The sequence below is a fragment of the Oncorhynchus keta genome, chromosome 34 (genome assembly GCF_023373465.1).
Source record: "Oncorhynchus keta strain PuntledgeMale-10-30-2019 chromosome 34, Oket_V2, whole genome shotgun sequence".
NCBI lineage: Eukaryota > Metazoa > Chordata > Actinopteri > Salmoniformes > Salmonidae > Oncorhynchus > Oncorhynchus keta.
The window spans coordinates 67232052-67304140 of NC_068454.1; the positions used below are offsets into that span (position 1 = coordinate 67232052).

General features: G+C 43.5%; 1 protein-coding gene across 1 annotated transcript; it reads right to left on the reverse strand.

The window, feature by feature from the left end:
- Window positions 1-13297: 13297 nt before the first annotated feature.
- On the reverse strand, window positions 13298-53619 carry LOC118374708 (dihydropyrimidinase-like). The gene is made up of 9 exons (XM_052494521.1): window positions 53204-53619; window positions 49423-49581; window positions 48371-48550; window positions 25824-26013; window positions 25452-25608; window positions 24867-25008; window positions 23955-24097; window positions 13742-13949; window positions 13298-13568 (listed from the first exon to the last, which is right to left on the reverse strand). Exons 1-9 carry the CDS (start codon window positions 53453-53455, stop codon window positions 13509-13511), a joined length of 1491 nt encoding a protein of 496 aa, XP_052350481.1. The 5' UTR covers window positions 53456-53619; the 3' UTR covers window positions 13298-13508.
- Between the last annotated feature and the right edge of the window lie 18470 nt (window positions 53620-72089).

Genomic DNA, 72089 nt, shown 5'->3' on the forward strand with positions numbered 1-72089 from the left:
AGGTTGTTTCCACAAATTACTATATTTATTCATCCAGGTAGTTTGTTTATTTCTCCAGGTAGGTTGTCCACAAATTATTATCTTTATTTCTCCAGGTAGGTTGTTCCACAAATTACTATATTTATTCCTCCAGGTAGGTTGTTCCACAACATCCACACATTACCTTCTTTATTCCTCCAGGTAGGTTGTTCCACAACATCCACAAATTATCTTATTTATTCTCCAGGTAGGTTGTTCCACAACATCCACAAATTACTATATTTATTCTCCAGGTAGGTTGTTCCTATATTTATTCATCCAGGTAGGTTGTTCCACAACATCCACAAATTACTATATTTATTAATCCAGGTAGGTTGTTCCACAAATTACTATATTTATTCCTCCAGGTAGGTTGTTCCACAACATCCACACATTACCTTCTTTATTCCTCCAGGTAGGTTGTTCCACAACATCCACACATTATCTTCTTTATTCCTCCAGGTAGGTTGTTCCACAACATCCACAAATTACTATATTTATTCCTCCAAGTAGGTTGTTCCACGACATCCACAAATCACTATCTTTATTTCTCCAGGTAGGTTGTTCCCCAACATCCACAAATTATTATATTTATTCATCCAGGTAGGTTGTTCCACAACATCCACACATTACCTTCTTTATTCCTCCAGGTAGGTTGTTCCACGACATCCACACATTACCTTCTTTATTCCTCCAGGTAGGTTGTTCCACAACATCCACACATTACCTTCTTTATTCCTCCAGGTAGGTTGTTCCAAAACATCCACAAATCACTATCTTTATTCCTCCAGGTAGGTTGTTCCACAACATCCACAAATCACTATCTTTATTCCTCCAGGTAGGTTGTTCCCCAACATCCACAAATTATTATATTTATTCATCCAGGTAGGTTGTTCCACAACATCCACACATTACCTTCTTTATTCCTCCAGGTAGGTTGTTCCACAACATCCACAAATCACTATCTTTATTCCTCCAGGTAGGTTGTTCCAAAACATCCACAAATCACTATCTTTATTCCTCCAGGTAGGTTGTTCCACAACATCCACAAATCACTATCTTTATTCCTCCAGGTAGGTTGTTCCACAACATCCACAAATCACTATCTTTATTCCTCCAGGTAGGTTGTTCCACAACATCCACAAATTACTATATTTATTCATCCAGGTAGGTTGTTCCACAACATCCACAAATTACTATATTTATTAATCCAGGTAGGTTGTTCCACAACATCCACAAATTACTATCTTTATTCCTCCAGGTAGGTTGTTCCACAACATCCACACATTACCTTCTTTATTCCTCCAGGTAGGTTGTTCCACAACATCCACAAATTACTATCTTTATTTCTCAAGGTAGGTTGTTCCCCAACATCCACAAATTACTATCTTTATTTCTCAGGTAGGTTGTTCCACAAATTACTATCTTTATTTCTCCAGGTAGGTTGTTCCACAAATTACTATCGTTATTTCTCCAGGTAGGTTGTTCCACAAATTACTATCTTTATTTCTCCAGGTAGGTTGTTCCACAAATTACTATCGTTATTTCTCCAGGTAGGTTGTCCACAAATTACTATCTTTATTTCTCCAGGTAGGGTGTTCCACAAATTACTATCGTTATTTCTCCAGGTAGGTTGTTCCACAAATTACCATCTTTATTTCTCCAGGTAGGTTGTTCCACAAATTACTATCTTTATTTCTCAAGGTAGGTTGGGAGTAAAAAGGAGGTCACAACCTTTGTGGCCCACTAATGGTTCCTACCTATACTACAGTCTACGCTACATATAATTAGTTTTGTCTTTCAGAACTGTATACAGCATGTGCACAAATCAAGACTTAGGTCAAGCTGGGGGAAGTTAAGAGACAAGAAGTAGCAGTCAGTTCCACTTCCCCTCATATGAGTGCAAAGTTGTGCTTCCACTAAATTCTTTGGCAACACTACAGATGAAAGAACAACCTATACTTTTGGAGAAAGCCAGGAATACATTTTACTACAGAACTAAAAAGAAAGTTCCTCTTTTACTGTTTTTAACACACATTATTCAACTGTGTAGAGTGGTGTCGTGTCTTTACTATCATTAAATTGAAGACTTAGTTTTTATCAAAGATTCCTGTAATTAGTATTACGCGATTAAACTGAATAATCATGTAACTGTAATTAACTTGGAAGTCGGGGCACCAAGGAAAGTATTCAGAATAAGAAGAAATGAAATGGTTGAATGGAAATTACACAGTTTTAACCTAATGAATTACAGTGGCAAGAAAAAGTACGTGAACCCTTTAGAAATACTTGGATTTCTGCAAAAATTGGTTATAAAATTTGAGATCACAACAGTAGACAAACAGTCTGCTGTGCCTTTTTTTCTCCACACATCAAGGCTTTTAGAGATACTTTTGTAACCCTTTCCAGCTTTATGCAAGTCAATCATTCTTAATCTTAGGTCTTCTGATATCTCTTTTGTACGAGGCATGGTTCACATCAGACAATGCTTCTTGTGAATAGCAAACTCAAATTTTGTGAGTGTTTTTTATAGGACAAGGCAGCTCTAACCAACATCCCCAAACTTGTCTCATTGATTGGACTCCAGGTTAGCTGACTCCTGACTCCAATAAGCTTTTGGAGAAGTCATTCGACTTAGGGGTTCACATACTTTTTCCAACATACACTACACATATAAACAAGAAAAATACAATCATTTGTATGTTATTAGTTTAAGCACACTATGTTTGTCCATTGTTGTGACTTTGTTTATTTATTGTTGCTAAGATCAGATTAAATGTGATGACCAATTTGTGCAGAAATCCAGGTAATTCCAAAGGGTTCACATCCTTTTTCTAGCCACTGTACTTGTTTCTTTTGGATTCATTCAAACAACTTTTTTGCCACTTAATTAATCTGAGACAATTTCAGTCAATGACTTTTCGAGGATTTACAGTATTATCAGACACATATTTATCATGGACTTTTCGAGGATTCACAGTATTATCAGACACATATTTGTCTTTCTACCTTTTTCAGGTATTGTGATTTCATCAATGATGAAAACAACTTGCCCTCAATTGAAAGAAACCCTGTATCACTCCTGGTCCACTGCTGCAGACCTGTACGCAACAAACACCAGGCAGGGCTGGAGAAACCCTCTTGATCATCTGTCTCACCTTCTGTCTCATCCTGAGCTCCATCCACCTCCTCTACCTGCTCTATGTCCTGCAGTACGGCCTGATGGTGGTTGCTGGAATAGCAGGCTCCTGCTGGGTGGTAGTGGGGGCCTCTCTGTTCCTCTCTAAGAGGGTGCGGTGCCTTGGGGTTCTGTTTGTGCTGTCTTGTGGGATGAGGCAGGGCCGGAACGTTCTCATCACCGCCGGGACCAGTTTGGTGGTTCTCAAGAACGTCCAGAACACGCTGGAGAACATCACAGGGCTCAGTAGGAGTATGGTGTGCAACCTGCAGGCCAAGAGGGTGTCCATCGACACCACACCGCTCTGTAACTACGTCAGGATGTTGAGATGGGTTGGCGACGATCTCAGAGCATTCACAGACTTCGGGGTGGCGGAGTTGATTTCCGATCTGGAGGTCACGTCCAGAGGAGACTCTGAGAAGTTGATGGAGAGGCTGGTTGGAGCTGAGAGGACTCTGAATGGAACTGCAAAGAGCATCTTGGCCACGTTGGACATGCTGTCCTCTATAGGTCAGAGACTTCCTCCTGCTGATGGGCTTCACAGTGCTGCACTTGAGGAGATACCGCCACAATAAGAAATGTGAAAACGTGTACATTACCAGGATGTTCATTCATTTTGATGAGAAGCAGAAGGCAGAAGGAAGTGCTCCCCCTCACATTGAAGGAGGCCAGACTACATTTACCATCCCTTACCCTCAACTCAGTGCCACGGAAGGGAAAGCCATGCTGAAATTCAGTTTCCCAGTGTTCACCCATTGTCTAGCCTGGGTCTTGTTCATAGGTGTTGCTGTACTCATGTTCTGGTTAATTGAGGTCATCAGAACGCGGCTTCATGGGCTAGAACCATTTCATGTTCCTTTGATTATGAACATAAATGTAAGTAGCTATGTTAGTAAAACACACAACAAGATACAGTCTTAGTCAATGAGTTATTGCATTAATTCATTCAATACAATCCAGCCACTAGGCTATAACCCTGTTGCTCTACTGAACCATTGTTGTTTCAGGAAGACATGACTGTTATTGGTGTCCCCATTTCAGAGGAGATCAACAGGAGGGTTTTCTCCTACCAGGTGTCCCATCTTTGAGAGGAGTTGCCTTCCTAAACCCAGACTACTACTCTATGACTCCATCCTGCCTCTGGTTGTGTTACTAGCTGCCCTTCTCAGCATGGCCCTGATGTCTGCCAAGCTCACACAGATCAGGCTCATGGTGTGTGAGCAGTTCTTCTCCACTAATGTTGAGAACAGTGTGGAGTTTCTGCATGCTAAGATCCTGAAGAAGAGATCAAGAATGGAAGGGCACAGGAAAGCTGAGGAAAGCAGTCTGAGATCCCTCATTCAGAAGGTCTGTATAATCCAGAGATCATTGATAAACATTGATGGAGATCTTAAATTGGTATAATACCGTATATTACATAGATGTTCTTATGTGGCATACAGTACTGCACATTGTCATAATTTGTCCCAGGGAAAAAGTGCAGATTAATTTCTCAGTAAAACAATAGATACAGTATACGTAAATTACTAATGTACTGTTTGATTAATCCATACTTTCTTCATCAGCCAGATTTCTGGTGTCCAATACTCTACAGAACACAGGATGATGACCCCACTCAGTAAGCAAGCTAGACTTTCTGCTGCCACAGGAAGAAGTGAGACACCCTTTTTTTGTTGAAAATTTGAATTGTGAAATGTGAGTTATGTAACATGTTACATTATATAACAACTCTAATCTAGACTAATGACATGTTGTCATTGTAAATACATACAGTATTTCAGTTTGTTAATTGACATACCTGTATAAATAAAGGTAAAAAAAAAACATATTTTTAATAATAAAAATAAAGGTTAAATGAAGGTTACCAAGGTTTCCAAGCAACTTTTTGAAGCAATCTAATGTGAGATGTAAATAGTTCAAACAATTAATAATTGGTACGAAATTACACTTAATTTTAAAGAATAAAAACACCACAAAAACAGCCATCAATCCCAGTAACTGAGATATAAACGTCTTGTATCTCTATGTCATGTCTTTAACTTCTGCATTTTCTTCGTTGTTACCATGCCCATGGAGTTTGGATGATCATAAGTGGCACAGGGTAATTGTCTGCAATGAGAACACAAAGCTCTGCAAAACATGATATCTGTTGCAGTTGTTTAATGTCGATCAAAAACGACAGGGACAGTTGTGCTGACATCATCACGCAAACCAGACCTTCCCTAAATGTGCACGCCACTATTCAGTTCCCATCATGCACTTGGTGTTTAGTCACACTCCATTAGCATTATATCCAGACGCCACAATGCGCATCTACCACAGTGATTGTAGTGGGTCCTGACAGTGACACATCCCCCTTCACAGAATGCTGACAGTCAGTCAGGAGACGTACCCCTCTATAAGCTTCCGTAACGTTGAAATATGACATTTACCAGATTATTTTGTCTCAATGTATTTACAGTGGGGTTCAAAATTATGACTGCATAAAATAAATAATTAAAATACTGAGCTACATTCTATACTCCGAAAAATTGGGAAATTATAGTATTTATACTAATACAATTGCCGAGAGAACAATTTTGTTTAACAAGTAATATTATTTTTTTCTCAAAGAGTTAGGGGTAAAAAATATTGACACCCCTGTTAATAACAATACCTTTCAATATCTCACCTTGCAAGGATTGTCACGCCCTGACCTTAGAGAGCCTTTTTATGTCTCTATTTGGTTTGGTCAGGGTGTGATTTGGGTGGGCATTCTATGTTCTTTATTTCTAGGTTTTGTGTTTCTATGTTTTGGCCGGTTATGGTTCTCAATCAGGGACAGCTGTCTATCGTTGTCTCTGATTGGGAATTATACTTAGGCAGCCTGTTTTGCCACCTTAGGTTGTGTGATGTTAGTTTTTGTTAGCTCTGTGTCGCCTTCAGAACGTGACGGTCGTTATTTTGGTTGGTGTTCGGATGAATTAAAGAATCATGAACACGCTGCACCTTGGTCCACTTCTTCCGACGAGCGTTACAAGAATAATGGCACTGAGCCTTTTTCCAAATTGTTTTATGAGTTGGAGAACACATCGAAAGGGATCTTAAACCATTTCTCAATACAGAATACTTCCAGATACTTGATATCCTAAGTCTGCTCCTATGGACTGCACTAATAATTTCAAAGCACATGTTTTCAATGGGTTTCAAGTCCGGAAACTGAGATGGCAATTGCAAAATGTTGATTTTTGTGGCAAATTCTTCTTTCGACGCGAAACCCACAACTGGCGTGCCCGGCCAAAGAGCTCTATTTTTTTTGTCATCTGACCAAAGCACTGTTTCCAATCCAATTGCCAATGCCATTTAGCAAACTCCAGGCATTTTTACATTTGTTGGATGACATGAAAATAGAGCTCATAAATGAGAATGCATAAGCAGAAAAGCACCCCATACCCACTGTAAAATATGGTGATGGATCTTTGATGTTATGGAGCTATTTTGTCAATTGTCAATGCCATCATGATCCTTACCCAGTACAAGGATATTTTAGCCTAAAACCTTGTTGCCTCTGACAGGAGGCTGAAACTTGACCTCAAGTGGATCGTCTAGCAAGACAACCCAAAGCACTCATCAAAATCCACAAAGAAATAGGTAATTGTCTACAAAAAATCTACATTTTGCAATGGCAATCTATGACATGAACACCATTTGAAAACGTGGTTTGAATTGAAGAGGGCAGTCCATAAGCGCAGTGTAACGGTCGTTGTCGGTGGAAGAAGGTGAGGACCAAAGCGCAGCATGGTAAGTGTTCATGTTTCTTAATAAAGTAATAAACACTGAACACGTTCTTTCAAAATCGAACCCAGAAGCAGACCAGGACAAGGAGAGTAGGAAGAAGGTGAGTATTTATTTACAAGTGAATGTGAATGGGTAGATATATCCAGGTGGCGTAGCGGGCAGCGGTGGTGAGTTGATGGGAGTAAATAGGTGGATCCAATGGGGTAGCGGAATCCTCCGACGACCAGGCGGGAATGGGGTAAATGATCCGGGTGAGTAATGTTCATGGCTAACGATCCGGCAGGGAATGGATGTCAGGTCTGGGCTTATGAAGAGGAGAGATGATGATCAGGACCAGGTGTGCAGATAGCTGATGGGATACAGGTGCGGGTAATCAGAACTCCCAACTAGCTACATTGCCCGGCAACCAGACAGGGTGCGTTCCAGGACGCCGGAAAAAACACTCCAGGACAGAACACAGGCAAAAAACAGACTCAGGAAACGGGATTCGTGACAGAACAAAACAATAAACGTGAAGTGTGGCACTAACACGGAAAATAAACACCCACAACTCAAAAGTGAAACCAGGCTCCCTAAGTATGATACTCAATCAGGGACAACGATTGACAGCTGCCTCTGATTGAGAACTGTCACGCCCTGGTCTTAGTATTTTGTGTTTTCTTAATTATATTGGTTAGGCCAGGGTGTGACATGGGTTTATTATGTGGTGTGTTTTGTCTTGGGGTTTTAGTAGGTATTGTGGCTTAGTAGGGTTATCTAGTAAAGTCTATGGTTGCCTGAAGTGGTTCTCAATCAGAGGCAGGTGATTATCGTTGTCTCTGATTGGGAACCATATTTAGGCAGCCATATTCTTTGAGTGTTTCGTGGGTGATTGTCCCTGTCTCTGTGTTAGTTTGCACCAGAATAGGCTCAGTCACTTTGGTTTTTCTTTTTTCCTTGTTTTGGAAGAGAAGAGAACGAGCGCCATTCTCCTTGCGGAGATGGTGCTAAATACATCAACACGGTCGGTCCCTGGGATTGGGCTGGCCAACACGATTCGGTTTGCTTGGAAGGAAAAGGAGTTGGAGCCTTTAGGACGGGAATCTTTTGGAAGGATAATATTGATGGGGATTCTAAAGCTGACGGTGAAGGACGTGTTTTGTTTCCAAGGCAACTCGTTGGAGGGAGCATACAACGTGGCACTATATACAGAGGAAAAACACGATGATATCCTTAGAAGGGCAAGAGCAGTGGGAGGTGAGAGGCCGATGTGCCACTACGAAATAACAAGCCTGGCGAAGAATAACTTTAGGGTTGTAACTGTCAACATTTACAACCCTTACGTTAAGGACGAAGAGGTGAGGGCTTTTCTGGGGAGATACATGGATAACGTCTCCTCAGCAAGGCACTTCAAAGACTCCCTTGGGTTTTGGAATGGGAGGAGAGGCTTCCAGGCCCTCCTCAGAGAGGACCCAAAGGGACATGGTGGCTACCTCCATCCTCCTGCTATGTTCTCCCTAGGGGCTGACAGGGGGACGTTGTTTTATGCACGTCAGCCCCCATTTTGCAGGCGCTGTATGGCCTACGGTCACATATTCGCCTCGTGCAGTACAAGAAAATGCAGATTTTGTGCATCTGAGGATCACGAGGCGAGGGATTGTGACAAGCCTAAGACGTGCCATGGGTGTGGCTCGTCAGCACACCTGTGGCGGGGGTGCCCGGCCCGTCAGAGGTCATATGCGTCTGCGGCTGGGGGGGAGCAGGAGCGGGGGATGGGGGAAGAAGAGGAGGGGAAGGAAGCACGCCTCATGACCAGAGTACAGGTCCAGAGGGGAAGGCCACAAGGAAGGAGGAGGAGCAAGAAGCGGCGGATGGAAGAGAGAAGGAAACGGAAGGCACGGGAGTAGGAGAACCAGGAAAAGCGGCGGAAGAAGGCAACCGAGTGGAGGAGCATGAGAGAGAAGAAAGCGAGGGAGGAGTGGTGGAGAAGGAGACGGTGGAAGAGCAAGTGGACTGGCGGGAAAGTGCCCTGGTGGAAGAGATGAGGGGTATGGTGGAGGAGCTGGCGGGGGGGGGGTATCTCTCCACTGCCGGCCTTCACCAAAGAAGAGAATGAAGAGGAGGGTGCGATTGGCCGACAGTGAGGGGGAGGGGATGGCCAAGAGAGTGATGGGGGTGGGAGAAACCTCTGGGTTGCTGCTGGTTTCCCCAGGCCCTCAACTTCTGTTGGGTGGGGACACACCTAACAAGACTCATTACTGGGTACAGGAGGAGGTGGGGAGTTTTTGTACCCAGGTCTTTGGGTAAGTTGTCTGGGCGGCTGTTGCCTGTTTTCTTTTCGGATCACGACGGGGTGCTCCTGCAGGTGGGGTCGCCAGTCTGCCTCTTTGGTAGGGGGTACTGGAAGCTAGATCGGAATGTGCTGGAGGAGCAGGCTTTTGTTGACGGGTTTTATGGTTTCTTTTGGAGGCTTGAGGGCCTCCGGTCCATGTGCGAGGGGGTGTTAGAGTGGTGGGAATTAGTTAAGGTGAGGATTAGGGCTTTTATAATAGGGTATTGCAAGAGGAAAAAAAGGGAGGAGAGGAGAGAGGTGGATCGTATCCAAAGGTTAATTGAACTCGAATACGAGGCAGGCAACCTCGGCGGGTCGTTTGACTGGGAGAGATCCGCAACCCTAAAGGCGCAGCTCAGGGAGTTGCAGGAGCGGAAGGCTCGAGCTTTCCTGGAGCGTGCGCATAGGGGACATAATGAGACTTGTTCTGCTATGTTCTTTAAGTTGGTTAGGGCAAGACAGAGTAGGAAGGTAATGCATGGTGTTAGGGAAGAAAATGGTAGTATAGTTAGAGAACCAGAGGACATGGTCAGGGTGACAACTGATCATTTCCAAGGTTTATTTAAGGAAAGGGAAATAGATGTAGAGCAGGGAAATGTGTTTTTAGAACACTTGTCCAGGCGGTTGCCGGAGGACATTAGAGAAGTGATGGAGGCCCAGATCTCACTAGAAGAGGTTGAGAGCGCTCTTAGGAGGATGGGAAAAGGGAAGGTGCCTGGGATGGATGGGCTGCCGGCTGAGTTTTATCTCAAGTTTTGGGGTATACTTGGACCAGTGGTCCTCGAAGTCTTGAAGGCCATCCTTGAGACGGGGGTCCCGGGGGGATCAATGGCTGTTGGTGTGCTGTCACTTTTATATAAGAAGGGGGAAGTAACAGACCTTGGCAACTGGCGGCCGTTGACCATGCTGTGTGTAGATTACAAGCTACTCGCAAAGATTTTAGCAGACCGCTTGCGCACAGCCCTTCCCTACGTCGTCCATGAGGATCAGACGTGCGGGGTAGAGGGCCGCTCTATTAGATGGAACCTACAGTTAATCAGGGACTCCATCGCTTGGGTTGAAGATAGAGGACTGCCTTTAATGGTAGCAGCGCTAGATCAGGCAAAAGCCTTCGATCGCGTGAATAGATCCTTTTTATTCAGAGTGTTAGGTCGATTAGGATTTGGGGAGAAGTTTATAGGATGGATTCGTACATTATATGTCGGACCGGGGTGCCGAGTTAGTGTAAATAGTCACTTGGGTGACGTTTTTGACCTCTCGTCTGGGGTCAGGCAGGGGTGCCCACTCTCGGCTCTCCTCTTCGTTCTGTACATGGAGCCTCTGGGGGCTGCCATTAGGGCAGACACAGGGGTGGAAGACTTGCTGATCCCTGTTACGATGATGCAGTACGCCGACGACACTTCTTTGCTGTTGTGCAAGGACTCGTGCCTGACAAGGTCCCTTGCCATCTTTGGGGATTTCACCCGAGCGTCGGGAGCAGTTCTGAACCATGCAAAGTCTTCCGTCAAGTTTTTCGGAAGATGGCGCGGTAGAACGGATGTGCCTGGGGGGTTATCTCTCTGTGAGGGGGCCCTGAGGATTCTCGGGGTCCATTTTGAGACCTCCGGCTCAGCGACGCTAAACTGGAACATGCGTATCGCAGTGGTACAGAGGAAGCTAGCAATGTGGAAAGCTAGGTATTTGTCTTTTATGGGCAAAGTCCTGGTCCTAAAGGTGGATGTGTTGCCGTCTCTTTTGTATTTGGCATACATCTACCCATTGCCGGCTTGTCTGAGGAGGCCTCTAGTGAGGCTTGTGTTTCAGTTTATGTGGAGTGGCAGGTGCGTGTGGGTCGCCAGGGCACGCATGATCTGTCCCATCGGGGAGGGAGGTAGGGGGGTACCACATTTCCCCCTCAAGCTGGACACAATTTTTGTTTCTTTCTTGTTAACGGAGCTTGCTCAGCCAGTTGTACACCCGTCCGGTTACCTCCTGCGGGTGTTCTTCTCGTATCAGGCGAGAAGCATAATGGTGTGGTCTAACACGGGTCCTCGGTCGGAACAGCTGCCGTGGCACTTTGGTCATGCGGCCAAGTGGCTGCGTGCACACCCTGAGGTTGAAGTTGCCCGAGTAGGTTTAGATCACAGGCACCTGTACGAGGAGGTCAGAAAGGCAGGGAGTCCGGCGCCTGCAGTGGGCATCTCGGAAGTGGTCTGGGAGGGAGTGCAGGCGCGGGGTCTGGACAACAGGCTCAAGGACCTGAATTGGTTGAGCCTTCATAAGTGTTTGCCGGTACGTTCCATCTTGTACCGGTATAGTTTGGTGCAATCGCCCACCTGTCCAAGATCCTCTTGTGGCAGGGAGGAGACTGTGCGCCATGTCTTTTGGGACTGTGCCTTTGCCGGAGGAGTATGGGCTAGGGCACGGGTGTTGTTAGGTTTGGTAAAGGGGGATTTTGTATTGACGTGGGCCAGGTTAGAGAGGGGTGTAGGGAGAGCGAGAGGGACGGATAGGGACAGGTTTCTGCTCTGGCTTCTCATGAGTCGGGGGCTGTGGGAAGCAAGGCATAACATGGTGAAGACATGGAGAGATTGGGGGGTGGAAGGGATAGTGAGGAGGGTGGAAGGAGATTTGAGGGGGAGGATGAAGAGGGAGGAGAGGAAGTGGGGGCAGCATGCTGATCGGGAGAGGTGGAAGGGGGGTTTAGGGCTGGGTGTCATTTAGATTTGTAAGAGGATAGATTAGGGACGGGGAGATAGGGAATGGTATTTTGTAGGGTGACGGGGAGGGAAGATGCTCCCCTGAGGTTTTGTTTGGGGTTTATGTTTAGTTTAATTAGTTTAATTAAAATACCATTATTTGAGTATGTATGTAAATTATGAGTTGTAAAGAATGAATGGTATTGAAGATAATAAATTATTTTTTATAAAAAAAAAGCTAGGCTGTTAGGTTTTCTCATTACGTTTATTGTTTTTGTATTGTTAGTTTTTTTCATCTTCATTAAACATGTATCAAGAATACCACGCTGCATTTTGGTCCGCCACTCCTTCACCGCAAGAAAACCGTAACAAGAACCATATCAGGCCAAACACAGCAATCCCAAATCAATATAAAAAAGAACATAGACAACCCACCCAACTCACGCCCTGACCATACTAAAACAAAGACATAATAAAATAACTAAGGTCAGAACGTGACACGCAGACTAAGGATATTTACCCCTACCTTTTCTCTTCAACAAGTGTATTAGTATAAAATAATCTAATTTAAAAAAAATTGGGGAGCACAGTATTTGAATTATTGAATTATTTTTGCTCATCTTTATCAAGGGCTTCAATAATGTCAGACCCCACTGTATATGAAGATCAAGGATAATGTGAAAAATGTTGCCTAATACCACAATTGTATGTGGTATTAATGTCATTGCTCAATTGTGCCAGGCAGGTCAACTCAGTAAAGTGCAGGTCAACTCAGTAAAGTGCAGTGTAAGTGTTTGAAAGAAAATGTATACTATTTTAACCCAGGTCTGTTACTGAGAGAAGGCACAGTGAAAGAGAAGGCAGAGTGAAGGAGAAGGCACAGAGATGAGTGAGCCGACTGTGACTCACACACTGCTGCCACTGACCCGTAGCGTTCCCTCTGATAAACTCACATTATGTCTGCAGAGCCCCAGCGGCTCAGTACCATGCCAGCATGTCAGCATGCCCAGTAGGAGACAATCCCAATGTGTAATGTGATGCTGTGTGACAACAACACTGGGCCTTTTCTACAAAGGCCATGCACGTTGCAGCACTGCTCGCTGAACTACCGACAATTTCCCCCAGAGTTTGTGAAGCTCATGTTCATGGTAAATGCTATGGATATCAGCTCATGTGGAAATGAGCTTTCAATGTGAAACACTGTGCGCTTCATAGTTTAACACGGAAGTAAGGGTAGACTCTCATCCAATGTCCAACGTGCCAGATACAAACACACAGTGACAGTAACAAAGACATATTGTTGGAAGTTAAGTGTTTAAATCATCACCATCATCATCAAATACAACTATGCAAGTGTTTATTTCACATAGTAATAACATAATACATGTTATGCAATTGTATAAATTGTACAAAATAGTTTGGCAACATAATATCATCAGCATCAAAACATTGACTGGCATCTGCATTCAAACAAACATACATTTTATCTTGGTCCAGCATGTAGATCCTGAGCTAAACAGTCTCTTTCATGATGAGATCCATTCCTTTATATGGCGATGATTTCACCATCATAAGGCTTCCTGATTACAGGACTAGGCTGTCCCACCTGGAAAACAAACAAACAGCTTTTTAAAAACCACAGTTAATAACACAGGTATAACGACAACACTTGTGTTATTGGGCCTTATAAATACATGAATAGCACATTATAGATGTAGTCATGGAACATTATCAAACCTTATAATAAAGCGATATGTCACAAGACATATCGAGACAGACCTGTTCCCTCTGGTTGACTCGTTTGTAGATGAACTCTGCGTAGGGCTGTCTGGGGACAAAGCGGCCCTGTCCTGGCTGGGTCTTCAGCTGACCTCTCTCATAGACCACCTTCCCTCTGGAGATGGTCACCATGGGAACACCGTGGCATTCCATGCCCTCAAAGATGTTGTAATCCACAGCCTGGTGGTGCGTAGCTGCAGAGATCTTCCTACACACACACACAAACACGCAGATGCAAACCTACTTGGTCAGATACTGTGTTGAATGAGGACATTACCGGTTAAAATATGTATATACAGTTGAAGTTGTACGTTTACATACGCCAAATAAATTTAAACGCAGTTTTTCACAATTCCTGACATTTAATCCTAGTAATAATTCCCTTTTTTAGGTCAGTTAGGATCACCAATTTATTTTAAGAATTAGAAATATCAGAATAATAGTAGAGAGAATGATTTATTTCAGCTTTTATTTCTTTCATCACATTCCCATTGGGTCAGAAGTCACATACACTCAATTAGTATTTGGTAGCATTGCCTTTAAATTGTTTAACTTGGGTCAAACCATTTTCACAGTTGGGATGGTGTTCTTTGGCTTACAAGCCTCCCCCTTCTTCCTTGCTGAGCAGCCTTTCAGGTTATGTCGATATAGGACTTGTTTTACTGTGGATATAGATACTTTTGTACCTGTTTCCTCCAGCATCTTCACAAGGTCCTTTGCTTTTGTTCTGGGATTTGATTTGCACTTTTCACACCAAAGTACATTAATCTCTAGGAGACAGAACGCATCTCCTTACTGAGCGGTATGACGGCTGCGTGGTCCCATGGTGTTTATACTTGCGTACTATTGTTTGTACAGATGAACATCAGGCATTTGGAAATTGCACCCAAGGATGAACCGGACTTGTCTACCATTTGTTTTCTGAGGTCTTGGCTGATTTCTTTTGATTTTCCCATGATGTCAATCAAAGAGTTACTGGGTTTGAAGGTAGGCCTTGAAATACATCCACAGGTACACCTCCAATTGACTGAAATTATGTCAATTAGCCTATCAGAAGCTTCTAAAGCCATGACATAATTTTCTGGAATTTTACAAGCTGTTTAAAGGCACAATCAATTTAGTGTATGTAAACTTCTGACCCACTGGAATTGTGATACAGATGAAGGGGAGGAGTAGATGAAGGGGAGGAGACAGATTAAAGAAGGATTTTTGCTATTTGGGATGCAGACCTACTGTATCTTCGTTGTCCATAACTGAGTCTTCCCCCCGGACTCTGGTGTTTTTAAGCCGTATTTAGGCCAAATAATTACGCAGTTTCACAGATGAATTCATAGTTACAAAAATGTAACACGAAGAGCTACAAAGCCTCAATCCCACTATAGGACTAGAACACAGTGGTAGCACACATACTGTACAACAAACAATGCTACTATACTGTACAGCAATATGTAATTGTATACTATAGGATTATTATACAACCGCTAGTCTCTTATCACAGTCCTAACATTAAAATGTTAAAATACATAATCCAGTAGCTGATTTTAGTTCTGGGTGCTGAGTCTTGACAACCTCACAAGCCTGGGACACTAAAATTGATCTGAAATAGAATTGGACATGATATCGTCATCAAGGCTAAGAGGGGAGGTAGAGACTAGATATCTTCCTTATTCCAGAGCTACATGCATTAGTAATATTCACAAGGTCTGTCTGAGCTGAGCTGAGCTGAGCTGAGCAACACTTACAAGAGCCTCATCTCACATTATCATGAAATTAATTGACAGGAAAATGGCACTGGGGTTCATCCCCCTTCCTATCCCTTCTTCAGCTCACATCAACACTTTGTGATTTGCCTTGAGGGACCTGGCCCAGATTCCATAGGAAAGAGAGCAGTCCTGTTACTGCTGGGTTATGTAAGCCTGTTATGACTGTTGCTAGCTCCTTGCCTTGCATGCACACATACGCTAGCCTAGTTTACTGCTTAGTAGAGATATGTACGGTGTGTATGTATGTGTGTGTGTGTGTGTGTGTGTGTTTGGGGGGAGGGGGTAAACACGTGCACAACAGGGAGGGACATATTGTATCTCTGTCTGTTGAGATTGGGGAGTGTAGTTCCACATCTGCGGCCTCATATAGATTACAAATGTTCGTTTTTTTCTTACTCTAGGAATGACACTTATGCAACCATTCCCTTTGGCCTAAACAACACCATATATTTGACTTAAAATAACTATTTAAATCTAAACATTCAGGTATTTTGTATTGTTTTGAAGACAATGAAAAAATGTTTCAATCTCAACATAAAAAAATGACTGTCACATCTGGATATTACTATCAAACATCAGTGCTTACATAAGCATGTTGAATTGCTCACTGGGATTATTCATAACCCCACTATTTAATTTCCCAAAACATTAAACATATGCCCAAACGGACTCAGTGTAAAAAGAGACCAAATGGTGCAAATCTTCCTTTTTAAATTATCTTAATTTGAACGATGCAGATGACGCAGCAGTGATGTCACGCACGGCTGGTGAATTGTGGGCATGGTCTCAGGTGCTGTATGTTTGTAGACCAAGGCGCAGCGGGATTTGGGTTCATCATATTTTATTTAAATGTGAACCAGCAACAAAACAATGAAGAGAAATAGGGAACCATACCAGGCCAACATAGAAATACTAAAACTAGAACACCCTCCAGTCACACCCTGACCTACTCCACCATAGAAAATAAAGGCTTTCTATGGTCAGGACGTAACAGTACCCCCCCCCCCAAAGGGGGCCGCAAAACCTGAAACCAAAAGGGAGGGTTGGGGGGGGGGGTTCTAATGCAGTGGCGGCTCTGGTGCGGGACAAAAAACCCTCTCATCCCGCGGATCCTCCAGCATCGGAGGCGGCTCAGGTGCGGGACGAAGAACCCGCTCATTCCGTGAATGGACCCCAGCCATGGACCCGGGCTGGACACTGTGCCTGGACTGGGCACCAATGTAGAAGAATACTCTGACCTAGGAGCTGGACTGGATGCCATGCTTAGACTGGGAATCGGCACAGGAGAAGGCTCTGGCCATGGAGCTGGAGGTTCCGGACTGTGGACCGTCGTTGGAGGTTCCGGACTGTGGACCGTCGTTGGAGGTTCCGGACTGTGGACCGTCGTTGGAGGTTCCGGACTGTGGACCGTCTCAGGAGGTTCCGGACTGTGGACCGTCTTAGGAGGTTCCGGACTGTGGACCGTCGTAGGAGGTTCCGGACTGTGGAGGTTCCGGACTGTGGACCGTCTCAGGAGGTTCCGGACTGTGGACCGTTGTTGGAGGTTTCGGACTGTGGACCGTCTCAGGAGGTTCTGGACTGTGGACTGTCGTTGGAGGTTCTGGAATGGGAACTGTCGCCAGAAGCTCTAGACTGGGAACAGTCGCCGGAAGCTCTGGACTGGGAACTGTCGCCAGAAACTCTGGACGGGGAACTGTCGCCGGAAGCTCTGGACTGGGAACTGTCGCCGGAAGCTCTGGACTGGGAACTGTCGCCGGAAGCTCTGGACTGGGAACTGGGAACTGGACTGTTGAGGTGCACTGGAGGCCTGATGCATGGGACTGGTACAGGTGGCACCGGGCTGATGACACACACCTCAGGGCGAATGCGGGTAGGAGGCACAGGACGTACTGGACTGTGGATGCGCACTGGAGTCCTGATGCGTGGGACCGGTACAGGTGGCACCGGGCTGTTGACACGCACCTCAGGGCGAGTGTGGGGAGGAGGCGCAGGACGTACTGGACTGTGGAGGTGCACTGGAGGTCTAGAGCGTAGAGCTGGCACGACCCATCCTGGCTGGATGCTCACTTTAGCCCGGCAAGTGTGGGGCGCTGGCACAGGACGCACTGGGCTGTGAAGGCGCACTGGCGACACAGTGCGTATCACAGGATAACATGGTGTCTGAATGGTCAAACGCTCCTCAAAGCGAGTGCGGGGAATTGGCTCTGGTCTGGACCCTGGCTCCGCCAACCACCCCGTGTGCCACCCCAAAAAACATGTTTTGGGGCTGCCTCTCGTGCTTGCGTCGTAGTTGCGAACCCCAGAGTCGGCGTTGATGCTCCCTTGCTGCTTCCGTCTGCTCTCATGGAAGGCGATCCTTTCCGAACATGATTTCTTCCCACGTCCAGGATCCTTTACCGTCCAAAATATCCTCCCATGTACATGATGTCTGCTCCTCCTGGCCACGCTGCTTGGTCCGTTTGTGATGGGATCTTCTGTAACGCTCGTCGAAATGGGTAGACCAAGGCGCAGCATGATTTAGGTTAATCATGTTTTATTTAAATGTGAACCAGCAAAAAAAACAATAAAGAGAAACAAACAAACGAACGTACAGCCTTGTAGGGCTCAAAAGCAACAATACAAAAACAAGATCCCACAAACAACAGGTGGGATAAGGCGACCTAAATATGATCCCCAATCAGAGACAACAATAGACAGCTGCCTCTGATTGGGAACCATACCAGACCGACACAGAAATAAAAAAACTAGACTACACATAAAAATAATAAACTAGAAGACCCTCCAGTCACGCCCTGACCTACTCCACCATAGAAAATAAAGGACTTGAATATGTTGGACCTACTGAATGAAAGAGTCACTTCCTTCACATTCTATTGTGTCCAGGCTATACCACAGTTACATCCAGGCTGTCCAATAGTTATATCCAGGCTGTATCATAGTTATATTCAGGCTGTCCCATAGTTAGTTATATCCAGGCTGTCCCATAGTTATATACAGGCTGTACCATAGTTATATCCAGGCTGTCCCATAGTTATATCCAGGCTGTCCCATAGTTATATCCAGGCTGTCCCATAGTTAGTTATATCCAGGCTGTCCCATAGTTGTATCCAGGCTGTCCCATAGTTGTATCCGGGCTGTACCATAGTTAGTTATATCCAGGCTGTCCTATAGCTAGTTATATCCAGGATGTACCATAGCTAGTTATGTCCAGGCTGACCCATTAGCTAGTTATGTCCAGGCTGACCCATTGGCTAGTTATGTCCAGGATGTACCATAGCTAGTTATGTCCAGGCTGACCCATTAGCTAGTTATGTCCAGGATGTACCATAGCTAGTTATATCCAGGATGTACCATAGCTAGTTATGTCCAGGCTGACCCATTAGCTAGTTATGTCCAGGATGTACCATAGCTAGTTATGTCCAGGCTGACCCATTAGCTAGTTATGTCCAGGATGTACCATAGCTAGTTATATCCAGGATGTACCATAGCTAGTTATGTCCAGGCTGACCCATTAGCTAGTTATATCCAGGCTGTACCATAGTTAGTTATATCCAGGCTGTACCATAGTTATATCCAGGCTGTACCATAGTTAGTTATGTCCAGGATGTACCATAGCTAGTTATGTCCAGGCTGACCCATTGGCTAGTTATGTCCAGGATGTACCATAGCTAGTTATGTCCAGGCTGACCCATTGGCTAGTTATATCCAGGCTGTACCATAGTTAGTTATATCCAGGCTGTGCCATAGTTAGTTATATCCAGGCTGTACCATAGTTAGTTATATCCAGGCTGTACCATAGTTAGTTATATCCAGGCTGTACCATAGTTATATCCAGGCTGTACCATAGCTAGTTATGTCCAGGCTGACCCATTGGCTAGTTATGTCCAGGATGTACCATAGCTAGTTATGTCCAGGCTGACCCATTGGCTAGTTATGTCCAGGATGTACCATAGCTAGTTATATCCAGGCTGACCCATTAGCTAGTTATGTCCAGGCTGACCCATTAGCTAGTTATATCCAGGCTGTACCATAGTTAGTTATATCCAGGCTGTACCATAGTTAGTTATATCCAGGCTGTACCATAGTTAGTTATATCCAGGCTGTGCCAAAGTTAGTTATATCCAGGCTGTACCATAGTTAGTTATATCCAGGCTGTACCATAGTTAGTTATATCCAGGCTGTACCAAAGTTAGTTATATCCAGGCTGTACCATAGTTAGTTATATCCAGGCTGTACCATAGTTAGTTATATCCAGGCTGTACCATAGTTATATCCAGGCTGTACCATAGCTAGTTATGTCCAGGCTGACCCATTGGCTAGTTATGTCCAGGATGTACCATAGCTAGTTATGTCCAGGATGTACCATAGCTAGTTATGTCCAGGCTGACCCATTGGCTAGTTATGTCCAGGATGTACCATAGCTAGTTATGTCCATGATGTACCATAGCTAGTTATGTCCAGGATGTACCATAGCTCGCTATGTCCAGGATGTACCATTAGCTAGTTATGTCCAGGATGTACCATAGCTAGTTATATCCAGGATGTACCAAAGCTCGTTATGTCCAGGATGTACCATAGCTAGTTATGTCCAGGCTGACCCATTAGCTAGTTATGTCCAGGCTGACCCATTGGCTAGTTATGTCCAGGATGTACCATAGCTAGTTATGTCCAGGCTGACCCATTGGCTAGTTATGTCCAGGATGTACCATAGCTAGTTATATCCAGGCTGACCCATTAGCTAGTTATGTCCAGGCTGACCCATTAGCTAGTTATATCCAGGCTGTACCAAAGTTAGTTATATCCAGGCTGTACCATAGTTAGTTATATCCAGGCTGTACCATAGTTAGTTATATCCAGGCTGTGCCAAAGTTAGTTATATCCAGGCTGTACCATAGTTAGTTATATCCAGGCTGTACCATAGTTAGTTATATCCAGGCTGTACCAAAGTTAGTTATATCCAGGCTGTACCATAGTTAGTTATATCCAGGCTGTACCATAGTTAGTTATATCCAGGCTGTACCATAGTTATATCCAGGCTGTACCATAGCTAGTTATGTCCAGGCTGACCCATTGGCTAGTTATGTCCAGGATGTACCATAGCTAGTTATGTCCAGGATGTACCATAGCTAGTTATGTCCAGGCTGACCCATTGGCTAGTTATGTCCAGGATGTACCATAGCTAGTTATGTCCAGGATGTACCATTGGCTAGTTATGTCCAGGATGTACCATAGCTCGCTATGTCCAGGATGTACCATAGCTCGTTATGTCCAGGATGTACCATAGCTAGTTATATCCAGGATGTACCAAAGCTCGTTATGTCCAGGATGTACCATAGCTAGTTATGTCCAGGCTGACCCATTAGCTAGTTATGTCCAGGCTGACCCATTGGCTAGTTATGTCCAGGCTGACCCATTAGCTAGTTATGTCCAGGCTGACCCATTAGCTAGTTATGTCCAGGCTGACCCATTAGCTAGTTATGTCCAGGCTGACCCATTAGCTAGTTATGTCCAGGCTGACCCATTAGCTAGTTATGTCCAGGCTGACCCATTAGCTAGTTATGTCCAGGATGTACCATAGCTAGTTATGTCCAGGCTGACCCATTAGCTAGTTATGTCCAGGATGTACCATAGCTAGTTATGTCCAGGCTGACCCATTAGCTAGTTATGTCCAGGCTGACCCATTAGCTAGTTATGTCCAGGCTGACCCATTAGCTAGTTATGTCCAGGCTGACCCATTAGCTACTTATGTCCAGGCTGACCCATTGGCTAGTTATGTCCAGGCTGACCCATTAGCTAGTTATGTCCAGGATGTACCATAGCTAGTTATGTCCAGGCTGACCCATTAGCTAGTTATGTCCAGGATGTACCATAGCTAGTTATGTCCAGGCTGACCCATTAGCTAGTTATGTCCAGGCTGACCCATTAGCTAGTTATGTCCAGGATGTACCATAGCTAGTTATGTCCAGGCTGACCCATTAGCTAGTTATGTCCAGGCTGACCCATTAACTAGTTATGTCCAGGCTGACCCATTAGCTAGTTATGTCCAGGATGTACCATAGCTAGTTATGTCCAGGCTGACCCATTAGCTAGTTATGTCCAGGATGTACCATAGCTAGTTATGTCCAGGCTGACCCATTAGCTAGTTATGTCCAGGCTGACCCATTAGCTAGTTATGTCCAGGCTGACCCATTAGCTAGTTATGTCCAGGATGTACCATAGCTCGTTATGTCCAGGATGTACCATAGCTAGTTATGTCCAGGATGTACCATAGCTAGTTATATCCAGGATGTAACATAGCTAGTTATATCCAGGCTGTACCATAGTTAGTTATATCCAGGCTGTACCGTAGTTAGTTATATCCAGGCTGTACCATAGTTAGCTATATCCAGGCTGTACCATAGTTAGTTATATCCAGGCTGTACCATAGTTAGCTATATCCAGGCTGTACCATAGTTAGCTATATCCAGGCTGTACCATAGTTAGCTATATCCAGGCTGTACCATAGTTAGTTATATCCAGGCTGTACCATAGTTATATCCAGGCTGTACCATAGTTAGTTATATCCAGGCTGTACCATAGTTAGTTATATCCAGGCTGTACCATAGTTAGTTATATCCAGGCTGTACCATAGTTAGTTATATCCAGGCTGTACCATAGTTAGTTATATCCAGGCTGTACCATGGTTAGTTATATCCAGGCTGTACCATGGTTAGTTATATCCAGGCTGTACCATAGTTAGTTATATCCAGGCTGTACCATGGTTAGTTATATCCAGGCTGTACCATAGTTATATCCAGGCTGTACCATGGTTATATCCAGGCTGTACCATACTTAGTTATATCCAGGCTGTACCATAGTTAGTTATATCCAGGCTGTCCCATACTTAGTTATATCCAGGCTGTACCATACTTAGTTATATCCAAGCTGTCCCATAGTTAGTTATATCCAAGCTGTCCCATAGTTAGTTATATCCAGGCTGTCCCATAGTTAGTTATATCCAGGCATACGACCATAGTTAGTTATATTCAGGCTGTAGTACTACCATGGTTAGTTATATTCAGGCTGTAGTACTACCATAGTTAGTTATATTCAGGCTGTAGTACGATCATAGTTAGTTATATCCAGGCTGTAGTACTACCAAAGTTAGTTATATCCAGGCTGTAGTACTACCATAGGTAGTTATATCCAGGCTGTAGTACTACCATAGTTAGTTATATCCAGGCTGTAGTACTACCATAGTTAGTTATATCCAGGCTGTAGTACTACCATAGCTAGTTGTATTCAGGCTGTAGTACTACCATAGCTAGTTGTATTCAGGCTGTAGTACTACCATAGCTAGTTGTATTCAGGCTGTAGTACTACCATAGCTAGTTGTATTCAGGCTGTAGTACTACCATAGTTAGTTATATCCAGGCTGTAGTACTACCATAGGTAGTTATATCCAGGCTGTAGTACTACCATAGTTAGTTCTATCCAGGCTGTAGTACTACCATAGGTAGTTATATCCAGGCTGTAGTACTACCATAGTTAGTTCTATCCAGGCTGTAGTACTACCATAGTTAGTTATATCCAGGCTGTAGTACTACCATAGCTTGTTGTATTCAGGCTGTAGTACTACCATAGTTAGTTATATCCAGGCTGTAGTACTACCATAGGTAGTTATATCCAGGCTGTAGTACTACCATAGGTAGTTATATCCAGGCTGTAGTACTACCATAGTTAGTTCTATCCAGGCTGTAGTACTACCATAGTTAGTTATATCCAGGCTGTAGTACTACCATAGCTTGTTGTATTCAGGCTGTAGTACTACCATAGTTAGTTATATCCAGGCTGTAGTACTACCATAGCTAGTTGTATTCAGGCTGTAGTACTACCATAGTTTGTTGTATTCAGGCTGTAGTACTACCATAGTTAGTTATATCCAGGCTGTAGTACTACCATAGCTAGTTGTATTCAGGCTGTAGTACTACCATAGTTAGTTATATCCAGGCTGTAGTACTACCATAGCTAGTTGTATTCAGGCTGTAGTACTACCATAGTTAGTTATATCCAGGCTGTAGTACTACCATAGCTAGTTGTATTCAGGCTGTAGTACTACCATAGTTAGTTATATCCAGGCTGTAGTACTACCATAGCTAGTTGTATTCAGGCTGTACCATAGCTATATATATCCAGGCTGTACCATAGCTAGTTAACATGAACCTATTTTCATATTTAGCCAAATGTTTTTCACCCTGAAAACAGGCTTTGTGGGAAGCTCGATTTGTCTGCACAATCTGCAGTGTACGACATCGTTAATAGTAGTGATGGAATGCTACTTGTTGGATAATATGCATACACAAAGATTTCAAATGTGGCATCATCGAAACAATTCAATATTTAGCTAAACATCAGTATTTCACTATGTGTTTAACGAGAAACGTCTTGGACGGTCGTTATCCTTGTCTCACCTGGTTGCTTTAGGGTCCCATATGACCACATCAGCATCACATCCCTTAGCGATCTTTCCCTTCTGGGGGTAGAAGTTGAAGATTTTTGCTGCATTGCTGCTGGTGACAGCTACGAATCGATTCTCGTCCATTTTCCCGCTATGCTGCGGAAAGTAATTACACAAAATACTGAGTTTCAATATTCTGGATATGAATGACAAATTCCATATTTACTGACATAATTAACTTGACCAAAGGTCAATTCTTAACGGTGCAGTAAGCGATTCAAAGTTTCACTCCAAATATCAAAACGTGTCATTTTTTTGCCAGCGTTTTACAATGTTCATTTTTGCAATGGCCTCCCGGTCAACTGATCCTGAGAGAAGGGCAGAAAGAAGTAAGGGAGGAAGAAAGAAATGGAAAGAGAAGGGCAGAAAGAAGTAAGGGAGGAAGAAAGAAATGGAAAGAGAAGGGCAGAAAGAAGTAAGGGAGGAAGAAAGAAATGGAAAGAGAAGGGCAGAAAGAAGTAAGGGAGGAAGAAAGAAATGGAAAGAGAAGGACAGAAAGAAAACTAGCCTGCTGCTACATCCACTATGACAGTTTGGATTGATTCTGACTGATAAAAACTTCCTTGATGCACATAATAAATAGCATAACATAAATTGTTATCTTCTCTTCTCACTGCAGAAATGTCACTTGTCACCTTTTAAGTCCTACGATAGAACTTAATCAACCGTCTAAAAATAGTACCACTCATTTTTGTAGGACATGTATCAGTGTCCTGGACAACAACAAAAACATCCCTTTCCGTGGAGAATCTCCATGAGTAAAGCTTTTTGGTGTAGGGCAATAGGCTTCATCTGTCCGGGAAACTGGCCTATAGTGTGTATAATAAAGAATGATGTGATATGAAGAATGAGAGGCCTAACTGACAACGCCCTTCTCCCAAATGACAGACATCCTGTCCTCCACTCCGTTGACTCCATTGGGGATCTTTGTAAAGTCGTCTTTGCCCAGGGCTTTCTGACACACAGAGAATGTGCAGTTGTCTGTCCCAGTCACGCTGAGGTCATCACTGGAAGAATGAAACAGAAGCATCTACATCACTAAACGGTAAGGCAGCCATCTTTACTGCCTGTCATTCATTCTATTGCACCGACAATAAGCAGTTTCACTTCACTTTCCTTTCTTTTTCAAAGATTCCACTGTGTTTTCCACTGTTGTTCACCTTCCCAGTTCCTGTGTTCCTGGCTGGTTGGTAACACTGTGTTACATACACTCCACTCTGACATATATTATGTGATATATGTTATAAACAGTCATGACTGTTGGGATCATATGCTGATAGCATTAGACATGACTGCTTATAACATCTGTTATGTCATTGTTATGACAATGTTATGGAGCACTTTTGTGACAGAGGGTGCATGGAAGGTGTAATCTAATATGCTTTACTCAGTGAAAAGGGCAGAGGAGGGACAGTGAGAGCAGGTTGATATTGTTTAAGGCTCCACATACTTTGCCAGTAGGTCCATAAGGTATCCCGGGGTGCTGGGGTCAGGCCTCAGAGGTGGGCCCATGACGAACTTGGCAGCATGGGCCCAGTCTTTGTGCCAGCAATGGGTGCCATCTGTACCCAGTCCTGCTGCTATGGGCTCTCCAAACACCACACGGCCTGTTGTGGCAAAAACATCCCAAAAACATGCACACATAACACAGAACACCATCCATGTCATGTTGAGCCTCTCTCTCACTCTTGCTGTCTCTGTCTGTCTGTCTCTCTCTCTCTCTCTCTCTCTCTCTCTCTCTCTCATTCTCTCTCACTCTCTGTCTCTGTCATTCTTTCACACCTACAGTTCCTCCCAGCAGGCATTGTCAGGCCCCCCTCACCATTTCTACGTGCGTTGGACACCACCTTAGCGGCAGACTTGCTCATGACGTGGACAACATAGAGCGGGCAGTTGACAGCGTGGGCGATGGTGATGGCTCTCTGGGTGGCTTCAGCCTCCACCTCCTCAGGACGACACAACTCATGACCCTCCGGACCTGTGATGCCCAGGGACAGCATCTTCTTAGCCCCCTGCCAAGTGAGAGAAGGTCAGTTTAAAAAATGCCCCCTAAATGGCAAATAAAATAAAAACTGCCTGTGTGACTCAGATAAACTTTTGTAACAAAATGTTATACAAGCATGAGCAGATTAGCATAGAATATAACACCATGACGCAAACAGGTTTTCCTCAGCTAGTGTTGAGGGAGGAAGCTGACATGTTACATGCTTTTTGAAAACAGACAATGGTTTTATTACGAATACTACTCTATGGAAGTTTAGTTGCTAATCGTTTACATAACAGTTATCTGTAAACTCACTCTAAACATGCTCACAATAAATGTATCTCCTGAATATTTTGTCACCACAAACAGACTACAGAGTGGTCATCTGCTGCCCTCTACTGGTTATTCTGCAGACCTCACCTTGGAAAAGAAAGTTAACAATCCAGAGCTGGAACATTTCAACCTGAATCAAACGGAACTAGGTGTTGATCCTTGGACTTTTTGTGTAACTGATATTGTATTGAGTGAACACTGCTTTGAGTATAATTTCAGGTTAACACTGACCCACCTGTTCAGCTAAAACAGAGGACAGTTACTGTAATGAACCTTGCCCCTTCAGACATTGACAAGGAACAAACAAAATAAGAGTTAAGTAATAAGTCAAATAGTTCCCCCCTTAGTTAATCATTTATTGTGCTCTTTGCTTCCACATTGCAGCAACATAAAAACATTCTCAGCAACATGACTTCATTTTCAAATGCGCGAAAGAATGAATGCCATAAAGGGGTAAAATGATCAACAATGAAAGCTATGAACTGTAATTCCAGTGTCATGAGATTGCAAAACATGACACTGCAAAACAAGTTTGGTTTGGTTCCCGTACCTCATATGGAGGAATGAAATGAGCTACTGTTCATGTGCCTTTATGTAGGCTATGACACGTAAATGGTGCTCTTATACCCCGATATGAATGACATGACCAAATGACCGCCAATGATAAGGGTATGTTGGCTGTGTTCCAGGAAGCACCTTGATGACACACATGATAAGGTACATGAGATGAATGGAGAGAACAGGATAGATAAAGATGAAGAAGACTTGTGTGCCTGTTTGCTGTGGGTTTTGTAATACCAGCATGTATGGTAAAACATCTTCATGTGTGATATGTTACTGTCAGACATTATGTGATTTGACATTCCATAGTTATGTTGGTGCTGCAATAGAATCAATGTGTGGGCACCTTATTTACCAACATGGGCAAAGAGTCTCAAAGTCTCAAAGACACAACTGGACATCGATAGCTATCCACATCTGTGAAGATTTGAAAACAATGTTAACTAGTTCAAGCACATACTGTGCTGCATAGATAGATGAAAATATAGGTACTCTACTAATCTCAGAGGAAACATTTCTTACCAGTACCTTAGCCCACATTAGGTATTTCACACACTCATGGGACAAAGTATTTTATAACCAACGGTAAAATCTTACATCACCAAGAGTAGAACTTCATCATCTAGACTAGGATTTGATAGAGTTGGTTTTACATGGCTTGGATAGGGTTAGTTTTACATGGCTTGGATAGGGTTAGTTTTACATGGCTTGGATAAGGTTAGTTTTACATGGCTTGGATAAGGTTAGTTTTACATGGCTTGGATAAGGTTAGTTTTACATGGCTTGGATAAGGTTAGTTTTACATGGCTTGGATAGGGTTAGTTTTACATGGCTTGGATAAGGTTAGTTTTATATGGCTTGGATAGGGTTAGTTTTACATGGCTTGGATAGGGTTAGTTTTACATGGCTTTGAGAGGTAGTTTTACATGGCTTGGATAGGGTTAGTTTTACATGGCTTGGATAGGGTTAGTTTTACATGGCTTGGATAGGGTTAGTTTTACATGGCTTGGATAGGGTTAGTTTTACATGGATTAGATAGGATTAGTTTTACATGGCTTGGATGAGGTTAGTTTTACATGGCTTGGATAGGGTTAGTTTTACATGGCTTGGATGAGGTTAGTTTTACATGGCTTGGATAGGGTTAGTTTTACATGGCTTTGAGAGGTAGTTTTATATGGCTTGGATAAGGTTAGTTTTACATGGCTTGGATAGGGTTAGTTTTAAATGGCTTGGATAAGGTTAGTTTTACATGTCTTGGATAGGGTTAGTTTTACATGGCTTTGAGAGGTAGTTTTACATGGCTTGGATAAGGTTAGTTTTACATGGCTTGGATAGGGTTAGTTTTACATGGCTTGGATAGGGTTAGTTTTACATGGCATGGATAGGGTTAGTTTTACATGGCTTGGATAGGGTTAGTTTTACATGGCTTGGATAGGGTTAGTTTTACATGGCTTGGATAAGGTTAGTTTTACATGGCTTGGATAGGGTTAGTTTTACATGGCATGGATAGGGTTAGTTTTACATGGCTTGTATAAGGTTAGTTTTACATGGCATGGATAGGGTTAGTTTTACATGGCATGGATAGGGTTAGTTTTACATGGCTTGGATAGGGTTAGTTTTACATGGCTTTGAGAGGTAGTTTTACATGGCTTGGGTAAGGTTAGTTTTACATGGCTTTGAGAGGTAGTTTTACATGGTTTGGATAAGGTTAGTTTTACATGGCTTTGAGAGGTAGTTTTACATGGCTTGGATAGGGTTAGTTTTACATGGCTTTGAGAGGTAGTTTTACATGGCTTGGATAAGGTTAGTTTTACATGGCTTGGATAGGGTTAGTTTTACATGGCTTGGATAAGGTTAGTTTTACATGGCTTGGATAGGGTTAGTTTTACATGGCTTTGAGAGGTAGTTTTACATGGCTTGGATAAGGTTAGTTTTACATGGCTTGGATAGGGTTAGTTTTACATGGCTTGGATAGGGTTAGTTTTACATGGCTTGGATAAGGTTAGTTTTACATGGCTTGGATAGGGTTAGTTTTACATGGCTTGGATAAGGTTAGTTTTACATGGCTTGGATAGGGTTAGTTTTACATGGCTTGGATAGGGTTAGTTTTACATGGCTTGGATAGGGTTAGTTTTACATGGCTTGGATAAGGTTAGTTTTACATGGCTTGGATAGGGTTAGTTTTACATGGCTTGGATAAGGTTAGTTTTACATGGCTTGGATAGGGTTAGTTTTACATGGCATGGATAGGGTTAGTTTTACATGGCTTGGATAAGGTTAGTTTTACATGGCATGGATAGGGTTAGTTTTACATGGCTTGGATAGGGTTAGTTTTACATGGCTTGGATAGGGTTAGTTTTACATGGCATGGATAGGGTTAGTTTTACATGGCTTGGATGAGGTTAGTTTTACATGGCTTGGATAGGGTTAGTTTTACATGGCTTTGAGAGGTAGTTTTATATGGCTTGGATAAGGTTAGTTTTACATGGCTTGGATAGGGTTAGTTTTAAATGGCTTGGATAAGGTTAGTTTTACATGTCTTGGATAGGGTTAGTTTTACATGGCTTTGAGAGGTAGTTTTACATGGCTTGGATAAGGTTAGTTTTACATGGCTTGGATAGGGTTAGTTTTACATGGCTTGGATAGGGTTAGTTTTACATGGCTTGGATAAGGTTAGTTTTACATGGCTTGGATAGGGTTAGTTTTACATGGCTTGGATAAGGTTAGTTTTACATGGCTTGGATAAGGTTAGTTTTACATGGCTTGGATAGGGTTAGTTTTACATGGCATGGATAGGGTTAGTTTTACATGGCTTGTATAAGGTTAGTTTTACATGGCATGGATAGGGTTAGTTTTACATGGCATGGATAGGGTTAGTTTTACATGGCTTGGATAGGGTTAGTTTTACATGGCTTGGATAGGGTTAGTTTTACATGGCATGGATAGGGTTAGTTTTACATGGCTTGGATAGGGTTAGTTTTACATGGCTTGGATAGGGTTAGTTTTACATGGCTTTGAGAGGTAGTTTTACATGGCTTGGGTAAGGTTAGTTTTACATGGCTTTGAGAGGTAGTTTTACATGGCTTGGATAAGGTTAGTTTTACATGGCTTTGAGGGGTAGTTTTACATGGCTTGGATAGGGTTAGTTTTACATGGCTTGGATAGGGTTAGTTTTACATGGCTTGGATAGGGTTAGTTTTACATGGCATGGATAGGGTTAGTTTTACATGGCTTGGATAGGGTTAGTTTTACATGGCTTGGATAGGGTTAGTTTTACATGGCATGGATAGGGTTAGTTTTACATGGCTTGGATAGGGTTAGTTTTACATGGCTTGGATAGGGTTAGTTTTACATGGCTTTGAGAGGTAGTTTTACATGGCTTGGGTAAGGTTAGTTTTACATGGCTTTGAGAGGTAGTTTTACATGGTTTGGATAAGGTTAGTTTTACATGGCTTTGAGAGGTAGTTTTACATGGCTTGGATAGGGTTAGTTTTACATGGCTTTGAGAGGTAGTTTTACATGGCTTGGATAAGGTTAGTTTTACATGGCTTGGATAGGGTTAGTTTTACATGGCTTGGATAAGGTTAGTTTTACATGGCTTGGATAGGGTTAGTTTTACATGGCTTTGAGAGGTAGTTTTACATGGCTTGGAGAGGTTAGTTTTACATGGCTTGGATAAGGTTAGTTTTACATGGCTTGGATAGGGTTAGTTTTACATGGCTTGGATAGGGTTAGTTTTACATGGCTTGGAGGTTAGTTTTACATGGCTTGGATAGGGTTAGTTTTACATGGCTTGGATAAGGTTAGTTTTACATGGCTTGGATAGGTTAGTTTTACATGGCTTGGATAGGGTTAGTTTTACATGGCTTGGATAGGGTTAGTTTTACATGGCTTGGATAAGGTTAGTTTTACATGGCTTGGATAGGGTTAGTTTTACATGGCTTGGATAAGGTTAGTTTTACATGGCTTGGATAGGGTTAGTTTTACATGGCATGGATAGGGTTAGTTTTACATGGCTTGGATAAGGTTAGTTTTACATGGCATGGATAGGGTTAGTTTTACATGGCTTGGATAGGGTTAGTTTTACATGGCTTGGATAGGGTTAGTTTTACATGGCATGGATAGGGTTAGTTTTACATGGCTTGGATAAGGTTAGTTTTACATGGCTTGGATAGGGTTAGTTTTACATGGCTTGGATAGGGTTAGTTTTACATGGCTTTGAGAAGTAGTTTTACATGGCTTGGGTAAGGTTAGTTTTACATGGCTTTGAGAGGTAGTTTTACATGGCTTGGATAAGGTTAGTTTTACATGGCTTTGAGAGGTAGTTTTACATGGCTTGGATAGGGTTAGTTTTACATGGCATGGATAGGGTTAGTTTTACATGCCTTTGATAAGGTTAGTTTTACATGGCTTTGAGAGGTAGTTTTACATGGCTTGGATAGGGTTAGTTTTACATGGCTTTGAGAGGTAGTTTTACATGGCTTGGATAAGGTTAGTTTTACATGGCTTTGAGAGGTAGTTTTACATGGCTTGGATAGGGTTCGTTTTACATGGCATGGATAGGGTTAGTTTTACATGGCTTGGATGAGGTTAGTTTTACATGGCTTTGATAAGGTTAGTTTTACATGGCTTGGATAGGGTTAGTTTTACATGGCTTGGATAGGGTTAGTTTTACATGGCTTGGATAGGGTTAGTTTTACATGGCTTGGATAAGGTTAGTTTTACATGGCTTGGATAGGGTTAGTTTTACATGGCTTTGAGAGGTAGTTTTACATGGCTTGGATAAGGTTAGTTTTACATGGCTTGGATAGGGTTAGTTTTACATGGCTTGGATAAGGTTAGTTTTACATGGCTTGGATAGGGTTAGTTTTACATGGCTTGGATAAGGTTAGTTTTACATGGCTTGGATAGGGTTAGTTTTACATGGCTTTGAGAGGTAGTTTTACATGGCTTGGATAAGGTTAGTTTTACATGGCTTGGATAGGGTTAGTTTTACATGGCTTGGATAGGGTTAGTTTTACATGGCTTGGATAAGGTTCGTTTTACATGGCTTGGATAGGGTTAGTTTTACATGGCTTGGATAAGGTTAGTTTTACATGGCTTGGATAGTTTTACATGGTTAGGGTTTTTACATGGCTTGGATAGGGTTAGTTTTACATGGCTTGGATAAGGTTAGTTTTACATGGCTTGGATAGGGTTAGTTTTACATGGCTTGGAAAAGGTTAGTTTTACATGGCTTGGATAGGGTTAGTTTTACATGGCATGGATAGGGTTAGTTTTACATGGCTTGGATAAGGTTAGTTTTACATGGCATGGATAGGGTTAGTTTTACATGGCTTGGATAGGGTTAGTTTTACATGGCATGGATAGGGTTAGTTTTACATGGCTTGGATAACGTTAGTTTTACATGGCTTGGATAGGGTTAATTTTACATGGCTTGGATAGGGTTAGTTTTACATGGCTTTGAGAAGTAGTTTTACATGGCTTGGGTAAGGTTAGTTTTACATGGCTTTGAGAGGTAGTTTTACATGGCTTGGATAAGGTTAGTTTTACATGGCTTTGAGAGGTAGTTTTACATGGCTTGGATAGGGTTAGTTTTACATGGCATGGATAGGGTTAGTTTTACATGGCTTTGATAAGGTTAGTTTTACATGGCTTTGAGAGGTAGTTTTACTTGGCTTGGATAGGGTTAGTTTTACATGGCTTTGAGAGGTAGTTTTACATGGCTTGGATAAGGTTAGTTTTACATGGCTTTGAGAGGTAGTTTTACATGGCTTGGATAGGGTTAGTTTTACATGGCATGGATAGGGTTAGTTTTACATGGCTTGGATGAGGTTAGTTTTACATGGCTTTGATAAGGTTAGTTTTACATGGCTTGGATAGGGTTAGTTTTACATGGCTTGGATAGGGTTAGTTTTACATGGCTTGGATAGGGTTCATTTTACATGGCTTGGATAGGGTTAGTTTTACATGGCTTGGATAAGGTTAGTTTTACATGGCTTGGATAGGGTTAGTTTTACATGGCTTTGAGAGGTAGATTTACATGGCTTGGATAAGGTTAGTTTTACATGGCTTGGATAGGGTTAGTTTTACATGGCTTGGATAGGGTTAGTTTTACATGGCTTTGAGAGGTAGTTTTACATGGCTTGGGTAAGGTTAGTTTTACATGGCTTTGAGAGGTAGTTTTACATGGCTTGGATAAGGTTAGTTTTACATGGCTTTGAGAGGTAGTTTTACATGGCTTGGATAGGGTTAGTTTTACATGGCATGGATAGGGTTAGTTTTACATGGCTTGGATGAGGTTAGTTTTACATGGCTTTGATAAGATAGGGTTAGTTTTACATGGCTTTGAGAGGTAGTTTTACATGGCTTGGATAGGGTTAGTTTTACATGGCATGGATGGAGTTTTATGGCTTGGATAGGTTAGTTTTACATGGCTTGGATAGGGTTAGTTTTACATGGCATGGATAGGGTTAGTTTTACATGGCTTGGATAAGGTTAGTTTTACATGGCTTGGATAGGGTTAGTTTTACATGGCTTGGATAGGGTTAGTTTTACATGGCATGGATAGGGTTAGTTTTACATGGCTTTGATAAGGTTAGTTTTACATGGCTTTGAGAGGTAGTTTTACTTGGCTTGATAGGGTTAGTTTTACATGGCTTTGAGAGGTAGTTTTACATGGCTTGGATAAGGTTAGTTTTACATGGCTTTGAGAGGTAGTTTTACATGGCTTGGATAGGGTTAGTTTTACATGGCATGGATAGGGTTAGTTTTACATGGCTTGGATGAGGTTAGTTTTACATGGCTTTGATAAGGTTAGTTTTACATGGCTTGGATAGGGTTAGTTTTACATGGCTTGGATAGGGTTAGTTTTACATGGCTTGGATAGGGTTAGTTTTACATGGCTTGGATAGGGTTAGTTTTACATGGCTTGGATAAGGTTAGTTTTACATGGCTTGGATAGGGTTAGTTTTACATGGCTTTGAGAGGTAGATTTACATGGCTTGGATAAGGTTAGTTTTACATGGCTTGGATAGGGTTAGTTTTACATGGCTTGGATAGGGTTAGTTTTACATGGCTTTGAGAGGTAGTTTTACATGGCTTGGGTAAGGTTAGTTTTACATGGCTTTGAGAGGTAGTTTTACATGGCTTGGATAAGGTTAGTTTTACATGGCTTTGAGAGGTAGTTTTACATGGCTTGGATAGGGTTAGTTTTACATGGCATGGATAGGGTTAGGTTTACATGGCTTGGATGAGGTTAGTTTTACATGGCTTTGATAAGGTTAGTTTTACATGGCTTTGAGAGGTAGTTTTACATGGCTTGGATAGGGTTAGTTTTACATGGCATGGATAGGGTTAGTTTTACATGGCTTGGATAGGGTTAGTTTTACATGGCATGGATAGGGTTAGTTTTACATGGCTTGGATAAGGTTAGTTTTACATGGCTTGGATAGGGTTAGTTTTACATGGCTTGGATAGGGTTAGTTTTACATGGCTTTGAGAGGTAGTTTTACATGGCTTGGGTAAGGTTAGTTTTACATGGCTTTGAGAGGTAGTTTTACATGGCTTGGATAAGGTTAGTTTTACATGGCTTTGAGAGGTAGTTTTACATGGCTTGGATAGGGTTAGTTTTACATGGCATGGATAGGGTTAGTTTTACATGGCTTTGATGAGGTTAGTTTTACATGGCTTTGAGAGGTAGTTTTACATGGCTTGGATAGGGTTAGTTTTACATGGCTTTGAGAGGTAGTTTTACATGGCTTGGATAAGGTTAGTTTTACATGGCTTTGAGAGGTAGTTTTACATGGCTTGGATAGGGTTAGTTTTACATGGCATGGATAGGGTTAGTTTTACATGGCTTTGATAAGGTTAGTTTTACATGGCTTTGAGAGGTAGTTTTACATGGCTTGGATAGGGTTAGTTTTACATGGCTTTGAGAGGTAGTTTTACATGGCTTGGGTAAGGTTAGTTTTACATGGCATGGATAGGGTTAGTTTTACATGGCATGGATAGGGTTAGTTTTACATGGCTTGGATAGGGTTAGTTTTACATGGCTTGGATAGGGTTAGTTTTACATGGCTTGGATAGGGTTAGTTTTACATGGCTTGGATAAGGTTAGTTTTACATGGCTTGGATAGGGTTAGTTTTACATGGCTTTGAGAGGTAGTTTTACATGGCTTGGATAAGGTTAGTTTTACATGGCTTGGATAGGGTTAGTTTTACATGGCTTGGATAGGGTTAGTTTTACATGGCTTTGAGAGGTAGTTTTACATGGCTTGGGTAAGGTTAGTTTTACATGGCTTTGAGAGGTAGTTTTACATGGCTTGGATGAGGTTAGTTTTACATGGCTTTGATAAGGTTAGTTTTACATGGCTTTGAGAGGTAGTTTTACATGGCTTGGATAGGGTTAGTTTTACATGGCTTTGAGAGGTAGTTTTACATGGCTTGGATAAGGTTAGTTTTACATGGCTTTGAGAGGTAGTTTTACATGGCTTGGATAGGGTTAGTTTTACATGGCTTGGATGAGTTTAGTTTTACATGGCTTTGATAGGGTTAGTTTTACATGGCTTGGATAAGGTTAGTTTTACATGGCTTGGATAGGGTTAGTTTTACATGGTTTGGGTTGAGTTTGTTTTACCTGGCTTGGACAGAGTTAGTTTTGCATGGCTGGCATAGGGTTAATTTTACATGGCTTGGATAGGATTGGTTTTGCGTGTAAGGGAATACCCCCCTGAAATGGACAAAAATGAATGGGAACTTATTTGCACCGTATGAAACATATTGTCACGCCTTGGTCTTAGTATTTTGTGTTTTCGCTATTTATTTGGTCAGGCCAGGGTGTGACATGGGTTTATGTTGTTGTGTTTCGTATTGGGGTTTTGTAGGCATTGGGATTGCGGCTGAGTAGGGGTGTCTAGCATAGGCTTGGCTGCCTGAGGCGGTTCTCAATCAGAGTCAGGTGATTGTCGTTGTCTCTGATTGGGAACCATATTTAGGTAGCCTAGGTTTCACTGTGTGTTTTGTGGGTGATTGTTCCTGTCTCTGTGTTTGTTTTCACTAGATAGGCTGTATAGGTTTTCGTGTTCCGTTTGTTGTTTTGTTACTTAGTTATTTCATGTATCGTTCTATTTGATTAAAGAACATAAGTAACCACCACGCTGCATTTTGGTCCGACTCACTTTCAACAGACATATACACGATGTTGCAAATGTCATATGGCAAATGCCAAGTGTCACACAGCAAAAATCCAATAGATGGCAAGCGCGCTCCACTGTAAAATTTCATATTGCAAATGCACATCAAGTCAAGACCCTAGGGTCAAATTTTGAAAATCAAATACTGATCACCCCCTTAAAAAGTGCTCCCTTTTTTAGAAATTCTTTCGATTTGTTTTGTCAATTATACTTATATAACAACTGTATGAACATACTTTTGTCATATTTTATTGTCATATTTTTAAGCCATGAATTAACCTAGATGGACTATTTGTCATGAGAGAGAAGTGGGACACTTGTTTTTTAACGATTCTTTGAAAAACTTTCAAAATGACCAGGGGCACCCCCTATTTGATGTGCACGGGTGGGGGGTGCTCTCTACCCAACCGTGAACCACTTGCACCCCCTTAAAGGCATACTTTTTTTCTTTAAGTGCTCCTGGTAACCCGTTCCAATCACCAGGCACACGGTTGTCCATTTGCAATATGTTTCAATGGGCATTTACCATCACGAATTTGACGTGCTCAAAAATACTGCAGGAATGCAATATTGATTGGCCCGATGAACTCGGGATGGCCGGGCAGTGATTCTGGTTCCTCTCCACTGCTCATTGGTGTTGATTTCAGAATATCCATTTGGTGATGGTCTATCACTTTTTAAACATATTGCAAATGGAAAAAAGTCAGCCAGCAAGTCACCACCCATCGGTCAACTAGATAGCATTCTGACACCACACCCACTTTTTCCAACTCGTTTAGAAGCCAACTATCACATATTTCAGAGCAGGCCCTTCACATAATAAAAACATAAAACACGTTCGAGCTGCGGGTCCAGTTCTGACATTGTGTGTAAAATCAAAACAAAACAAAAAATCTAAATCAAAATCACATTTTATTTGTCACATACACATGGCTAGCAGGTGTTAATGCGAGTGTAGCGAAATGCTTGTGCTTCTAGTTCCGACAATGCAGTAATAACCAACGAGTAATCTAACCTAACAATTCCACAACTACTACCTTATACATAAAAGTGTAAAGGGATAAAGAATATGTACATGAAGATATATGAATGAGTGATGGTACAGAACAGCATAGGCAAGATGCAGTAGATGGTATCGAGTACAGTATATCCATATGAGATGAGTAATGTAGGGTATGTTAACATAAAAGTGGCATAGTTTAAAGTGGCTAGTGATACATGTATTACATAAAGATGGCAAGATGCAGTAGATGATATAGTGTACAGTATATACATATACATATGAGATGAGTAATGTATGGTATTTAAACATTATATTAAGTGGCATTGTTTAAAGTGTAGGCCTAGCTGAGGTGACCCTGAATCCCAAGTTTCGGTTTCGGTTCGATAGGTCATTTGGAGCCCAAGCTGCGACCTTAATTGGTACTGAAAATCCACATTTTCCGTGCGGTTCTACGGGGTCCTTGAATGAGCTAACGGACAGAAACGTTAGGGTCCGTCTCTATGGGCCCGAGGCGGTTTCAATGCACCTAGTCTTGCGACTCTGGGACTTTTCTAAATGTTGTCATTTTCGTGATTTTCAAAATGAATTGAAGTTAATGCAAATGTACAAGGCTGTACAAGGAACCTTCTAGAGCCACATAACTAACTCACTGTGCACTATTGACTTGAGCTCTAGAACAGGTTTCTAAAGTTTCAGAGCTCTAGGTCTGATTGTTCTTTGATAGTTCAAACAAAAGTAACTATTGCAGGCTCTGTATGTCATTCCGACCTTGCTGTGTGTGTGTGTGAGCTTTTCTTGGAAGTCTGATGGGAGAAATGACTGATTTACAGTTCATGAGGGTTACCTAATCCCACATATGAAGTTTTGGAAACATTTGACCTTTTTAACCCTTTGAAACAGCCCCTATGACCCCAATTTAAGGCACTTCCGGTTGGCACAGGAAGCTAAAAGTAAAGGAATATACTGATTGGGGTATGCTCTTACAGAACCCAGAGTTTAAAGCCTTTACGTTAAGAATTGACTGATCTACATAGGGTTGAATGCAGTGAGTTTCACAAACTGCAGGTTTGGTATATCAAAACACCTTTCGGGTGAATTTAATCACTTCCGGTTGCTCCAGGAAGCTTAGAATCGACACAGGTAGACCTCATATTGGCCTGATGGATTGTCATCGAAGACAGGTTCATAAGGTATTCATAACCCACATAGGCTACAGGTTGAATTTAGGGGAGCAGATAATGTATTCCTATGGGTGAGATGAAAAAACCCTGTTTTCACTGTTAAGGGTTAATGCCACACGGTCAAGGTTAGGCTTGCACAGATCGGGAGGAGCTTTTTTTAATTGTACTTTTGTTTCACCTTTATTTAACCAGGTAGGCTAGTTGAGAACAAGTTCTCATTTGCAACTGCGACCTGGCCAAGATAAAGCAAAGCAGTGTGAACAGAAAACAACAGAGTTACACAGGGAGTAAAAAATAAACAATATACATTGTGTGCAAAAGGCATGAGGAGGTAGGCAATAAATAGGCCATAGGAGTGAATAATTACAATTTAGCAGATTAACACTGGAGTGATAAATGATCAGATGAACATGTGCAGGTAGAGATACTGGTGTGTAAAAGAGCAGAAAAGTAACTAAAATAAAAACAGTATGGGGATGAGGTAGGTAAATTGGGTGGGCTATATACCGATGGACTATGTACAGCTGCAGTGATCGGGTAGCTGCTCAGATAGCAGATGTTTAAAGTTGGTGAGGGAGATAAAAGTCTCCAACTTCAGAGATTTTTGCAATTCGTTCCAGTCGCAGGCAGCAGAGAACTGGAAGGAAAGGCGGCCAAATGAGGTTTTGGCTTTAGGGATTATCAGCGAGATACACCTGCTGGAGCGCGTGCTACGGATGGGTGTTGCCATCGTGACCAGTGAACTGAGATAAGGCGGAGCCAGGGTGTCTCCCCCTATGAAGAGGGGGATGACCGCGGCAGCTTTCCAATCCTTGGGGATCTCAGATGATACGAAGGAGAGGTTGGACAGGCTGGTAATAGGGGTTGCGACAATAGCGGCGGACAGTTTCAGAAATAGAGGGTCCAGATTGTCAAGCCCAGCTGATTTGTATGGGCCCAGGTTTTGCAGCTCTTTCAGAACATCTGCTATCTGGATTTGGGTGAAAGAGAAGCTGGGGAGGCGTGGCCGAGTAGCTGAAGGGGGGGCGGAGCTGTTGGCCGAGGTTGGAGCAGCCAGGAGGAAGGCATGGCCAGCCGTTGAGAAATGCTTGTTGAAGTTTTCGATTATCACGGATTTATCGGTGGTGACCGTGTTACCTAGCATCAGTGCAGTGGGCAGCTGGGAGGAGGTGTTCTTGTTCTCCATGGACTTTACCGTGTCCCAGAACTTTTTGGAGTTAGCTACAGGATGCAAATTTCTGCTTGAAAAAGCTGGCCTTTGCTTTCCTGACTGACTGCGTATATTAGTTCCTGACTTCCCTGAACAGTTGCATATCGCGGGGACTATTCGATGCTATTGCAGTCCGCCACAGGATGTTTTTGTGCTGGTCGAGGGCAGTCAGGTCTGGAGTGAACCACGGTCTATATCTGTTCTTAGTTCTGCATTTTTTGAACGGAGCATGCTTGTCTAAGATGGTGAGGAAGTTACTTTTAAAGAATGACCAGGCATCCTCAACTGACGGGATGAGGTCAATATCCTTTCAGGATACCCGGGCCAGGTCGATTAGAAAGGCCTGCTCGCAGAAGTGTTTTAGGGACCGCGGACCTGTAGCGGATTCAGGCAATGAGGCAGTGATCGCTGAGATCCTGAATGAAGACAGCAGAGGTGTATTTAGAGGGCAAGTTGGTCAGGATAATGTCAATTAGGGTGCCCATGTTTACGGATTTAGGGTTGTACCTGGTGGGTTCCTTGATGATTTGTGTGAGATTGAGGGCATCTAGCTTAGATTGTAGGACTGCCGGGGTGTTAAGCATATCCCAGTTTAGGTCACCTAAGAGAACAAAATCTGAAGCTAGATGGGGGGTGATAAATTCACAGATGGTGTCCAAGGCACAGCTGGGAGCTGAGGGGGGTCGGTAGCAGGCGGCAACAGTGAGAGACTTATTTCTGGAGAGATTCATTTTAAAATTAGAAGTTCGAACTGTTTGGGCATAGACCTGGAAAGTATAACAGAACTTTGCAGGCTATCTCTGCAGTAGATTGTAACTCCTCCCCCTTTGGCAGTTCTATCTTGACGGAAAGTGTTATAGTTGGGTATGGAAATCTCAGATTTTTTGGTGGCCTTCCTAAGCCAGGATTCAGACACGGCAAAGACATCAGGGTTGGCAGAGTGTGCTAATCAGTGAGTAAAACAAACTTAGGGAGGAGGCTTCTGATGTTGACATTCATGAAACCAAGGCTTTTTCGATCACAGAAGTCAACAAATGAGGGTGCCTGGGGACATGCAGGGCCTGGGTTTACCTCCACATCACCGGAGGAACAGAGGAGGAGTAGGATGAGGGTGCGGCTAAAGGCTATCAAAACTGTTCGCCTAGAGCGTTGGGGACAAGGAATTAAAGGAGCAGATTTATGGGCGTGGTAGAATATATTCAGGGCATAATGTGCAGACAGGGGTATGGTGGGATGCGGGTACAGCGGAGGTAAGCCCAGGCACTAGGTGATGATAATGTCTCTGGACATGCTGGTTATAATGGGTGAGGTCACCGCATGTGTGGGAGGTGGGACAAAGGAGGTATCAGAGGTGTGACGAGTGGACCTAGGGGCTCCATTGTAAACTAAAACAATGATAACTAACCTGAACAATAGTATACAAGGCATATTGATAATTGAGAGAGACATACAGTAAGGCATAACGTAATCGCAGGTCTTGATTGGGAGAGCTTGCTAAAACAACAGGTGAGACTACAACAGCTAGTCAGCTAACACAACAACAGCAGGTAAAATGCCGATGACTAGGCAGAGAGGGTCGGATTAAATACACACAGAGCCTGAGTTCGTGGCTGGGGCTGACAGATAAAACATAAATAAACAGAATGGAGTACCGTGATGTAGTCAAGTGATCATAGTGTCATAGTGTCCAGGGGGCAGCAGTAGATGGGAGAGGGAAGCCGCCACTACGCTAGCACGCGGGCGACACAGCGTTTAAAGTAAGTAGCCCGAGGGTGGTAGGGGGGTCTGGGGTGGTGCGGCGGGGGGGGGGCTGTGTCGACAGAGAATCCAAGCCAGATGGCAAAAGAGGTATTGTATAATTTAGTTTGCTAGCAGGCAGATGTGCCTGGCTCACAGCTAACTGGTGCTAGCTTCGTGGCAGTGGCATTAGCCAAGGTCCAGAATATACAGCAAGGATCCAGTGGAGTATTGGGTTCTAGCCGTATGAGTGGGGTTCGGGTGAACAGCTGAGTAGGCTGGGAGGTGGGGAGGTGGGCCTCAGGGATTCGGTACTGGGTGCAAACTAGCTGTGAAGATCAGAAGTAGTGGTCCAGGGATTACGGCAGGAATCCGGCGTTGTTGTGGAGAGACAGTTCGATACTGGTAGACTGGCGAGTATTATCCAGGCTAAAAACAGGGCTGGCTGTGCAGAAGGTAAAAGCCGCTAGCAGTGGCTAACAATGACTAAACAGCTTGTAGCTAATTAGCTGGTTAGCTTCTAGAGGTTCTTGAAAGTGTTCTAAAATAAAAAATAATAGCGATTCCGTATCACATTGGGTGAGGCAGGTTACCGGAAGGTATAATCAAATTAAAAATCGAAAAGAGATAAATATGGGTCCAGTGAGTGGTTGGGCTGGCTGGGGACAGCGATTCAGGCAGTTAGCAGGCCTGTGCTAACAAGCTAACAGTTAGTAGACCGGGGCAGGCTAGCAGTTAGCAGGCCAGGTTAGCAAGCAAGCAGATAGCAGGGGCTAGAAAGTTAGCCTTTGGGGGACGTCGCGATGGGGTTAAGTCTGTTTTTGCCTCTTCATGCGGTGACGTCGATAGACCGGTCGTGGAATTAGTAGGGTTCCAAGTAGCTCTAGGTAGCTAGCAGGCCTAGCTGGTTAGCATAATGGGCCTTCAGCGGGGCCTGATGGAGTCCTCGGGCAGATTCTGTCGGTATTCCAGTCGTAGGGGATCTGCGGGGTTCCATGCCCTGTACCGGCTGTAGAAGGGGTCTGGATATTAGCCCAGGAGTATGCTTCGGTGGTAGCACAGGAGCTCTGGCCGGGCTAGCTTCAAGCTAAGTGGATGGAAACGCTAGCCAGGAGAGATCAACCGGGCTTGCAGTTAGTTAGTTGTGAAGATTCAGATGAAAATGTTCAGTTTACGGTGGGAATCCTTGGATAAAAATAATAGGTCCGTTACGCTCTTAGAGTCACGTTGTTTGAATTGGCGAGAGCTATTCGAGCTGAAGATTAGCTGAACACCGCTGGCAATGGTTTGCTGACTGATAGCTGGTAGTTAGCTGGCTAGCTTCAGTTGAGGGATTCCAGATCCAAAGTAAATATAGATACTTTAGAAGAAAAAATGCAGATCCACGCTACATTGGGTGAGGCGGGTTGCAGGAGAGTTATTAGATGTTGAGGTTTAGCAAAATATTTTAAAAGATATGCAAAGAAAAATATGTAAAAAACAATATATATATAAGGGACACGACAGGACAAAGACGTCTGACTGCTACGCCATCTTGGAACATTCCTGTGGTTGAATTGTCCTTCTAACCCTAACGGTTCCACCGCTGTCCCCCAAAAGCACCTGAAATTTAGGACCAGGCTTCATTTATGGGCCTACTTTTTTTCACGGTCGCTGCACTCAGGGTGAGCTACGGTCAAGCGGGGCATCTCGTTGAACTCGGCATGGCCTAGAGACTATGGTGATGCCATTTTTAGTGTTGATTTCAGTCTGTCATTTTGGTGATGGTTCATCACTGTTTAAACATATTGCAAATGTACAAAAGTCAGCCAGCAAGTCAGCATCCATCAGTCATATTAGATATCATTCTGACACCAAACTGATACCAAACCCACTTTTTCCAACTCGAATAGAAGCCAACTATCACATATTTCAGAGCAGGCCCATAATTCACAGCACCTTCATTTTAAACCATAATAAAAATGTTAAACACATGTTCTAGCTGCGGGTCCAGTTCTGACATTATGTGTAGGCCTATGTGAGGTGACCCTGGATCCAAGTTTTGGCTCGATAGGTCATTCGGTGCCCGATCAATTACCTTAATTGGTGCTGAAAATCCACTTTATCCGGGCGTTGCTACAGGATCCTTGAATGAGCTATCAGACAGAAACGTTGGGGTCCATTTCTATGGGCCGAGGCGGTTTCAATGCACCTAATCTTGTGACTCTGGAACTTTTCTAAATGTCGTCATTTTCGTGATGGTCAAAATGAATTGAAGTTATTGCAAATGTACAAGACTGTTTATTGGTCTGAGAACCTTCTAGAGCCACATAACTCACCACACACTATTGACTTGAGCTCAAGAACAGGTTTCTAAAGTTTCAGAACTCTAGGTCTGACGGTTCTTTGATAGTTAGAATGAAGGTAACTATTGCAGGCTCTGTGTGTCTGCAAGTCCCACACTGTGTCACTTCGTCCTTGCTCTGTGTGTGTGTGTGTGTGTGTGTGTGTGTGTGTGTGTGTGTGTGTGTGTGTGTGTGTGTGTGTGTGTGTGTGTGTGTGTGTGTGTGTGTGTGTGTGTGTGTGTGTGTGTGTGTGTGTGTGTGTGTGTGTGTGTGTGTGAGTTTTTCTTGGAAATCTGATGGAAGACATGACTGATTTACAGTTCATGAGGGTTCCCTAATCACACATATGATGTTTTGGTAAGATCTGACCTTTTTATCCCTTCGAAACTGCCTCTATGATCCCAATTTAAGGCACTTCCAGTTGACACAGGAAGCTGAAAGTGAAAAACATATCCTCCTTGAGGTAGGCTCTTACAGAATTTTGAGTTTTAAGTCTTTACGTTAAGAATTTACTAATTTACAGAGGGTTGAATGAGTGTGTGTGAATGCAGAAAATCACAGAAATCTCACAGAGCTCTGAAACCCACCTTAACGGATTAATCTGAACACGCCGCAACTGGATCGGTAACTTTTTGGGGGAAAAAACACATTTCTTTGAGCATCACCAATTGTACATTGTACAATTTCTCTTAAATTCCGATAGATAAATGGCTGGTCCTTTTTTTCCTGACACCGTAGGTTCATGTACTTTGAAGTGAAGTGATCAAATTAGAGCTCTATTTTTGTTTTTGACCTTTAATCCCAGGAAAATGGCCTTAACTCAAAAAGTGTTGAGGCCTCGACACCATCTTGTTTCTGGGCTAACTACCCATTATGCCAAACCTATGCTCACCAAGTTTCGTCTTTGAAGTCTTTTCCGTTTAGGAGAAATGGCCATGTCGTGTGATTGGTTATGTTTTGTACATTTGCAATAAGATTATATTCGCCATCTGGTGGAATTTACCGGGACAGTGGAAAAATGGCCAAAATTTGAAAAATGTATAACATGGAATGTCCAAGAGACTTTGTTCGATGACTTCCCGGAAGATCTGGCCCCGGTGCACGGCCCACCGCCGTCTGCGAATTTTAGAAACATTTGCGGATGTCTAGTAAGGGACCGTACATTTGCAATATGGAGTTTCTCATCGATCATACAGCAAATACCTAAAAGTGCCTTTCATGTATGGCATGGATATGGTTAGTTTTGCATGGTTTGGATAGGGTAAGTTTTACATTGCTTGGACAGAGTTAGTTTTACATGGCTTGAATAGGGTTAGTTTTGCATGGCCTGGTTGGGGTTAGTTTTACATGGATTGGATAGGGTTTGTTTTACATGGCTTGGATAGGGTTAGTTTTACATGGCTTGGATAGAGTTAGTTTTAAATGGCTTGGATAGGGTTAGTTTTACATGGCTTGGATAGTGTATGTTTTACATGGCTTGGATAGGGTTATATTTGCATGGCTTGGACAGAGTTAGTTTTACATGACTTGAATAGGGTTAGTTTTGCATGACTTGGATAGGGTTAGTTATGAATGGTTTGGATAGGGTTAGTTTAACATTGCTTGGATAGGGTTAGTTACGTATGGTTTGGATAGGGTTAGTTTAACATTGCTTGGATAGGGTTAGGTTTGCATGGCTTGATTGGGGTTAGTTTTACATGGCTTGGATAGTGTATGTTTTACATGGCTTGGATAGGGTTATATTTGCATGGCTTGGACAGAGTTAGTTCAAATCAAATTTTATTTGTCACATACACATGGTTAGCAGATGTTAAATGCGAGTGTAGCGAAATGCTTGTGCTTCTAGTTCCGACAATGCAGTGATAACCAACAAGTAATCTAACTAACAATTCGAAAACTACTGTCTTATACACAGTGTAAGGGGATAAGGAACATGTACATAAGGATATATGAATGAGTGATGGTACAGAGCAGCATACAGTAGATGGTATCGAGTACAGTATATACATATGAGATGAGTGTGTAGACAAAGTAAACAAAGTGGCATAGTTAAAGTGGCTAGTGATACATGTGTTACATAAGGATGCAGTCGATGATGTAGAGTACAGTATATACATATGCATATGAGATTAATAATGTAGGGTAAGTAACATTATATAAGGTAGCATTGTTTAAAGTTTTACATGACTTGAATAGGGTTAGTTTTGCATGGCTTGATTAGGGTTGGTTTTGCATGGTTTGGATAGTGTTAGTTTTACATTGCTTGGATAGGGTTAGTTTTACATGGCTTGAGTTGTGTATGTTTTGTATGGCTTTGATAGGGTTAGTTTGACATGGATTGGACATAGTTTTACATGTCTTGTAAAGGGTTAGCTTTGCAAGGCATGGATAGGGGTAGATTTGTATGGCCTGGATAAGGTTAGATTTGCATGGCTTTCATAGGGTTAGTTTTACATGGCTTTGATAGGGTTAGTTTTACATGGCTTGGATAGGTTTAGTTTTACATGGCTTGGATAGGGTTTGTTTTACATGGTTTGGATAAGGTTAGTTTTACATGGCTTGGATAAGGTTAGTTTTACATGGCTTGGATAGGGTTAGTTTTACATGGTTTGGATAGGATTAGTTTTACATGGCTTGGATAGGATTAGTTTTACATGGCTTGGATAAGGTTCGTTTTACATGGCTTGGATAAGGCTAATTTTACATGGCTTGCATAAGGCTAATTTTACATGGCTTGCATAAGATTAATTTTACATGGCTTGGATAGGATTAGTTTTACATGGCTTGGATAAGGTTAGTTTTACATGGCTTGGATTAGGTTAGTTTTACATGGCTTGGATAAGGTTAGTTTTACATGGCTTGGATAAGGTTAGTTTTAAATGGCTTGGATAAGGTTAGTTTTACATGGCTTGGATAAGGTTAGTTTTACATGGCTTGGATAGGGTTAGTTTTACATGGCTTGGATAAGGTTAGTTTTACATGGCTTGGATAAGGTTAGTTTTACATGGCTTGGATAAGGTTAGTTTTAAATGGCTTGGATAAGGTTAGTTTTACATGGCTTGGATAAGGTTAGTTTTACATGGCTTGGATAGGGTTAGTTTTACATGGCTTGGATAGGATTAGTTTTACATGGCTTGGATAGGATTAGTTTTACATGGCTTGGATAAGGTTCGTTTTACATGGCTTGGATAAGGTTCGTTTTACATGGCTTGCATAAGGTTAATTTTACATGGCTTGGATAAAGTTAGTTTTACATGGCTTGGATAAGGTTAGTTTTACATGGCTTGGATAAGGTTAGTTTTACATGGCTTGGATAGGATTAGTTTTACATGGCTTGGATAGGATTAGTTTTACATGGCTTGGATAGGATTAGTTTTACATGGCTTGGATAAGGTTAGTTTTACATGGCTTGGATAGGGTTACTTTTACATGGCTTGGATAGGGTTACTTTTACATGGCTTGGATAGGGTTAATTTTACATGGCTTGGATAGGGTTAGTTTTACATGGCTTGGATAGGGTTACTTTTACATGGCTTGGATAGGGTTAGTTTTACATGGCTTGGATGAAGTTAGTTTTACATGGCTTGGATAGGGTAAGTTTTACATGGCTTGGATAGGGTAAGTTTTACATGGCTTGGAAATGGTTACTTTTACATGGCTTGGATAGGGTTAGTTTTACATGGCTTGGATAGGGTTAGTTTTACATGGCTTGGATAAGGTTAGTTTTACATGGCTTGGATAGGATTAGTTTTACATGGCTTGGATAAGGTTAGTTTTACATGGCTTGGATAGGGTTAGTTTTACATGGCTTGGATAGGGTTAGTTTTACATGGCTTGGATAGGATTAGTTTTACATGGCTTGGATAGGATTAGTTTTACATGGCTTGGATAGGATTAGTTTTACATGGCTTGGATAGGATTAGTTTTACATGGCTTGGATAGGATTAGTTTTACATGGCTTGGATAGGCTAAGTTTTACATGGCTTGGATAGGGTTACTTTTACATGGCTTGGATAGGATTAGTTTTACATGGCTTGGATAGGATTAGTTTTACATGGCTTGGATAGGATTAGTTTTACATGGCTTGGATAGGATTAGTTTTACATGGCTTGGATAGGATTAGTTTTACATGGCTTGGATAGGATTAGTTTTACATGGCTTGGATAAGGTAAGTTTTACATGGCTTGGATAGGGTTAGTTTTACATGGCTTGGATAGGATTAGTTTTACATGGCTTGGATAGGATTAGTTTTACATGGCTTGGATAGGATTAGTTTTACATGGCTTGGATAGGATTAGTTTTACATGGCTTGGATAGGGTTCGATTTGCCTGGCTTGGGTATCCTTAGTCTAGTCTTCTATTAGGCTACATCAGGGTTAAATATTAACCTAAACCTAAGCGGACAGTTAATAGGAACTCGTGACTGACCCTTTAAAAAGAATGTATTCACCAACAGTTGTTTAGTTAACCTTTGTTCTGTCCTGGTTCATGGGATATTGGATTGGTACATTGTTACCCACAAGGTTCAATGGTTCCTTTTTAACACACCCATAGTCTTTTCTCTTGTGCGACAGAACAGAAATTCAACAGAAGCGGTAATGTACTTAACGACCAGTAGAAGAGTATTGTGATTATGGTGACCCAGATGGCAATTACCGGATTGTTTGCTGCACGATTTTTACGATTTCAAATGGTCACACTTAAATTGATCAGGGCACATCTCACCACACCTACTTAACGGTAGCAAACTTACCTCAAATGCTGTTGATGAATGGTGTGTACCATTTGGAGGCAATGTGTGGTTCAATAAAAACCGTTGTGGTCAGAAATGTTTTGGAATACCTCTGCAATAAGGTCTCCATTCTCTGCGTGCACCTGGGCTATGGCTCCAATCTCTTTGCATTGGGAAAACGCAGCATACAGCTCATGGTCTTGAAGCATGAACACATCCTTGTATGCCATGAACATCTTGAAGGAGTTGACACCTTTCTCTTTGGCCAACGTCTCCATTTCCTTTTTGACCTAGAATGGGTTTAGCAAAAAGCCATTTAGTTTAGCGTGCTTTTCTTTTCAATGCTGAGAGATAAGACTGTTAACATTTCTGTAAAAACCATGTATTGACATACCGCCCATCCCAGGTCTCCATGGAGTCTATTACCACATGCTATTTTCTGTTGGGATGTTATTTAAGCAATAAGGCCTGATGAGGTGTGGTATATAGCCAATATACCAAGGCTAAGGGCTGTTCTTACTCACAATGCAAGTGCCTGGATACAGCCCTTAGACCCCTGAGGTGCCTTATTGCTATTATGAACTGTATACCAACGTAATTAGAGCAGTAAAAATACATGTTTTGTCATACCCGTGATATATGGTCTGATATACCACAGCTGTCAGCCAATCAGCATTCAGGGCTCGAACCACTCAGTTTTTAATTAAAGTAGATTTTACAGAGGTTAAGGCTGGGATTTGTCAGATATGCACCTTTTAAAGGCAACATTCCCACATTGAAGGAGGCAGCATTCACCATAAACACATTTTTTGTCTCAAACGGAAAATACCTTTAAATGTCAACTGTGCTATAATAACACTGATCGGATTGAATCTACAGTAATAGTGTCCCTCATTTTTAAAACAAGTCTGCTCTTTTATAAAATCCCTGTAGATTTGATGGCAGTCTGAGACAGTCTGAGACAGGAATGAGACAGGAATGTTTAATAATTTTTGTAAATATCTGCACAAATGTAACCCGTGGGATCTGAGAACCCCGGTCTCTCGCTTGGTAAAGCAATACATGGTGCAGGGAAAGCTACCTCGTCACACATGAGCATGAGTCTGATGTGCACTTTTTTTCAGGATAGAAAATAGATGATATATATAACAGGGGGCACTACCTTGTCGCTCCACCATGTGACTGCCACATGCAGGGAGTAGTCGCAGCAGACCTTGGCGTCAGCCGTGACCCTCCACCTATCATAGGCCTCCAGCAGAGACGTGCCTCTCTGGGGGATCACAAAGTCTAGGATCATGGTGGTCCCTCCTGCCAGGGCAGCCTGGGAACAGAGAGCAGGGTTCGGGTTAAGAGAGGGGATCGGGTTTAGAGAGGGGGTTAGGGTTTAGGGGGTGGTATGGGGTATATATAGGGGCGGCAGCGGTATGGGGTATATATAGGGGCGGCAGCGTAGCCTAGTGGTTAGAGCGTTGGACTAGTAACCGGAAGGTTGCGAGTTCAAACCCCCGAGCTGACAAGGTACAAATCTGTCGTTCTGCCCCTGAACAGGCAGTTAACCCACTGTTCCCAGGCCGTCATTGAAAATAAGAATATGTTCTTAACTGACTTGCCTGGTTAAATAAAGGTAAAAAAAAAATATCCAGTAGGGTGGTCCCTCCTACCAGGGCAGCCTGGGTATAGAGAGCAGGGTTCGGGTTAAGAGAGGGGATCGGGTTTAGAGAGGGGGTTAGGGTTTAGAGAGGGGGTTAGGGTTTAGGGGGTGGTATGGGGTATATCCAGTAGGGTGGTCCCTCCTACCAGGGCAGCCTGGGTACAGAGAGCAGGTTTAGAAAGGGGGTTTGGGTTTAGAGAGCGGGTTAGGGTTTAGGGGGTGGTATGGGGTATATCCAGTAGGGTGGTCCATCCAACCAGGGCAGCCTGGGTACAGAGAGCAGGGTTAGGTTTTAGAGAGGGGGTTAGGGTTTAGGGGGTGGTATGAGGTATATCCAGTAGGGTGGTCCCTCCTACCAGTGCAGCCTGGGTACAGAGAGCAGGGTTAGGGTATACTGTAGATAGGTTAGGGTTTAGAGAGGGGTGGATAGGGGGGGATCATGATAGTGCCTCCTGCCAATTTCCAGGGCAGCCTGGATAAAAATACACAGAACAGGGTTTAGGTTCCATGGATAAAGATACACAGAACAGGGTTCAGGTTCCATGGATAAAGATACACAGAACAGGGTTCAGGTTCCATGGATAAAGATACAGTTGAAGTCGGAAGTTTACATACACCTTAGCCAAATACATTTAAACTCAGTTTTTCACAATTCCTGACATTTAATCCTAGTAAAAATTCCCCGTTTTAGGTCAGTTAGGATCACCACTTTATTTTAAGAATGTGAAATGTCAGAATAATAGTAGTGAGAATTATTTATTTCAGCTTTTATTTCTTTCATCACATTCCAAGTGGGTCAGAAGTTTACATACACTCAATTAGTATTTGGTAGCATTGCCTTTAAATGGTTTAACTTGGGTCAAACATTTCAGGTAGCCTTCTACAAGCTTCCCACAATAGGTTTGGTGAATTTTGGCCCATTCCTCCTGACAGAGCTGGTGTAACTGAGTCAGGTTTGTAGGCCTCCTTGTCCCCATGTGCAGTTGCAAACCGTAGTCTGGATTTTTTTATGGCGGTTTTGGAGCAGTGGCTTCTTCCTTGCTGAGCTGCCTTTCAGGTTACGTCGATAGAGGACTCGTTTTACTGTGGATATAGATACTTTTTTTTACCTGTTTCCTCCAGCATCTTCACAAGGTCCTTTGCTGTTGTTCTGGGATTGATTTGCAATTTTCGCACCAAAGTATGTTCATCTCTAGGAGACAGAACACGTCTCCTTCCTGAGCAGTATGACAGCAGCGTGGTCCCATGGTGTTTATACTTGCGTACTATTGTGCGTTTCTGAGGTCTTGGCTGATTTCTTTTGATTTGATGTCAAGCAAAGAGGCACTGAGTTTGAAGGTATGCCTTGAAATAAATCCACAGGTATAACTTTATTTACAGTATCTGCAGCATCTACTGCACCTTACAATGCTTTTTTTTGTTTAATATACTACATGTTTTTAATTATGTAAAGGTACAGTATGTTTTAAACTTCATTAAATGGGGTTTTATGTAGCCCACCTGAAATACAGAAAAGACATACGGTGCCTTCAGAAAGTATTCACATAACATGTCTTGTTATGGCAAGCCTAAATAAGTTCAGGAGTAAAAATGTGCTAAAAAATTTGCCTGGACCTTTTGCACCCTCTCTGGATTACTGACCTCTGCCTGCCCTGACCCTGACCCTGAGACTGCCTGCCCTGACCCTGAGACTGCCTGCCCTGACCCTGAGACTGCTTGCCCTGACCCTGAGACTGCCTGCCCTGACCCTGAGCCTGCCTGTCCTGACCCTGAGCCTGCCTGCCATTCTATACCTTGCCCCACCTCACTAGATTACTGACCTCTTCCTGCCCTGACCCTGAGGCTGCCCTGACCCTGAGCCTGCCTGCCCTGACCCTGAGACTGCCCTGACCCTGAGACTGCCTGCCCTGACCCTGAGACTGCCTGCCCGGACCCTGAACCTGCCCTGACCCTGAGCCTGCCTTGACCCTGAGACTGCCTGCCTTGACCCTGAGACTGCCTGCCCGGACCTTGAGACTGCCTGCCGTTCTGGACCTTTTGCATCCTCTCTGGATTACAGACCTCTGCCTGACTTTGATTTGTCGTTTGCCTGCCCCTCCATTAGAAGTACACTTTTGTTTCTTCTACACTGTCTGAATCTGGGTCGTACCTGAAACCTGATAGAGTCAATAAGTATTCAACCACTTTGTTATGGCAAGCCTAAATAAGTTCAGGAATAAAAACGTGCTAAACAAGTCACATAATAAGTTGCATGGATTCACTTTGTGTGTAATAATATTGTTTTTCATGATTTTTTCATGATTACCTTATCTCTGTACCCCACACATACAATTATCTGTAAGGTCCCTCAGTCGAACACTGAATTTCAAACACAGATTCAACCACAAAGATTAGAGAGGTTTTCCAATGCCTTGCAAAGAAGGGCACCTATTGGTAGATGTGTAAAACATGCAGACATTGAATATCATTTTGAGCATGGTGAAGTTATTAATTACACTTTGGATCGTGTATCAATACACCCAATCACTACAAAGATACAGGCGTCCTTCCTAACTCAGTTGCCGGAGAGGAAGGAAACTGTTCAGGGATTTCACCATGAACAGTTACAGAGTTTAAAGGCTGAGAAGAAAACTGAGGTTAGATCAACAACATTGTAGTTACTCCACAATAGTAACCTAATTGACAGAGTGAAAAGAAGGTAGCTTATACTGGATAAAAACATTCCAAAACATGCATCCTGTTTGAAACCAGGCACTAAAGTAATACTGCTAAACTTGTGGCAAAGCAATTCACGTTTTGCCCTCAATACAAAATGTTATGTTTGGAGCAAATCCAATACAACATTTTCAAGCATAGTGGTGGCTGCATCATGTTATGAGTATGCTTGTAATCATTAAGAACTGGGGAGTTTTTCAGGATAAAGAACTAACTGAATGGAGCTAAGCACAGGCAAGATCCTAGAGGAAAACCTGGTTCAGTCTGCTTTCTACCAGACACTGGGAGATGAATTCACCTTTCAGCATGACAATAACCTAAAACGGTCAAATCTACACTGGAGTTGCTTACCAAGCAGTCAGTGAACATTCCTGAGTTGCAGTTTTCACTTAAATCTACTTGAAGATCTATAGCAATACCTATACATGGTTGTCTATCAATGATTAACAACAAATTTGACAGAGGAACTGTAATTATTTTTGTCAGATTTTACTTGTGCATTTTCCTGATGCAATGAAATCAAGCAAACTCAATTCACCCCGAGCCTACACACAGTGCAACACAAAAGTATTCTCACCTTAGTTCCAATATGGAAATCATCTACTGCTTTGGTGCCCATAAATGCCAACTCCATGTGGGTATGGGTATCGATACCACCCGGTATCACCAGTTTATCTGTGGCATCTATAACGGTAACTCCAGCCGGGATATGGAGGTTTAATCCGACTTCTTTAATTCTTCCGTCTTCAATGTAGACATCGCTGATAATGGAGCAATCCTCGTTCACAATTTTCCCTCCTTTTATAAGGATCCTGCTTTGGTTTAACATTGTTTCTTTCCCTTTTAGAAGCGCTGGGCATAGGTCTAAAATGTCACTTAGGTATGGGACACACTGGGCGTAGGTCTATAATGTCAGTTAGATATGGGACACACTGGGCATAGGTCTAAAATTTCACTTAGGTATGGGACACACTGGGCGTAGGTCTATAATGTCAGTTAGATATGGGACACACTGGGCATAGGTCTAAAATTTCACTTAGGTATTGGTTACACAACAAACAAATATTTCACAAGTAGACACACCTCTCACAAAAAGAGAAAGAGAAAAAAAGACATTGCCAGGAAGTAGCCTAGATTTCACACTATTTAGAAAACTTGACCAGACTTGCAGGGCCGTGGTCTCCAAGGACATTACTACTATAAAAGAAATCACTCAATTTATCCAGATCACAGATGGCAAGCATGAGCAAGTTAAAATTGTCTGGTAGAAAGTGACAAAGAAATGAACTTGCAGTAGGCCTAAAGTGTGTTTCCATGAAGCTCCAGGGACCACTCATTTTATGTTGGGCGGTCGGCCCTTCACACAAATAGGCAAATGATTAATGGATTGCTGACTTCTTGCTTTCCAACATTCCCAGGACATGAGGTTAGTCTGAGGTTACAGCCAGAGCCAGCCCTGTGCTTAAGCAACATAGGTGGTTGCCTAGGGCCTCATGCCGGCTGCTAGGAACTCAGCTGGGGTCTCAACTTACTGTTGAGAGTTAGAATAGTAGAATAGACAGGGTGGAAATTTGGTTGTGCATCAGCAGTTTTCCTCTTGTTATGTCAGTCATCGACTGTCACGCAATTAGCACGTCAGCTAACATTTTTTAGATTGTTAAATAGTCTACCCAGCAGCTATCTAAACTTGTAGTTGGCTGAATTTACCGACCAGGCATGATGGGACCCTGATCTCCAGAGGGATCACATTGATATTGTTAGTTACTCTCACTCGGATATCAAATTAACATAAGTCATGGCAAAAGTTGTAGAATTTCAGGAAATTAGCTTTAAAATGGCAAAAATGTCTCTCCACCCCATGGCAAAATGTTTAGAATGACAGAAAACTTGCATTCAGTAGGTAAACTAAAACCACAGACTGTCAGATAACATTGTGATGTTCCTGGAGCACTCAACATGTCACATCTCTTTGTCTCCTGAACTGTTTTTGTTGTTAGCCACTGGGAGAGATTAGCATTTCAGTGCAGTGGATTGGTTGTCAACAAGAACATCACATCAGTTCAGTTCCCACAACTTTTTTCATCCAATAGTGTATTAAAAATAGAATAAAAAAAGAGAGAAATTGGAGAGACAAAGATGCATGTGGCAGGGAGATAAAGGCAGCGCACAGGGCTTAGGAAACACCTAACCTTCACAGTACTTCAATACACAATAACATGTGACTTAAGAGGATTTACATAAGATGAGAGCTCTAATCAGTAGGAGACAAACCAATGAGGCAGCAGTGGCATCTTGTAACTAACAGAAACTCTCGATGCGGCATTAAGAAAGTTCCGATTCAGGGTGGATTTAGAAAGCTGCCGTTGAGCCTTGTTGTTTGTTCCCTGTACTACACAGGTCAGGTGTAACTGTAAAAAAATATATATCCTGGGAATCCTAAACTGAGCAGAAGGTGATATGAATTAAAAAGTGCCAAAATGGCCATTGTTCGTCAAAGTGATTTGATTGTGTTTAGTTTTAGCTCAGAATGTCCTAATTTTTCCAATCTTTGTAATACTTACTTATTATTTACCGGTATAACAGTTACACTTTTCCCATTTCAATTTAAAATGTTGTGGCAAAACAGAAAATGCTTTAAACTATTGCCTAATCCTATTGATCCCCTTCATTACCTCTGTGCGCTCTAATAAGGGGAGATCCTGCTTCTTCCTGGTACTGCAGTATCTTTTCTATAATACTTCTTTAGAATCTTTTTTATGCGAACAGATGTCTACAAAAAAGTATTTTGAAAGAATGCACGTTACAGGGAAAGCATATGTGCATTCTCAATCTGATTCATCTTTTGTTGTATGTTCGTTGCCCCATAAGGTTTCAGAAGTGTTAAGGAAACACAGACATCCATAGACCCAGACTGGTAGATTGCATTTCCACTAATTGTTGCCCCAGATGGCAGTGTTCTCTTCAGATTGCAAAGACATTGAAAGGACTAATATACATTTGTCTCATTCTTTCATAATCCTAGAAACACACAGATAATGAAATAGAGATTTCAAATGATCAGTCCTCCATACATAATGATCAATCAATTATCTGTAGATGATCTGTAATCAATAGAACTAAGTGGAAAAAAATGGGACTGTTTGGAGGTGAAAACGCACTGCGACAACAGTACTTCAAAACATTTGTCAATCACATTGTTGCAGCTCAAGCATCACAAGGCAGGCAGCTGTTAAGCAGACTCTAAAAATGTTAAGCTTCCAACAATGGAGAGGTAGAAAATGTGAAGGGAAACAATTAAATTACGCCTTGCATGAAGTTTGCTTTTCATTTTGTGAGGCACATTTAGTGCCATGGTTAATCATTATGCTGTTGAACACGATTTGCAAAAATATTCAAGAGCTTTATGTGCCTCACTGCCCCTTCTGTATTGAAAAATAATGGGCCTCTATCCAATTAAAACCTGCATTAAATCTCTAAAGTATTACATGCACTTTAGCAGTATCTCTCTGATGAGGCTTTTCTGTATGTGCAGATGCTGACAGAGCCTCAGAAAGGAGAGCTTTTTGACTGACTGCTCTCTCTATTCCAGGGCTTGGATTGTATTGATACAGAGTGTTCAAAGCCCTCCACTGAACCCCTGTTCTGAACCAAGCTTAGTTAGTCTACTCTGTGGCATGAGAAATGATGCATGTGATACTGCACTGTACTGTAGGTAGACGTCAAGGGAAAAAAGCATAATATTCTAGCATGATATGTTATGTTATGATATGTTTTCTTCTGCTTCAATATAACCTTATTAACCACCCTATTTTTATAATAATTGTTGTATTTTCAAACCAATTCTATTTCAACACATTTATTGATAGTCAGATTTGATAAAGAGCAGAATGGCCAAACTATTCCAAAACATCATGTGAGTCATTGTTCTGTAATCAGGGCAACATTCCAACATGTGAAAAGATGATTTATGTGACCATCTGCTTTGTTTGGTCTTCATTTAATTATATTTTTTGGTAGCTGAATTTGCATATACAGGCCCCATTCAAAAAAATCATAATCTTGAAGGGTGATGATGGATATGCCCCCAGTATAGATCGATCCCCTTCGCTAGTACCACTGCATTTTAAATCCACTGTCTCATTTCTCATTGATAAAGTGACCAAATATGAGAACACATAACAGACAGCTACTGTAGATGTTCAACAACCTCACTATCTACTCATGTTAATTAAAAGATTTGCAACTACACGTGTCTGAAGATAATCAAAATGTCTTCTCCTCTCAGTCCCAGATGTCTCCGCACTGCCGCAGAGCTCGTTTGCTGCAGCAATCTCATGTTTATTTAGAATTAATCAATCTACCCACAATTGAGTTAATTAATTAGTGTTTTAATGCTACACTTATAATTGCAAGGCAGATGAATCCGTAGACAAAGCAATCAAATTAATGCAGCAAATATAACCGATGATTGTTGTTCAAACTTATATGTTACCAGAGGGTTTGAATCTTCGTCTGTCTCAAACAGGGTGTTTTTCCAACCACTAGATGGCACCATTGAGTGACATTTCAACTGGTTCGTCCTCTGTCTGTCACAACTTGAATATCCACACAATTTGCAGTCCTAGTGTCCTTACTGAGTTCGTTTCGTTTACATATGTATAGGCTGATGTAAGATATATGGGGACCTTTATGACATCTGCAGTTACAGATACATGTCTACTTGTCTTTACATTGATGGGCAACCAAAGTAATGATGATGTGGAGGTCGATGGACTTCTCAACCAGACAGTGTCAAGAGCAATAACACCCTGTTTAAAAAAGAAAGACTGACATTTACATGTTTATCATGTGGAAATCAAAGCGGACATTTCCCAGTGCCATTAAGTTGACATAATATTTCATCTGCTTTCTCCGTGAGGTGTGAAACATGAGCTCACGTTTCCTCTAAATGTCACAGGGTTTGTGTTCTCTCCAGGAAAATATTCACAAAGGATTGGTAGTGCTGAGCAGGGCACTCTATTTGATTTAGTCCATGCAGTATTAAATACTTCAGAGTAAAATTCCCACAAATGTGAATTCCCAACATATTGATTCTATATACACTGAGTGTACAAAACATTAGGAACACCTGCTCTTTCCATGACATAGACTGACCAGGGGAATCCAGGTAAAAACTATGATCCCTTATTGATGTCACTTATTAAATCCACTTCAATCAGTGTAGATGAAGGGGAGGAGACAGGTTACAGATGGATTTTTAAGCGTTTAGAAAATTGACACATGGATTGTGTATGTTTGTCATTCAGAGGGTGAATGAGCAAGACAAAATATTTAAGTGTCTTCAAACGAGGTATGGTAGTAGGTGCCAAGCGCATCGGTTTGAGTGTCTCAAGAACTGCAACGCTGCTGGGTTTTTCACGCTCAACCGTTTTTCTTGTGTATCAAGAACGGTCCACCAAACAAAAGACATCCAGACAACTTGACGCAACTGTGGGAAGCTTTGGAGTCAACATGGGTCAACATCCCTGTGGAAGGCTTTCAACACCTTGGAGAGTCCCTGTGGAACACTTTCAACACCTTGGAGAGTCCCTGTGGAACACTTTCAACACCTTGGAGAGTCCCATGGAACGCCCAACACCTTGGAGAGTCCCTGTGGAAGGCTTTCAACACCTTGAGAGTCCCTGTGGAATGCTTTCAACACCTTGGAGAGTCCCTGTGGAAGGTCAACACCTTGGAAGTCCCTGTGGAAGGCTTTCAACACCTTCAGTCCCTGTGGAATGCTTTCAACACCTTGGAGAGTCCCTGTGGAACGCTTTCAACACCTTGGAGAGTCCCTGTGGAACGCTTTCAACACCTTGGAGAGTCCCTGTGGAAGGCTTTCAACACCTTGGAAGTCCCTGTGGAAGGCTTTCACACCTTGGAGAGTCCCTGTGGAATGCTTTCAACAAGTCCCTGTGGAAGGCTTTCAACACCTTGGAGAGTCCCTGTGGAATGCTTTCAACACCTTGGTGTCCCTGTGGAAGGCTTTCAACACCTTGGAGAGTCCCTGTGGAATGCTTTCAACACCTTGGAGAGTCCCTGTGGAAGGCTTTCAACAACTTGGAGAGTCATAGGCTTTCAACATGGAGAGTCCTGTGGAAGGCTTTCAACACCTTGGAGAGTCCCTGTGGAATGCTTTCAACACCTTGGAGAGTCCCTGTGGAAGGCTTTCAACACCTTGGAGAGTCCCTGTGGAATGCTTTCAACACCTTGGAGAGTCCCTGTGGAATGCTTTCAACACCTTGGAGAGTCCCTGTGGAAGGCTTTCAACACCTTGGAGAGTCCCTGTGGAATTCAACACCTTGGAGAGTCCCTGTGGAATGCTTTCAACACCTTGGGAGTCCCTGTGGAAGGCTTTCAACACCTTGGAAGTCCCTATGGAATGCTTTCAACACCTTGGAGAGTCCCTGTGGAATCTTTCAACACCTTGGAGAGTCCCTGTGGAATGCTTTCAACACCTTGGAGAGTCCCTGTGGAAGGCTTTCAACATGGAGAGTCCCTGTGGAAGGCTTTCAACACCTTGGAGAGTCCCTGTGGAATGCTTTCAACACCTTGAAGAGTCCCTGTGGAAGGCTTTCAGAGAGTCCCTGTGGAATGCTTTCAACACCTTGGAGAGTCCCTGTGGAATGCTTTCAACACCTTGGAGAGTCCCTGTGGAAGGCTTTCAACACCTTGGAGCCAGTCCCTGTGGAATGCTTTCAACACCTTGGAGTCCCTGTGGAACGCTTTCAACACCTTGGAGAGTCCCTGTGGAAGGCTTTATTTTGGAGAGTCCTGTGGAACGCTTTCAACACCTTGGAGAGTCCCTGTGGAAGGCTTTCAACACCTTGGAAATACGCTTTCAACACCTTGGAGAGTCCCTGTGGAAGGCTTTAACACCTTGGAAGTCCCTGTGGAATGCTTTCAACACCTTGGAGAGTATGGAAGGCTTTCAACACCTTAGTCCCTGTGGAACGCTTTACACCTTGGAGAGTCCCTGTGGAAGGCTTTCAACACCTTAGTCCCTGTGGAACGCTTTCAACACCTTGGAGAGTCCCTGTGGAATGCTTTCAACACCTTGGAGAGTCCCTGTGGAACGCTTTCAACACCTTGGAGAGTCCCTGTGGAATGCTTTCAACACCTTGGAAGTCCCTGTGGAAGGCTTTCAACACCTTGGAGAGTCCCTGTGGAAGGTTTTCAACACCTTGGAGAGTCCCTGTGGAAGGCTTTCAACACCTTGGAGAGTCCCTGTCCGCTTTCACCTTGGAGAGTCCTGGAACCTTTCAACACCTTGGAGAGTCCCTGTGGAATGCTTTCACCTTGGAGAGTCCCTGTGGAATGCTTTCAACACCTTGGAGAGTCCTGTGGAAGGCTTTCAACACCTTGGAGAGTCCCTGTGGAAGGTTTTCAACACCTTGGAGAGTCCCTGTGGAAGGCTTTCAACACCTTGGAGAGTCCTGTTCCTGTTCACCTTGGAGAGTCCCTGTGGAAGGCTTTCAACACCTTGGAGAGTCCCTGTGGACGCTTTCAACACCTTGGAGAGTCCCTGTTCTTCCTTGGAGAGTCCCTGTGGAAGGCTTTCAACACCTTGGAGAGTCCCTGTGGAAGGCTTTCAACACCTTGGAGAGTCCCTGTGGAATGCTTTCAACACCTTGGAGAGTCCTGGAAGGCTTTCAACACCTTGGAGAGTCCCTGTGGAATGCTTTCAACACCTTGGAGAGTCCTGTGGAAGGCTTTCAACACCTTGGAGAGTCCTGTGGAATGCTTTCAACACCTTGGAGAGTCCTGTGGAAGGCTTTCAACACCTTGGAGAGTCCTTCCTGTGGAAGGCTTTCCAACACCTTGGAGTCCCTGTGGAAGGCTTTCCTTGGAGAGTTCAACACCTTGGAGAGTCCCTGTGGAATGCTTTCAACACCTTGGAGAGTCCCTGTGGAATGCTTCAACACCTTGGAGAGTCCCTGTGGAAGGCTTTCAACACCTTGGAGAGTCCCTGTGGAATGCTTTCAACACCTTGGAGAGTCCCTGCTTTCAACACCTTGGGAGTCCCTGTGGAAGGCTTTCAACACCTTGGAGAGTCCTGTGGAATGCTTTCAACACCTTGGAGAGTCCCTGTGGAATGCTTTCAACACCTTGGAGAGTCCCTGTGGAATGCTTTCAACACCTTGTCCTTGGAAGGCTTTCAACACCTTGGAGAGTCCCTGTGGAAGGCTTTCAACACCTTGGAGAGTCCCTGTGGAGAGGTCCTGTGGAAGGCTTTCAACACCTTGGAGAGTCCCTGTGGAATGCTTTCAACACCTTGGAGAGTCCTTCCTGTGGAAGGCTTTCAACACCTGGAGAGTCCTGTGGAATGCTTTCTGTCACCTTCCTGTGGAACGCTTTCAACACCTTGGAGAGTCCCTGTGGAAGGCTTTCTCCCTGTCCTTCCTTCAACACCTTGGAGAGTCCCTGTGGAAGGCTTTCAACACCTTGGAGAGTCCCTGTGGAACGCTTTCAACTGAGAGTCCCTGTGGAAGGCTTTCCTTGGAGTCAGTCCCTGTGGAATGCTTTCAACACCTTGGAGAGTCTTCCTGTCCTCCCTGTGGAACCTTTCAACACCTTGGAGAGTCCTGAAGGCTTTCCCTGTCCCTGTCCTTTCAACACCTTGGAGAGTCCCTGTGGAATGCTTTCAACACCTTGGAGAGTCCCTGTGGAATGCTTTCAACACCTTGGAGAGTCCCTGTCCTGCTTTCAACACCTTCCTGTGGAAGGCTTTCAACACCTGTCCTTCCTTTCAACACCTTGGAGAGTCCCTGGAAGGCTTTCCACCTTGGAGAGTCCCTGTGGAACGCTTTCAACACCTTGAGAGTCCCTGTCCTTTCAACACCTGTGGAGAGTCCCTGTGGAAGGCTTTCAACACCTTGGAGAGTCCCTGTGGAACGCTTTCACCTTGGAGAGTCCTGTGGAAGGCTTTCCTTGGAGAGTCCCTGTGGAAGGCTTTCAACACCTTGGAGAGTCCCTGTGGAATGCTTTCAACACCTGGAGAGTCCCTGTCCTTCCTGTTCTTCCTTTCCTTGGAGAGTCCTGTGGAATGCTTTCAACACCTTGGAGAGTCCCTGTCCTTGGAGAGTCCCTGTGGAATCTTTCAACACCTTGGAGAGTCCTGTGGAATGCTTTCAACACCTTGGAGAGTCCCTGTTCTTCCCTGTCCTCCCTTGGAGAGTCCCTGTGGAACGCTTTCAACACCTTGGAGAGTCCCTGTGGAAGGCTGTCCTCCCTGTCACCTTGGAGAGTCCCTGTCCTCAACACCTGGAGAGTCCTGTGGAACCTTTTTCAACACCTTCCTGTCCTTGGAGAGTCCCTGTGGAACGCTTTCAACACCTTGTCCCTGTGGAAGGCTTTCAACACCCTGTCACCTTGGAGAGTCCCTGTGGAAGGCTTTCCACCTTGGAGAGTCCCTGTGGAAGGCTTTCAACACCTTGGAGAGTCCCTGGAAGGCTTTCTGTCACCTTGGAGAGTCCCTGTGGAAGGCTTTCAACACCTTGGAGAGTCCTGTGGGAACGCTTTCCCTGGAGAGTCCCTGTGGAAGGCTTTCAACACCTTGGAGAGTCCCTGTCTGTCAACACCTTGGAGAGTCCCTGTCCTTTCAACACCTTGGAGAGTCCCTTGGAACGCTTTCAACACCTTGGAGAGTCCCTGTCCACCTGAGTCCCTGTGGAACCTTTGTCCTTGGAGAGTCCTGTGGAATGCTTTCAACACCTTGGAGAGTCCCTGTGGAATGCTTTCAACACCTTTCCCTGTGGAATCTTTCAACACCTTGTCCTGTGGAATGCTTTCAACACCTTGGAGAGTCCCTTCTGGAATGCTCAACACCCTGGAATGCTTTCAACAGAGTCCCTGTGGAATGCTTTCCAACACCTTGGAGAGTCCCTGTCCGCTTTCACCTTGGAGAGTCCCTGTCGCTTTCAACACCTTGGAGAGTCCCTGTGGAACGCTTTCAACACCTTGGAGAGTCCCTGTCTTTCAACACCTTGGAGAGTCCCTGTCCTTTCAACACCTTGAGAGTCCCTGTGGAATGCTTTCAACACCTTGGAGAGTCCCTGTGGAATGCTTTCAACACCTTGGAGAGTCCCTGTCGCTTTCCAACACCTTGGAGAGTCCCTGTGGAATGCTTTCAACACCTTGGAGAGTCCCTGTGGAATGCTTTCAACACCTTGGAGAGTCCCTGTGGAATGCTTTCAACACCTTGGAGAGTCCCTGTGGAACGCTTTCAACACCTTGGAGAGTCCCTGTGGAATCTTTCAACACCTTGGAGAGTCCCTGTGGAATGCTTTCAACACCTTGGAGAGTCCCTGTCTGCTTTCAACACCTTGGAGAGTCCCTGTGGAAGGCTTTCAACACCTTGGAGAGTCCCTGTGGAAGGCTTTCTGTCACCTTGGAGAGTCCCTGTGGAACGCTTTCAACACCTTGGAGAGTCCCTGTGGAACGCTTTCAACACCTTGGAGAGTCCCTGTGGAACGCTTTCCACCTGAGTCCCTGTGGAACTGTCCAACACCTTGGAGAGTCCCTGTGGAACGCTTTCCAACACCTTGGAGAGTCCCTGTGGAATGCTTTCAACACCTTGGAGAGTCCCTGTGGAACGCTTTCAACACCTTGGAGAGTCCCTGTCGCTTTCAACACCTTGGAGAGTCCTGTGGAACGCTTTCAACACCTTGGAGAGTCCTGTGGAACGCTTTCAACACCTTGGAGAGTCCCTGTGGAACGCTTTCAACACCTTGGAGAGTCCCTGGAACGCTTTCAACACCTTGGAGAGTCCCTGTGGAACGCTTTCAACACCTTGGAGAGTCCCTGTGGAAGGCTTTCAACACCTTGGAGAGTCCCTGTGGAACACTTTCAACACCTTGGAGAGTCCCTGTGGAACACTTTCAACACCTTGGAGAGTCCATCCCCCGACAAGTTGAGGCTGGTGTTCCTACAAGGTGTTCCTAATGTATTGTACACTCAGTGTATATGTCAAGTTAAAGTTGTCCAACAATGACTATATACTTACACCATTAAAAGTGATTTCACATTTTTAAATAGCTTTTTAAAATGATTTCATTTACTCTTGTGTTTTGTTGACCTAATTTGTATTGAGGAACAGTGCTCAGTCATATCCACATTTCCAACAGCACATACATTTTTTGTTAAGAATTCAATGACTTCTGCCAAATCTTAATACTTTTGTTTACTAATGTTTATACATTTTCATGCATTTCAGGAATATACTTGAATCATTTCACACCCTCAGTGAAACCCCCCCCAATGATAATACTCTGCTCCTTTTAGTTGATCATTACTGAAGATCTGCACAGATGGATGTGATGTGATGAATAAGTATGCCATCGTATTACTGCACTGCTCCACTAATACACTCTGCACCACAGATTCCCTCGGAGATACTCTGACTGAAGGTATTTTAGGATCACAGTTAGAATATCTGGAGATATAGATATATCACATGAAATATATATATATAACTTTTAAAAAACAGTGTCTTAAATATATTTCAGTTATAGTTATTTGGGTGTGTTGGTTACTAAATAGTTAGCTATTCACAATTATTCATATGTACACCTTCTGGTGTTAAAAATCAAAACTTCTTGTCATGTCTGCTGGCTTTTCCCTATTCTTCTGTCCTCCCTGTCCTTCCTGTTCTCCCTGTCCTCCCTGTCCTCCCTGTCCTTCCTGTTCTTCCTGTCCTCCCTGTCCTTCCTGTCCTTCTGTCCTCCCTGTCCTTCCTGTTCTTCCTGTCCTCCCTGTCCTTCCTGTTCTTCCTGTCCTCCCTGTCCTTCCTGTTCTTCCTGTCCTCCCTGTCCTTCCTGTTCTTCCTGTCCTCCCTGTCCTCCCTGTCCTTCCTTCCTGTCCTTCTGTCCTCCCTGTCCTTCCTGTTCTTCCTGTCCTCCCTGTCCTTCCTGTTCTTCCTGTCCTCCCTGTCCTTCCCTGTCCTTCCTTCCCTGTCCTCCTCTTCCTGTCCCTGTTCCTGTTCTCTGTCCTGTCCTCCCTGTCCTTTCTGTCCTCCCTGTCCTTCCTGTTCTTCCTGTCCTTCCTGTCCTTCCTGTCCTCCCTGTTCTTCCTGTCCTCCCTGTCCTTCCTGTTCTTCCTGTCCTTCTGTCCTCCCTGTCCTCCCTGTCCTTCCTGTTCTTCCTGTCCTTCCTGTCCTTCCTGTTCCTGTCCTCCCTGTCCTTCTTTCCTCCCTGTCCCTCTGTCCTCCCTGGCCTTCTGTCCTCCCTGTTCTTCCTGTCCTCCCTGTCCTTCCTGTCCTTCTGTCCTCCCTGTCCTCCTGTCCCTGTTCCTGTTCCTGTTCTTCTGTCCTCCCTGTCCCTCCTGTCCTGTCCTGTTCCCTGTCCTCCCTGTCCTTCCTGTCCTTCCTGTCTTCCTGTCCTTCCTGTCCTTCCTTCCTTCCTGTCCTCCCTGTCCCTCCTCTGTCCTCCCTGTTCCTCTGTCCTCCCTGTCCTTCTCCCTCCTCCCTGTCCTCCCTGTTCTTCCTGTCCTTCCTGTCCTCCCTGTCCTTCTGTCCTCCTGTCCTAATGTCCTCCCTGTCCTTCCTTCCTCCCTGTCCCCTGTCCTTCTGTCCTCTGTCCTCCCTGTCCTTCTGTCCTTCCTGTCCTCCCTGTCCTTCTGTCCTTCTGTCCTCCCTGTCCCTCTGTCCTCCCTGTCCTTCTGTCCTCCCTGTCCTTCTGTCCTCCCTGTCCCTCTGTCCTCCCTGTCCCTCTGTCCTCCCTTTCCTTCTGTCCTCCCTATCCCTCTGTCCTCCCTGTCCTTCTGTCCTCCCTGTCCTCTCTGTCCTCCCTGTCCTTCCTTCCTCCCTGTCCTCCTTGTCCTTCTGTCCTCCCTGTCCTTCTGTCCTCCTTGTCCTTCTGTCCTCCCTGTCTTTCTGTCCTCCCTGTCTTTCTGTCCTCCCTGTCCTCCCTGTCCTTCTGTCCTCCCTTTCCTCCCTGTCCTTCTGTCCTCCCTTTCCTCCTTGTCCTTCTGTCCTCCCTGTCTTTCTGTCCTCCCTGTCTTTCTGTCCTTCCTGTCCTTCTGTCCTTCCTGTCCTTCTGTCCTCCCTGTCTTTCTGTCTTCCCTGTCCCTCTGTCCTCCCTGTCCTTCTGTCCTCCATGTCCTCCTTGTCCTTCTGTCCTCCCTGTCCTTCTGTCCTTCTGTCCTCCCTGTCCTTCTGTCATCCCTGTCCTTCTGTCCTCCCTGTCCTTCGGTCCTCCCTGTCCTCCCTGTCCTTCTGTCCTCCCTGTCCTCTCTGTCCTCCCTGTCCTTCCTTCCTCCCTGTCCTCCCTGTCTTTCTGTACTCCCTGTCCTCCTTGTCCTTATGTCCTCCTTGTCCTTCTGTCCTCCCTGTCCTTCTGTCCTTCCTGTCCTCCTTGTCCATCTGTCCTCACTGTCTTTCTGTCCTCCCTGTCCTTCTGTCCTCCCTGTCCTTCTGTCCTCCCTGTCCTCCCTGTTTTTCTGTCCTCCCTGTCCTTCTGTCCTCCCTGTCCTCCTTGTCCTTCTGTCCTCCCTGTCCTTCTGTCCTCCCTGTCTTTCTGTCCTCCCTATCCTTCTGTCCTCCCTGTCCTTCTGTTCTCCCCTTCCTCCCTGTCCTTCTGTCCTCCCTGTCTTTCTGTCCTCCATGTCCCTCTGTCCTCCCTGTCCTTCTGTCCTCCCTGTCCCTCTGTCCTCCCTGTCCTTCTGTCCTCCCTGTCTTTCTGTCCTCCCTGTCCTCCCTGTCTTTCTGTCCTCCCTGTCCTCCTTGTCCTTCTGTCCTCCCTGTCCTTCTGTCCTCCTTGTCCTTCTGTCCTCCCTGTCTTTCTGTCCTCCCTGTCCTTCTGTCCTCCCTGTCTTTCTTGTGTCCCTGTCCTCCTGTCCTCCCTGTCTTTCTGTCCTCCCTGTCCTTCTGTCCTCCCTGTCTCCCTGTCCTCCCTGTCCTTCTGTCCTCCCTGTCCTTCTGTCCTCCCTGTCCTGTTTTAAAAAGGCAACCCTATAGAATCACAGCATTTCAACAAGTACATCACATGACTTTCCAAATAACAAGTGGATGCAATGCTGTCTTCCCTCATTTCTGGAGAGGTACTTTTTTTTTTTTTACCTGTGAAGAGGGAATGTAAATACAGGATTTATAAAATGTTTATGGTGTGTTGTAAAGAGAGGTGTTGAAGAATACATTGCATCACATACTCCACATTTACAGTGTAATTCAGTGCAGCTGAGAGACTGTTTTTTTAAAAATTGTGATACAGTTAAATAGTTCAATTATGACAATTTTGGAGCTTAATTTATTTAGCATTTCTTACATTAGTGCATGAATATGGAGATCTGTCTGTCTGCTGTTATTTTGTCATAGTACAGGACAGAAGCTAACAAATGTTCTCTGGACTACAGTGTCAGTGTATTTTTCTGTAAATACTTTCTGGATATGTTGTTTGGAAGGAAAGTTGACATGTAGTGGTTTGTGTGTAGGCTACCAGTCAGTCTGTACAAAGTGGGCATATGCTGTCTTTTTATAGCATACTGGTGACTACAGTATCTAATCTTTAATACTTTGGGTTGTCGCCTGGCCCCCAATTCCCAGCATGCTTTGAAACATGTAAGTCTCTTTTCAATCAGTTTTCGAGCATAGCATCGATATTGGCTGTGTTTGTGGCAAGAGGAGGCGCTTTGGCGGCTTGATGTGAGAGAACTGTCATGGGAGGTTTCAGCTTGACCCAGCTTAAATACACCCATGAAAAGAAGAGGAAACAAAGAAAACGACCATATTTAACCAAATCTGCGGCTTACTCCCTAAAACACACGATAATGATATCCTCTTAACGCGCCATGAACACTGGCGTATTACAGCCCTCATGGCAGCGGCAGCCAGCATTCAAGATGGCAGAAAACAACAACAACAATTAGAGCCGTGAGACCATTGTTCTCTCCCTCTCAATTCACCTTCCGTTGTTTTCTCAAGAATAGTAACATTATAATGAACATGGTGACAACAATAATTAACTAAAACCTTACAGAGGATCATTTTTTCATGATTAAATACTGTTGAATGTTAAACTGTATTTAAGTAATATGTTTGTAAAACGGAGCCGATAGACATAGAAGCTCTGCTTCTAGTTCCTATGCATACTACTATATTAGGTCCTTATGATTGTCAATTGGTTTAGAATCCATTACAAGCTCTTTCTTATGTGTTTGATAACATCTCATCACAAGAGCAAGAACAGATCTTTGCTTCATGAGCTTTGCTGTATATTTGTTCATTATTAGGTTAGCCAGAATAACTCTAACTGACGGTTTCTCCCTCTCTCCCTCCCTCTCTGCATGACTAAAAATAGATATATCTTTCATGATGGGTTTCTTGTTGTTTTCCTGAATGTTAATTAGCGATTAGTTGGAATCATTCTCAAATTGTCTCTTTTCTCTCAGTGGAGGATAGTCTGTTATTTTAATCAAGCAGAGGTCAGATGTATTAACTCAGCAGGAGAGTGTGGAGTGAAGCTGTGGAAACCAGCAACAACTCTGCATTGTACCACATCTCTGCCACGCACATTTCTAATTTCTACCCCCCTGATTCACAGTTGATGGAATGGAAGAATCTTTGGGGTGGTATGGTGGCTGGCGAGGGGGGAGTTTTGTTTCATGTTTTTGCTGCTCACGGATTATTTTTGATTAGTCATTTGATGCTGCTCCCCCCTAGTTTCCCCCTCCTCTAACCAGGACAATGATATGACGCTCATCGACACTATAGTGGTAGGCTTGATAACCAACAACGATAAGACGGCCTACAGGGATGAGGTGAGGGCCCTCGGAGTGTCAGGAAAATAACCTCACACTCAACGTCAACAAAACACAGGAGATGATCGTGGACTTCAGGAAACAGCAGAGGGAACAGCCACCTATCAATATCGACGGGACAATAGTGGAGAAGGTGGAAAGTTTTAAGTTCCTCGGCGTACACATCACGGTCAAACTGAAATGGTCCACCCACACAGACAGCGTGGTGAAGAAGGCGCAACCAAATTTGGCTGAAGAAATTTGGCTTGTCACCAAAAACACACAAACTTTTACAGATGCACAATCGAGAGCGTCCTGTCGGGCTGTATCACCGCCTGGTACGGCAACTGCTCCGCCCACAACCGTAAGGCTCTCCAGAGGGTAGCAGGTCTGCACAACGCATCACTGGTTGACAAACTACCTGCCCTCCAGGACACCTACACCACCCGGTGTCACAAAAAGGCCAAAAAGATCATCAAGGACAACAATCACCTGAGCCACTGCCTGTTCACCCCACTGTCATCCAGAAGGCGAGGTCCGTACAGGTGCATCAAAGCTGGGACTGAGAGACTGAAAAACAGCTTCTGTCTCAAGGCCATTACTAACATTGAGTGGCTGCTGCCAACATACTGACTCAAATCTCTAGTCATTTTAATAATACAAAGAATGATGTAATAAATGTATCACTAGTCACTTAAACAATGCCACTTTATATAATGTTTACATACCCTACATTACTCATCTCATATGTAGATACTGTACTCTATACTATCTACTGCATCTTGACTATGCTGCACGGCCATCACTCATCCATATATTTATATGTACATATTCTTATTAATCCCTTTACATTTGTGTGTATAAGGTAGTTGTTGTGAAATTGTTAGATTACTTATTAGATATTACTGCATGGTCGGAACTAGAAGCACAAGCAATTCGCTGCACTCACATTAACATCTGCTAACCATGTGTATGTGACCAATACAATTTGATTTGATTTGATTTGCTCCTTAGGTTCCCTCCTCTGACAGGGATGATGATGCAGCCGCACACAAGACTCCTGATGAGAGGCTCCCAGTAGTGTGGTAACGTTTACTGACAGGCCAGTTAGAGGGGGAGGGGGGAGAGAGAGTGAGAGAGGGGGGTCATGGGGGAAAGAAGAGGGAGAGAGGGGGAGACAGATGGATAGAGGGAGAGTGAGAGTGGTAGAGAGAAAGAGAGAGAGCAAGACGGGGATAAAAAGAGAACAGTCTCCAGCTTGATCAGACTATTCATCACAATGTCTTGGTCTTATCGCAGTTCAGATCTTTTGACAACCTATAGCTTTTCTCATTGCATTATGGCAGTCTGCCTCACGTCGACCAGATAAATAAATCCAAATGTAATTTAGCCAGGTTTCCCCTCGCTAACTTCTAGATGTCTAGATGTGCAACACATCAAACTACTTTGGCCAACTTCCTCTGAGTTGTTGACCTTCATTCATTCAGAACCCCATGCTCAGAAAGGTTGATTTGAGGTGACATGAAGTCAATGACTGTAATAGTACATAGCAAGAGTTCAACACTCAATTAGAAATGCAAAAGTCCTATTGAAACCTGAGAGCATCAAAGCTCATGAACACAGAGGGAAATGCCTCTTCAAGTGTCCACTTAGTATGTCAAATTCAACTGGAAGGACAGTCAAAAAACCTTTCCATTCACAAGCACAACAACAAGACTATTTCTCAGGCTTTATCGTGTCCATATAAACGATGAGAGACAGCCAAGTAAAGGGTGCTTTTCTGCCTGGCCTGCAGGCTATTAGAATCAGCAGGTTGTTGTCCCCTGCACCGACAGACTGGGCCTCAGCGAACGCTGACTGACTGACACACGGAGAGCGATAGTGAGATCTAGCAGGTGTATTTGACTTGCATTCCTCTGATCTGTAGCTACACCAGTGGACCTGTCTTCTTAGCTCACCCTGTAATAAGCTGCTTCAAACATCAGTATGTACTGATAACATCTGGAGTATGTAGTGTTTGACTTTCAGAGAGCTTCTTTTATTTTCTTCCACTTTTGGGGGTTTTAAGAAAATGTCAGTTGAATCATATCTTAATGCTTTGATAATGGGTGCTTTTACATGCTAGGAGCTGAACAGTTAATTCAGTGTCTTAAATATCTAGTATATGGAAGAAATTAGAAAAAGTCTCCAAATGAAATTTCCTCAGGCCTTGTTTTGCTTGGGTGTAGCTGGAGCCCTATGCAACCCAACTTGACCATCATACAGAGACATTTAATTGTTTCATGAAGAATTATAGCCAATCAAATTGGACGAGTATCTGTAAATGACAGTGTTGTAAGAGCAAAGAGTGAGGTTACTAAGTGGAGTATGAACAGGCTAGAATCCTACAACACTACAAGGACTGGAGTCAATGTAATAGTGAAATTATGTTGTTTTGTCATTGGTTTTATCTCACTATTTGTGTTGATGGTAATCTATAAATGTAGGTCGCAAATAATGTGCTAACAATAGAAAAATACTGTTATAAATGGTACCCACTAATGAATAACTCTATTGTGGGTTAACTTGTGGAAGTATTGAGGGACAGAAACGTGGAGCTGTGAGTGTTGGAGCCTGCAGGTGCAAATCCAGCTGCTAGACTTCTTCATGTTTTCCTCTGTTCTGTCAGTCAAAATGACAAGCAGGTGAGCACACACACACACACACACACACACACACACACACACACACACACACACACACACACACACACACACACACACACACACACACACACACACACACACACACACACACACACACACACACACACACACACACACACACACACACACACACACCACGATCAGAACAAGATATATGCAGCATGCTAAGGAGGAGCAAGCTTATTTCCCCTTTGATTATTACAGAGAGAAAGTTATTCAGGTGAAACAAAATTCAAATTCATTGCAACTTATTTCAGAATAACAAAATACTGCACAGCAATTTCACACGATTGCAGTACAAGGCCAGAAGCATGTGCAGTTTTGAGTAGACCAGGGGAACTCGTGGCACTACCACCCACTTAAGTCATTTAAACAGTGTGAGAGGGAATGGCCAGGGGGCATATTCAAACAGCCCTGTGGCGGTTCCATGTTACTGTCAGACCGACCGCAGAGCAGCGAGCCACAGACAGTCAGACAGTAGGAGCAGCTGCAGATTTGTCTTGACCTAGTTATCCTCAACGGATAGAATAGAAGAAATCTAACCACCACAAACAACAACAACAAAAGTTTGATGAAATACAAAATATACATTTTTGGTAGCTCTCTTTTTATAATGAAGTGGTGGAGCGAGTGCATAGAGACTGAAGCCTATGGAGGATAGGGTTGGGGGAGTTCTAGTACAGAACATTACAGGGGGGGTCTAGGTAACAGAGCATCATCTGCATCTCAAAATGGATCCTTGACTAATCTTAGAGTCTGAGCTCCGTATTCCCATGATGCTCTCTGGGAGGAGAGCTGGACTACTGGTGGTAGATGGGGGAAGGGGGAAGGGGAGGGCCCTCGGTTCCTCTTCCATGGGACAACAGTGTAACCCCTTTCCACTCCCCCACACTAGATCATGTTTGGGTGTCCCCTCTGCCCTGTACGACATCTTCAAGTCAAATCAATACTGTGTGAGGTGATGGACAACAGACGAGGCTCATCTAA

Excerpts from the sequence above, each read along its gene's own strand:
- LOC118374708 (XM_052494521.1), bottom strand. The coding sequence starts at position 53,455 with ATGTTAAACCAAAGCAGGATCCTTATAAAAGGAGGGAAAATTGTGAAC. Across the intron at positions 48,551-49,422 it reads TCACATGGTGGAGCGACAAG|GTCAAAAAGGAAATGGAGAC; the intron begins GTAGTGCCCCCT and ends AACCCATTCTAG. Across the intron at positions 26,014-48,370 it reads ATGGAGACCTTATTGCAGAG|GGGGCTAAGAAGATGCTGTC; the intron begins GTATTCCAAAAC and ends CTCACTTGGCAG.